This window comes from Lissotriton helveticus, chromosome 2_2 (assembly GCF_964261635.1).
Source record: "Lissotriton helveticus chromosome 2_2, aLisHel1.1, whole genome shotgun sequence".
Taxonomy (NCBI): domain Eukaryota; kingdom Metazoa; phylum Chordata; class Amphibia; order Caudata; family Salamandridae; genus Lissotriton; species Lissotriton helveticus.
Window position 1 is genome coordinate 461,520,251 of NC_136060.1, and position 62,164 is coordinate 461,582,414.

The window sequence follows — 62,164 nt, forward strand, 5'->3', positions numbered from 1 at the left end:
TGTGAAAAATGAATTAACTCCCATCTGTAGACCGTCATACAGTAGCCAAGTAGTAAATGGTGACTACCTTCCCTTTAGAAAGAAAAACAAAGAGTGGTGGGTGGAGTGCTTGAATCAGTATCGACCATTGTTAATTACGCGGGCTGTATTCCAGTCCATTGTTTTGTTGCCCACTTTAACACATCACGTAGAATCCAGCTGCATACAGGTAAGTCTTGGTCCTGCTCCAATAGGAACAGTGCGGATGGAACTGCCGGCCCAGGTCCTTTCTAGACGGGAACATAAGCACCTCCAGATCAATGTCGGACTTTTGGGGCTCATCACCCATGTGCAGCTTGAGTCCAATAGCATAGCAGGCATGGAACCCACATCTGGGCACACCTGTAGGACTTAAGGCGCTTCACTTTGAAAAGCAAAAAAGGGATGTGTTGAATGCTTTCATTAATCTAAGGCACTGGAAGTTACGGTTTCATTCCAGTCTATCATTTTGCACACTATTATAGCTCTAGAAGACCTGCCATAGGCAAATCACAGTTGGCCCTGATACTAGACCGAAATACTGCAATTTATTTACATACTTTTATTTTCCAACATTTAAAAAACAATAACATTCACCCGATTCAATCACCCGTTGGAGCACTTACATTTCACATAGGTGCCAAGAAAGATGCTCTTATTCATATGGAAAAGGTTACTTATTTGGAAGCAATCTGGTTGACATTTCAGCTCAGATTGCAGGGCAGCCATCAAAGCTGCTGCGTTGCGGAGAGAGCAGGAAAGGGCCATGCCCACTAAGATATGCAACTATCCTGCTTTATCCCTAGTGGCTTTGGCACAATAGGGCTGCCTAGTGACTGACTGACTGATTGACTGACTGACACACACACACACGTGCAATGGCACGCGCGCACACACACACACACACACACACACACACACACACACACACACACGTGCAATGGCACACGTACACACACCCACACACACACCCACACACACACACACACGTGCAATGGCACGCGTGCACACACACACGTGCAATGGCACGTGCGCACAGACACACACACACGTGCAATGACGCACGTGCACACACACACGTGCAATGGCACGCGCACACACACACACAAACACATGTGCAATGGCACACACACACACACACACACACTTTTTCCCCACTTCGGATGTGTACTGTACAGTGCAGCACATATGGAAAGTGGGAAAAGTAAGGAGAAATGAAAGCATTTCTCTTCTTTATGCCTGATTCAAAGTGATGTTATTTGTTGGTGCAAAACCCTGTCCACTATTGTTAGTTGAGAAACATTTCTGTGGAAAATCATGCGTGGTTGCATCGGAACTCTCATGGAACGCCCCCTTGACGCAAAGTAATGCAGCACAACTTTCTAGGGCGAAAGAAGTCAGTGTTAGGGGAAAGGGACAGAAAAATGGAATTCAGGGAAGAGTCCATGTCATGCTGAATTCTCCAGATCTCTCCTGAAGGAGACAGTTTAGTGTTCCTCGCCTAAGCTCCCTTGACTAGCAAAGCAGACATAGGCGAGCAGCCTTGGCCTAACATTATGCTGATGGGTGGGGTGAGTCCAGGTTCAATGGGACACAATTATCACAGCTTCAATGTCGGATGGGAAACATCCTTTACAACGCAACTTTTACCAGGCAGTGCCTTTACGACGCAACTTTTGCAACGCAAACCATTACAACGCATAGCGCTGGGGGGCGCTCTAGGATAGGGAATAGGTTTAATGTACTATCCAACACCTTCCCTACTATCCACGGGGACTGGAGTTGGAATAGTAAATTAAACTATTCACTATCCAGCGCCCCAAAGCACTATGCGTTGTAAAGGCATGCATTGTAAAAACCGCATTGTAAAGGCATGCGTGGTAAAAGCATGCGTTGTAATGTCATACATCCATGTTGGATGAATGCCAAGCCAAGGTTGTATGTTACAGAATACCTCTAATAATATCTCATAAATATTAAATATATTTCCAGTACAAATAGGAACTGAAAAAATAGAGAGCACACAAAGTACAATATACAAATGTAACATACTGTACCTAAAAGGACAATCACAATCTTCCAGGCAAAATGAGATACTTTATATCTTTTCATTTGTGGCTGAAGTTTGCAAGTATACACGTCTATAGACTCCAAGGAGAGCAAAGACAATGCCAGCTGCAGTGTTGATAGCATCTGAGACATTGTCCCATGATCTGGGTTTAAGCTTCACAGACACCCACATGAGATGTAGAGTGGGCTTTAACTCCCTGGTTGGGTTCTCTGATCTCCTTGGACTGGCTGGAGGGTTCACGCAGACAAGGCAGTAACAACAGCAGGGAGGTCCAGCTGGGCCTCAGATGGTCCTTCCGGCTCAGCTGTGGCAAAGAGGAAGTGATAAGGACAGGGCGCCACCCTCTAGCCATTTCAACCAAAGAAGGTTGAAATCAAGAGAAGAGGAGGGGCCGGGAAAGAGGAAGGGCAGGAGAGTAGAATACTAGGGGCTAGATGTAGGTAAATGGCATTCACCGATTCATAAATACCGAATTTTACCGATTCGGTATTTACAAATCGATAAATGCTATGTAGGTAAATATTCTTTAAAAATTACTGAATCGTTAATATTCGGTTATTACCAAATCGGTATTTACCGATTCGGTAATTGCCCATAGGAATCAATGGCAATTACCGAATCGGTAAATACCGATTCGGTAAAAATACTGAATTGTCAAGGGGGACATGGTGTCACTTTGACACCCTGTTGAACCCCTGATTCTGGCTTGTGTGCCATGTGACACACGGGTGTACATGCACAGATGTGCATGTACACAGGAATTTGTTATTTACCATGAAATAGTATTTCATGGTAAATAAAGAATTCTTAAGGGCCTGTGGCACTATTTTAAGTGCCACCTACATCTAGACTTACCGATTAGGTAAATTTACCGATTCAGTATTTTACCGAACGGTAAATTTACCGAATCGGTAAATTTACAGAATCTTTAAAATTTGGGCCCCCTACATCTCAAAAACCAAATACCGGTCGGTAACGGCCGAAATCGGCCGTTACCGACCGGTATTTGGTGTCCTACATCTGGCCCTCAATCCCCTTTTCATTGATGGTGGTCATTGAAGGGGTGTTTGAATGGTTGCTGCTGGCCAAAGTGGAACCAACATCCAAGATGGGTGTGCCCACCTACCATAACCCATGTGCAGCTGTGCGGGCAGGTTTCGTTTGTGAAGACCATTCCTTGGGCTCTGAGTGAGGAGGTGGAAGGGGCTCCTTGGGGCTGAGGAGCGATAGGTCAACGTTTGGTGCTGAGGGGAGGAGGAGATAGACATGGCATAGGGTTACCTCAACCATAATCATTCAGACCACGCTCTGGAAGGAAGGTAGCGTGCCCAGCTGCATGATGCCCACAGGCAGGGGGGCTTAAGCGGGAGGGTGCCTGGACATCCGTGAGAACGAAGGAGATTGCACAACTCAGACTGCAGCCCCTCTAACTTCATGGAGCTGCAGACGGCCTGTATCTCCTTGTCACTGTGAATGCATAGTATGTCTCCTTGATGGGGTCTGAAGTCTCGCCCTTTGTTACTTCTGTTCAACTCTTGCTTCTCCTATGACATGGCCGCAGGCAAATTCATTGAAAGCGCCCTTACCAAAGGACTTAGTGGTATCCCAAAAGATGCACCGAAAGGAAATGGGGAGGTCAGAGGCTCCAGCCAACATCTACTACAAGCAAAGCGTGCTAGCGGACCTTCTGGTGCCCTCAACAAAAAGCTACATCAAGCAGCTCTTGGACCAATCCCTGCACAAAGCGAGACACGATGAGAAGTTTGGCAGATCAGCTTCAAATTCATGATGAGCTAGCAGAAATGATGGTCATGCTGGAAGCTCAATGGCGTCTAACACTAGAAGGATTAGAAGATGGGGAAAATCCTAGTAGACAACAACATAAGCATTCGAGGTCTGAGTAAAGAGGGTTACGGTGCTAACACGAAGGCCCATGTCTACAGACCTTTTCAACACATTCTCTATCTGGCGATGGAGACATGATACTGGACTTTGACTTAGGTACTTTGGTATTTACGTAAATAAGCTCGCCTCCCTCTTCCTGGATTAGATGTCATCTTGGATTTGGAGGTGGTGCCACCGACTAGATTTAAACCTACTGGGGCCCGTTTTCTCCTGGTAACTCCTTCTACAATGACAAGCATCACCACTTTCCTGAATTTGTCTCTTTTAATCTCTGATCCTGAGAAGACTTCCTACGAAGTCTTTAACACACTATCCACTATTTATTAAAGTGGTTTTTTCTGTTGTTTTTGGTTCATAATGATAAACAATGATAAACAACAACTTAAGGCTTGGTCGACAAAAATTGATGTCCACTATAGTCCACTCACTTTTTAAAATGCCTCAGGTCTGGTGATGCTCATGATCATTTTATTGAGGGCCAGTTGTGGGATGTTGGAGTTGGGATGGAGTAATGGCACTGCATCCCAGACAGCATCCTGGAATGACCCTGATCAAGATGATTACCTTAAATATTCAAGGAATCAATTGATCTATGAAGGGGAGAGCTGTACTAGATTGTGCTGCTTTAAGAAATCTACTTGAAGAGGTGGGTCTCAGGTTACTTCCAAACATACTGGTTCACGTCTCGGTTTCATTGTAATGTCCTGAACATGACTAAGCGAGTTGCTGTGCTTATTAGATGCAGGCTATCGTTCGACCCTGAGGAGTCAAATTACGACAGGTAGGGGGGAGGTCAGGGGCTTTAGGGAGCCCTAGCAGGCAGAATTGTAATTTGGGGGCATATCAGCAAGACAATTATCACCGCTTTAGCAGCCGTTTTCGGCCAGAAAGCAGCGATAATTGTATTGCCCTATTAGCAAGGTCACGCTATCGCGTGAATCCTTGCCTCACCGCGCCATTTCCCTTAACGCCCAGCTTTGCATCTCTAATGGCTTTTCATCTGACTTAGCCTTGATATCCAATGGAAGGTGGATATCATGGCTAAGTATGCCCTGTCCTATCACCAACGTTGCGCCAAACGTTGTGCGATTATCGCTGGAATCCCAGTGATAACTGCACATTTGGCAGCTAACTCGGTTGTTTTTATCACTCTAGAGATAAGCGTCGCTGATATCCACGATAAAAACAAACGATAGCCAGCGATAATTATCCTAGCACTAAGTGCGCTTAGCGATAATTATCGCCGGTTGTTGGTGATATGCCCCCAGGTTATCAGTTTACGAACCTTTTTTCTGCAATCTCTGTTTTGCCAGGAAAGACTTGTAGCTTGGCAGGCACTTTGATACCACACTTGATCCCAGCATGAACTGCTCCTCAGTGGAGCAAACTACGTAGGACACAAAAAATTCCCTAGGCGGCTCCTCCGCAATGGCGGAGGAGCGGCGGCCGGAGGAGCTGCAGTACACTGCCTGGCTCAGAGCTAGCAAATGAAAAATAAAACGATGTTCTAACATCCTTTTATTTTTCATTTGCTGGCTCTGAGCCAGCTTGTGTAGGGAGGGGTGGGGTGGGGCACGGGAGGAGGCGTGCTATTTTTACTTCCTAAGTGCGCATATGTGTCTCAAGCCGACCAAACACACATGCGCACTTAGGTTTCTCCAGCCCGGCTGCTCAGGTCAATCCAGCACTTGTCCCCGAGCCAATGAGCAGTACTGGGATTGGATGGGAGTTGTCCGAAGGGCTGCTGGGCCCAGGAAAATAAGAGAAAACGAGACGCCGGAGGTGGCTGGCAGCTTTAGGTAAGTTCTATTATTTTTATGTATTCTAACACCCCATGATCCCCCTCTATCGTTCCCTCCACCTGCCCCACCCCCCTTTGTTTGTGGTGTCTTTGAATTCCCTAAAGCATGGTATAAAAAACATGATGTTACTAGAAGTATGGCAGTCCAATATGAACGAGACAGGGACTACACTTTTCCCTCTTATGTGTATAGAACGTACACAAGAATAGATTTCTTCCTTATTAGTTTACATCAAACAAATCTGACTCACTACTTGATACTAAAGCTCTATCTCAGCACTCACTGGTCACAATTTCTTTAAACATGCTGCCCCAGATCCTTCTGAGAAGAAATTCAGGGAAGATAATGAAATGATCTTTAGGGAGCCAATGGTAAAATAGCTATTGGAGGCATGTATTTTATAAAATGGGATGCAGCAAAGTCTATCATTGGAGGAACTTATCTCACACGTTTGAGACACCTGAACAATTAAATATGAGCTGGACGCCAAAATAAGTAGGCTTAACAACAACACAGGCATGACTGCTCACTGAAAACATATAAGACTCTTAGGTGGCAGAGGTGAGCTCCAGCCACTCCTAATCAGTGCGTTAGCCGGCAAAATTCTCTATTCGAAAAACACTACTATGAACTTGGAGATAAAGCTGATAAAATGTTGGTCTACAGACTTAAAATGTTGGAAGCTCAAAACTACATAAATAGTATATAAAATGAAAGAAGCTTTCTCCAGATGCCCGCTACAGAAATTGGTTACCACAAATCATTGTATTCTTCTCAAGGGTCAGATAGTAAATTAATTGACTCATAATTAAGGAACTTGACTCTCCCCTAAATTGATGAAGTCACATGGGCTCAATTGACTCCCAGTACACGACTTTGAGGTCCAAACAGCCTTGCGAAGCTCACCACACAAGAAACCAGGCACTGGGTTCACAGATCTGTTTTACAAATCATGTCAAGACCAGTGGTGGCTCCTCCGCTAAGGTGGAGGAGCATCACCCCACCGCTAATTCAGCAGTGCACAAAATAAAAATAAATTCATCATAACAGAACTTTATCATTTTATTTTTCTTTGCAGAGCTCGGAGCCAGGGGTGGGGTGGGCAGCGCTGGGCTCCGTGACGCCAAACAGAGTGAGGAGTAGTTTGCACTCCTCTAAGTGCACATGACAGTTTGCCCGGCTCTTTAGGGTCGGCCAAATCGTCACGCGCACTTGGCATGTTCTCCATTGGGTTGTGTTGCACAGCCCCGTGGAGAACACGCCCAGGCTCCCCAGGCACAGCCTGAGCCTCCAAACAGGCCAGTGTCCAAACAGGCCAATCACGGTGCTGCTCTTGCAGCGTCGTGATTGGCTGGGAGAGCACGGAAGACTGGGTACTTCCAGTAGATTGTGAGGAATAGGACGGAGGAGAAACATGTGGCAGCGTGGCGGCGAAGGAAAAGGTAAGTTACCTTTTTATCATAATTTGTTTTAATCCCTCCACCTCCCACCTCCCTCCTCCCCCGCCTCACCGCCCCCGTTCCGAGGTGACCGCCACTAGTGAAGACCTCCTGATAGGAGCCTTGATCAGGGTGTAAGGTTGTTTTATACACACCCAACAGGTAATGGAAATGCTGATGGAGCCTGTACAGACTCTGCTTTAAAACCAGATACAGACCCAAAGCACATAGGCCCATAGCAATATTAAACAATGATTCCAATATTTTTACTAGAATCCTGGTCTTATTTCTCTGACCCCTTTTGCCAATCTTGATATAAGCCTATTTCTAGTCAGGTTTTTATTAGGGGTGCTATCTGATTGGTGGTCAATTTAATAGATGTAGCGGAGCATGACATGTAGCACGTGGTACTCCATTCACTAGACGTCAAAAAGGCCTTTCATGGAAAGCCTTTTAAATAAGTTGGGTCTTGGTCAAAATATGGAAAGATGCATATTATCAAACTAAGGGGCACATTCACAATAACTGATTCATCGGCATCGATGAGTCAAATTTCTGGCGCCTGCCGCAAATACCCCATCAATGCCATGGATGCGCTGCATTTACAATACTGTACTCCATGGCAGAAGGATTTACAGATGCGTCAGAAATTCTGATGCATCTTTTAGCGCTAAAGTTACGCATTGCTGGGGTTGGTTGTAAGGCTGACACAATTCCAGCAATGCATCAGAACACAGAGGTGGGTCCCATGTTAAAAGCCCTGTGTCAATCCTTACACCCGGTTTTAGACGAAGTGAGGATTTTGACGCAATCAAGTCGTAGAGTGATGCAGTGAAAGATTGTAAATTTCACTGTGTCAGTTCTATGTGGCTTTTAATGTGGGAACGCCTACTCTTGATACATTATACCTGGCGCAGGTATAATGTGATGCAGGCCTCTACAAACTGACACATTGGGCCCAATGCGTCAGTTTGCAAATATGGAGCAGTGTGGAGCATGATTGCGCCACCACTGTGTAAAAACAAATGACGCTGCAGCAGAGCTAGCTTCCTGTAAACATGCCCCTAAGTATGGCCAGCAGCAACAAGAAAGACAATTAATAAACTCACATTACTCAACCAGCTGACTATGGGAAGAAGACAACTATGCCCGGATTCTCCTCTCCTTTTCGTCCTTTTGTTAGAGCGCCTGACACAGATGATCACACTGAGCCCAAACATTCAGGGATCAAAGCAGGTAGTGATCATTATAAATTAGCTATGTTCCCATGTTTGCAGAAGACATTTCATACTTTTTGACCAATTCTGAGACCTCACTTACCATTTAATAAGAGAGGCCCAGGCTTTTTCACAGGTTTCAATTTAAAAGCCAAACTCTCCAAATCAGTTTGAATGGAGGTCTTGGATTATCATAGAAAAGGCAAGCCTTTACAAGTAGATATTCACCTTAGTTTTATGAAAGGTCTTATTAAATGCCTAGGAATTCATCTTCCAGATTATATATCCTTGCTGTATGGAGCAGACATCCCCCACATACTTGACACACTATTCAAAGACTTACAGATGGAGTGATTAGAGATCTTGTGTCTGGGTAGAGCTGCTAGCATTAACATGTAAACATGTATACTCACCTTCTTACATCCTCCAAACACTTCCCCTGTATCTCCCATAGGATGCCATACAATCCATACAGCAAAAACTATTGAACTTTGTCTAGGAAATAAGTCTTCCAGAGTGACTAAGTGCCCTTTGTTCAAACCTGCCACTATGATGGCCCTGGTGCCTTAGCAAATGGGATAATCAGAGAAAGTTATGGCATTTTACACCAGCGGCATCCCACAGAGGAAGGTTATGATTCATGAAGGGTGTCTTGGGGCAGTGCATCCCTTCTGATATCTCTATTCTAGTTGCTGCACCTTGATTACCTCCCTTACTGTCTTGATCACTTGTTTAAGATTTCACATAGTGGAACTTCTTGAGTTTGAGGCGGAGAATGGGTGTAGGAAAGTGCCCCTTTTGTATGGTCACAACACCCCCTTCCAATGTGTGCTCTAATGCTGATGATGATGACTCCAAAACTGCCCTGGAGTCTGCTTCACAGGCCCAGTGTCAGTGCCCTCTGCCCATAACTGGTATGTGTGAATTGGTAACCCCAATTGGCAAGGACTTTAACCATCTCATAAGTCCCTAGTATCTGGTACCAGTGATACCCAGGGCATGGGTGTATAAGGGACCACTATGGCCTGAATCACTGTTTGTGCCACCCTGAGTGACCCAAGTAAACTACTGACAGCAGGCTTGTCATTGCAGACTGCAGGAGCAAAGCAAACTGTTCGATTCGACTTTGCCCTCACCATGTGAGGCAAAGTCTGCGCTATTTTTATTATATGCCATCCACCCCCTAAAGAAGGCCTCCTGAGCCCAGGAGGTAGGGTGCATTATATTAAAGGTGAAAAAGGACATATCAGTGCAAGTGTATGTATCCCTACAGTGGCCTTTACCATTAAAGGCTGCTATTAGTGAGAGGCATAGGATAACATGGACTGGCACCCTGGCACACTCGAGGTCACCAGCTCCATTATGGTACCACTGAAGTATGTCATATTTGGTATCAAACAACAAGCCTCCTCACCCCTGACATACATTTTATGTCAATGACGAATTGACATGCACCCTGGTGGCAACTTTAGAGGGCTCAGAATAATTTTTCAAGAATTATTGGTGGAGGTTATTGAACAATATTTTGAGCATAATGCTGGTGCAGCGTCCTCCATGTCTAATAACATGGGAAGAATTCAAAACTGTTGTTTGTGATCACTGCATCTGTAGCTCGTTCGAGCCAAGTAAGTGAATGATCAGGAATTGACCAAGTTAGAGGTGGTCCTGTTCACTTTCGGAAGGGATATAGTAATAGATGACACTAACAAGCATTTGCAATGCAATAGGTCTCGCATTCACTCGACTTTGAGCTATTGGCATTGTAAATGACAATGCCTTTTATTTATGTTTTGGATTTTAAAACAGAAATAAAAGGCATTGTCATTTACAATACTAATAGCTTAAACTCTCACAAATGCAAGACCTATTGCATTGCCATATAGGGCCTTCTCGACCGCTTGTGAATATCAGAGGAAGAGACGGACCTGCGATGTCTTCAAAGAAGTGATAAATAGTGCAGTGAACAAGATGTGTAAGTTTTGTAAATTATACAGACACAAAGTGTAAAGTGAGAGTTACATATGATCCGAGCTATAACACTATCAAAGCGCTGCAACACCTTTCGCTCTGTGGTTACACTATCGCGGCTCAGGGGGAAGAGCAGGGGGGGGCTATTTCCTGCAGTCTCCGTGATTTGCGTGTGTAGTGTGGCATTGCATATTGTCATCGCTATCTTTGGCCTAATAAAAAACACTCCAGCTGTGGTAGGGCACTAGCTTCACCTCCTGGTGCAGGGCGGGCTGTGCTTTATAGCAGGCATGGAGGGAGGGAGGGAGGGATGGTCTCGGCGGCAGCTCTAGCCTCGTACAGTGCCCCTGCAATTACCAGTGAGCGAGAGCCACTGAGGGGGTGGTGGTGGTATTGGTGATGGTGGAATTGGTGGTGGTGGAATTGGTGGTGGTGGTATTGGTATTGGTGGTGGTATTGGTATTGGTGGTGGTGGTATTGGTGGTGGTGGTATTGGTGGTGGTGGAATTGGTATTGGTGGTATTTGTGGTGGTGGTATTGGTGGTGGTGGTGGTGGCAGGTATGTAACCGTTACAACGCAACTTTTACAACAGACTACTTTTACAACGCAACTTTTCAACGCAGGATCCATTACAACGAAGTACCATTACACCGCATTTTTTTACAACGCAAATACCTTTACAACGCATACTATTACAACGTAAGTATAGGTAAGTATATAATTATAGTAAAAATGTTATAGGATTGGGTTTTTGGGTAAAGGGGTATTTTTAGGGTTCAGGGCTAGGTTTGGGTTTTTGGGTAAAGGGGTATTTTTAGGGTTCAGGGCTAGGTTTGGGTTTTTGGGTAAAGGGGTATTTTTAGGGTTCAGGGCTAGGTTTGGGTTTTTGGGTAAAGGGGTATTTTTAGGGTTCAGGGCTAGGTTTGGGTTTTTGGGTACAGGGGTATTTTTAGGGATCAGGGCTAGGTTTGGGTTTTTGGGTAAAGGGGTATTTTTAGGGTTTAGGGCTAGGTTTGGGTTTTTGGGTAAAGGGGTATTTTTAGGGTTCAGGGCTAGGTTTGGGTTTTTGGGTACAGGGGTAATTTTAGGGTTCAGGGCTAGGTTTGGGTTTTTGGGTACAGGGGTATTTTTAGGGTTCAGGGCTAGGTTTGGGTTTTTGGGTACAGGGGTATTTTTAGGGTTCAGGGCTAGGTTTGGGTTTTTGGGTAAAGGGGTATTTTTAGGGTTCAGGGCTAGGTTTGAGTTTTTGGGTACAGGGGTATTTTTAGGGTTCAGGGCTAGGTTTGGGTTTTGGGGTACAGGGGTACAGGGTAAAAATAAAGTAAAATTAAATTAAATTAAATTAAATTAAATTAAATTAAATTAAATTATATTAATTTTAATTAATTTACATTAAAAAAAATATTATATACTTACCAATACTTACGTTGTAATGGTATGCGTTGTAAAGGTATCTGCGTTGTAAAAACATGCGTTGTAATAGTACTTTGTTGTAATGGATCCTGCGTTGTAAATATTGTGTGGTAAAGGTAGACGTTGTAAAAGTATGCGTTGTAACGTCATACATCCGTGGTGGCATTATTGGTATTGGTGGTAGCGGTATTGGAGGTGGTGGTATTGGTATTGGTGGTGGTATTGGAATTGGTGGTGGTGCTACTGGTATTGGTGGTGGTGGTATGGGTGGTGGTGGTATTGCTAGTGGTGGTATTGGTGATGGTAGTATTGGTGGTATTGGTGTTGGTATTGGTACTGGTGGTGGTGGTATTGGTATTGGTGGTATTGGCTGTGGTGGTATTGGTGGTGGTGGTATTGGTATTGGCGGTGGTGGTATTGGTGGTGGTGGTGGTATTGGTGGAGGTGATGGTATTGGTGGTGGTATTAGTTGTGGTGTGGTATTGGTGGTATTGTTGATGGTGGTATTGGTGGTGGTGGTGGTATTAGCGGTGGTGGTATTGGTGGTGGTGGTAATGGTCGTTGCATTATTGGTATTGGTGGTGGCGGTATTGGTGGTGGTGGTATTGGTGGTGGGATTGGAATTGGTGGTGCTACTTCTACTGGTATTGGTGGTTGTATTTGGTGGTGGTGGTATTGGTGGTGGGGTATTGGTGGTTGTGGTGGTATTGGTGGTGCTATTGGTATTGGTACTGATGGTGGTGGTATTGGTATTGGTGGTGGTGGTATTGGTGGTGGTGGTATTGGTATTGGCGGTGGTGGTATTGGTATTGGTGGTGGTGGTATTGGTGGTTGTGATGTATTGGTGGTGGTGGTATTGGTATTGACAGTGGTGGTATTGGTTGTGGTGGTAATATTGGCGGTGGTGGTGGTATTGGTGGTATTGTTGGTATTGGTACTGGTGGTGGTGGTATTGGTAATGGTGGTGGTGGTATTGGTATTGGCGGTGGTGGTATTGGTATTGGTGGTATTTGTGGTGGTGGTATTGGTGGTAGTGGTGGCATTATTGGCATTGGTGGTAGCGGTATTGGTGGTGGTGGTATTGGTATTGGTGGTGGTATTGGAATTGGTGGTGGTGCTACTGGTATTGGTGGTGGTGGTATGGGTGGTGGTGGTATTGCAAGTGGTGGTATTGGTGGTGGTAGTATTGGTGGTATTGGCATTGGTATTGGTACTGGTGGTGGTGGTATTGGTATTGGTGGTATTGGCTGTGGTGGTATTGGTGGTGGTGGTATTGGTATTGGCGGTGGTGGTATTGGTGGTGGTGGTGGTATTGGTGGAGGTGATGGTATTGGTGGTGGTATTAGTTGTGGTGTGGTATTGGTGGTGTTGTTGATGGTGGTATTGGTGGTGGTGGTGGTATTAGAGGTGGTGGTATTGGTGGTGGGGTATTGGTGGTGGTGGTGGTATTGGTGGTTGTATTATTGGTATTGGTGGTGGCGGTATTGGTATTGGTGGTGGTGGTATTGGTGGTGGGATTGGAATTGGTGGTGCTACTTTTACTGGTATTGGTGGTGGTATTTGTTGGTGGTGGAATTGGTGGCGGGGTATTGGTGGTTGTGGTGGTATTGGTGGTGCTATTGGTATTGGTACTGGTGGTGGTGGTATTGGTATTGGTGGTGGTGGTATTGGTGGTGGGATTGGTATTGGCGGTGGTGGTATTGGTATTGGTGGTGGCGGTGTTGGTGGTTGTGATGGTATTGGTGGTGATGGTATTGGTATTGACAGCGGTGGTATTGTTTGTGGTGGGTGATATTGGCGGTGGCAGTGGTATTTTTGGTATTGGTACTGGTGGTGGTGGTATTGGTATTGGCGGTGGTGGTATTGGTATTGGTGGTGGTGGTGGTATTGGTGGTTGTGATGGTATTGGTGGTATTGGTGGTGGTGGTATTGGTCTTGGTGGTGGTGGTGGTTGTGATGGTATTGGTGGTATTGGTGGTGATGGTATTGGTATTGACAGTGGTGGTATTGGTTCTGGTGGTGATATTGGCGTTGGTGGTGGTATTGGTGGTTGTGATGGTATTGGTTGTGATGGTATTGGTGGTATTGGTGGTGATGGTATTGGTATTGACAGTGGTGGTATTGGTTCTGGTGGTGATATTGGCGGTGGTGGTGGTATTGGTGGTTGTGATGGTATTGGTGGTGGTGGTATTGGTATTGACAGTGGTGGTATTGGTTGTGGTGGTGATATTGGCGGTGGTGGTGGTATTGTTGGTGTTGGTACTGGTGGTGGTGGTATTGGTATTGGTGGTGGTGGTGGTGTTATTGGTGGTGGTGGTATTGGTACTGGCGGTGGTGGTATTGATGATGGTGGTGGTATTGGTGGTTGTGATGGTATTGGTGGTATTGGTGGTGGTGGTATTGGTATTGATAGTGGTGGTATTCGTTGTGGTGGTGATATTAGCGGTGGTGGTGGTATTGGTGGTTTTGTTGGTGGTGGTATTTGTGGTGGTGGCATTGGTGGTAGTGGTGGTGGTGGTGGTGGTGGTAGTGGTGGTATTGGTGGTGGTGGAATTGGTGGTGGTTATATTGGTGGTGTAGGTATTGGTGGTGGTATTGAAGGTGGTGGTGTTTTTGGCAGTGGTGGTGGTATTGGTGGTGGTGGTATTGGTAGTATTGGTGGTGGTATTGGTGGTGGTGGTACTGGTAGTGGTATTGGTGGTGGTATTAGTGGTGGTGGTGGTGCTATTAGTAGTGGTATGGGTGGTGGTGTTGGTGGTGTTGGTCATGGTGGTGTTGGTGGTGGTATTGGTGGTGATGTATTAGTGGTGGTATTGGTGGTGGTGGTATTGGTGGTGGAATTGATGGTGGTGGTATTGGTGGTGAGGGTATTGGTGGTGATAGTAGTGGTGGTGGTGGTGGTGGTATTGGTGGTAGTGGTATTGGTGATGGTATTGGTGGTGTTGGTATTGGTTGTGGTATTGGTGGTGGTGGCGGTGGTGGTATTGGTGGTGGTTGTATTGGTGTTAGTAGTATTTATGGTGGTGTTATTAGTGGTGGTGGTATTGGTGGTTGTGGTGCTATTGCTGGTGGTGGTATTGGTATTGGTGGTGGTAGTGGTATTGGTGGTGTTGGTATCGGCAGTGGTGGTGGTGGTATTGAGAGTGGTATTGGTGGTGGTGGTATTGGTGGTAGTGGTGTTGGTGGTGGTGGTGTTATTGGTGATGATATCGGTGGTGGTATTGGTGGTGGTATTGATGGTGGTGGTAGTGGTGGTGGTATTGGTGGTGTGGATGGTGGTGGTGGTATTGGCAGTGGTGGTGGTATTGGTGGTGGTGGTATTGGTGGTGGTATTGGTGATGGTGGTGGTGGTATTGGTGGTACTGGTAATGGTGGTATTGGTGGCCGTGGTATCGGTGGTAGTTTTGGTGGTGGTGTTGGTATTGGTGGTGGTGGTATTGGCAGTGGCATTGGTATTGGTGGTGGTAGTGGTGGTGGTGGTGGTATTGGCAGTGGTGGTGGTATTGGTGGTGGTGGTATTGGTGGTGGTATTGGTGATGGTGGTGGTGGTATTGGTGGTACTGGTGGTGGTGGTATTGGTGGTGGTGGTATTGGTGGTAGTGGTATTGGTGGTGGTGGTATTGGTAGTGGTTTTGGTGGTAGTGGCATTGGTGGTGGTTTTGGTGGTGTGGATGGTGGTAGTGGTGGTATTGGTGGTGGTTGTGGTATTGGTGGTGGTGGTATTGGTGGTTGCGGTATTGGTGGAAGTGGTGATATTGGTGGTGGTGGTATTGGTATTGGCATTGGTACTGGTGGTGGTAGTGGTAGTGGTGGTAGTGATATTGGTGGTGGTGTTGGTATTGTTGGTGGTGGTATTGGTGGTGGTACTGGTGGTGGCATTGTGTTGGTGGAGGTGATGGTATTGGTTAGTACTGGTATTGGTGGTGGTGGTATTGGGGTGGTGGTGGTATTGGTGGTGATGATATTGATGGTTGTATTGGTGTATTGGGGGTAGTGGTATTGGTGGTGGTGGTGGTATTGGTGGTGGTATTGATGCTGGTGGTGGTATTCATAGTGGTATTGGCGGTGGCGATGGAGGTGGTGGTGGTATGAGTGGTGGTATTGGTGGGGGTGGTAGTGGCATTGGTGGTTATGGTATTGGTGAGGTGGTGGTATTGGTGTTGGTGGTGTTAATAAAACAAGCTTTTGAAAACAACCCATCAGGTGGCTTTAGTACAGATGACATGTAACACAGATGTGCTGTTGTCACCTTCAGCCCATTAGCACACAAATATGTGCAACCTGGAATTCACATGACTTAATTCCCTAATTATTTCTAAATCCATTTTACTTAGGGTTTGAAACAGATACGAGATAATGCCCGGTTAAAGTGATTGAAAGCGGGCAACTGTGTTATGGGGGCAGCCGTGCCACTTAAAAAAACACAAGCGGTTTCAGCTGAAGCAGCACATGTCCAGCCTGCAGTAAGAGAAACTCAATAAAGTAAATAGTGCTTACAGACTAAATAACAGGTCCTGTGTAACAACTGAAATAAAAGGGCCAGTCGCCATGGGAGGGTAAAAATGAAGACAAGGCCGTACTAAGGAGGGACTGACAAGTCTAATAACGAAGCCTTTGACTCCTTGTGTTGGCAATATCTCTTTGAGGTCCTTAAGAAATTTGTCTTTGAATATGATTAAGTGGATTACCCTAAAATATTCTAATCCAGTGGCAAGAGTCAAAACTGGAGCTATGATATTGGCTCACTACTAAATAGAATACGGGATCAGGATGCCCAAGTTTGCCTCTATTGTTTGCCCGGTAATAGAACCTTTTGCCACCAAGATGAGCCCAAAAGGGTGTGACTGGGATATTCCATTGAGTCAATACTCAAGTAATCTCTTTGTATGTCAATGACCTTTTAATGGCTATAAAACATATTAGGGAAGATTTAAACCCTACGGAGGATGCCCTACAAGGAATTTGGGAAGATCTCAGGTCTCCAGGTGAACTGGGGCAAATCTTGTTTTTACCCTGTACAACTGGACTTCTTGGGTTGCTTGGTGGGAGATGGGGGGAGAGAAGATTAAGTGAGAACCCATTACTTTCAAAGATCTCAGGATAAACATTTACCACTCTGACCCTGATCTAAAGGCCCATAGGAATGAATGGGGAGTCATTCCTTATTTGCGATTAGCAATTAGCGAATCGCAAATAAGGAAGCGATTTCAAGGGTGCCAGACACCCTGTAGCACCCCTGAAATGGTAATGTACACTGGTGTTGCGCACACACATGTCCAAAGGACATGTGTGTGTGTAACATACAACTTAGAAAAATGCACTAAAGTGCATTTTTCTAAGTTTTCGCTATTTACCACGTAGTCAGACTAGCAGCCCCAGATTGCGAATTCGCACATTTTAAATGCTTCATGAATTGCATTTAAGGAATCTCAAATTGAGATTCCTTAAATGCAATTATTCGCAATTTAGCGATTTCTAAAAATGCGATTTTTGCATTTGGGATGATGAATCCCAAATGCAAAAATAGCGCTCGCAAAGGGCCAGATTCTCAGAATCTGGCGAGCCGTTTTGGGCTTGATGAATCTGGCTGTTAGCACCTTGCCTCCTATGTCAACGCTTGTTCGACAGCCTGACCTTCGTGCTATTACTCTGGTACCCACCAGAGGGCGCCAGTGGCTCGAAAAATCAATCACCCATCATTTTCCTTGATTGAAACATCAAAGTACAAAATTCGCAGGGAGAGCCTGGCTTGTTACAAGATGTTTTTATTGGTTTTACATGTTTAGGCACACTGCCTGGAAAGTATACAGCTGCAAATCAATGTATATGCAATGCAGATGTTCACATGGTTTGGCCTCGAGGACAGTGCGTAATCTTCCTTATTTATTTTTTTTCTTAAAAAAAAAAAAAGAAGTTGCAGTCGGTCTAGGAAAACGTGGATTCCTGGTCGCATGCTTGGTCCATCGTGCAGCTCTCTAAACAAACACATACATAAATAAAAATATGTGATTAGTTTGTACTTAGAACGAGGCTTATAAATGCATATTAATAAGCAATAGTGCATGACATATTCCTTTAAAATTGCCCCCAAAATGATGCTGTGAGCCAATGGTTCTGATTTTAAAAGAACTTGTCTGTACTCATCTTTGTTAAAGTATATGACGGGGGGGGGGGGGCGTATGACATGCGTTATGCCCAATCTGAAAGGCCTCTGGGGCATATTACCAAGGGCTTGTATCGCCGCTTTCTCTGCGAATTGTGCCGAGAAAGCGTCGATACAGCTAGAGCCCTATTACCAAGGGCACTTTATAGCCTGGCCCGAGACCATTTTGCATGTCGGCGATAAACATCGCTAATGGCATGCAAAGTGGGCGTTCCCACGTCCAACCACAAGGCAGGTGTTGGGAGACACAAACCTGCGATAAACTCATTTATCGCAGGTCTCCCAACGCCTGCTCCGACCAGGCGTTAGGCATTGTTAACATGGGGGTGTGGATCATAAAGCTGAATCCACCCCCCCATATTAACAAGGCCCACATTAGCGCATGAAAACAACGTTTGTTTTCATGCGCTAATGTGCCATATCGCCGACTATCTCCGGATTTCTATTCGCCTGCCTGATGTGCATTGATAATTGCGCGCTAATTAGGTGATGAAATCCGGCGATAGCCGGCGATACGGAGATGTGCGTTGTGCGTTTTGCAACGCACCTCTCGGTAATATGCCCCTCTATTTCTAATCTGGAGGAAAAACTTCAAATGAATAATATTGGTAGCAATTGGTAATTACCACCAGTGGTAAACACGCAGGAGCATATTTACAAGCCCCATGCGCCGCCGGTGCGTCACTTTTTTGGACGTAATGGCGGTACAGTGTGGTGCATCATATTTACAAGACCATGTAAAGCCACCCTGCGTGGCTTTTCGTGGCCTTGCAACAACCGTGGATTCTGCTGCATTGCCAGATTTACAATATTACGTAAACCTGGGAATGCGTGAGAATCCTACTCCTCCCCAGGGGAGGCGTAAGGAGGCGCAACGAGGAGAAATACTGATATTCCCCCTTTTTTTCCTCTTTCTATGCGTGTTGCATTCTGCAACAGGCATAGAAAGAGGGAAACACCTCACGTGATTGGTTTAGTGCAGGAAGGTGTTGTTTCCTGCACAAAAACAATCTCCCCTAAAACGCAGATATCCTTACACCATGGCGCAAGGGTGCCTTCGTTGGTGCAGGGGAAAGCACAGGGATGCAACATATTGTTGTAAATATGACACATCCCTGGGCTTTGAAAGCGACTCAGCGCTGCGCAGCGCAGCCAAATGGCTAGCGGCTCCGCGCTGCACCACTTTCTTGTAAACATGCCTCACAGTATCAAAGGAGAATATACCCATCAGCGGTAAAATCAGCTGTGTTTGGTTACGGCTGGTATTCAGTGGCACAGCAAGGGTACCGGCGGCCCTGATGCAAGTAAGAGCAAGCACTGGCAAAGCCATTAGGTCTGGCCTTTTCCAGCTGGTGTGGTGGTTCCCTTTTTACTTTGCATTGTAAGGGTATGTCCTCAAGTAAAAAGAAAAAAATGGAAAACACTCTGCCACCATGGGTGTCAATTCACTAACATGCCAGGGGTAGCGGAAGTGACATCCCATTCCCTTCGACCTTAATGGCATCACAGGAAGTGACATCATATGACCCTTGACCCAGATTTTTACCAGGACGGCCTGTCACATGACTCAGTTTACTCACACTCTCTAATATTCCCTGACACTCATACTTATTAATTCTCACTCACTCTCATTCGCTCTTAATCTCACCCATACTCACTCATACTTACTGACACTCAGGCCCAGGTTTACTAATGCTTTGCATCACTTTTGTGATGCAAGAGTGGTGCAAAGCAATAGGGTGGGATCTGCTATCGAACACAAATCTTGATTTGCCTTGGATAGTATCCTAAAGTAACCCAAAATTGCACCATGCACTGCTTTATGTTATTTTGCATCCAGTGGGCGTTCCATGGGTGGTGCGGGGGTGTTTCAATGCAACAACCCATAGATTTTGATGCACATCCCCATCTACAAACATTGGTAGAGAGGAATTTAGGCCAAAATCGTACAGACATAAGGAGGAGAAATGTTTTCATTTCTCCTCATTTTTCCAAATGAGCATGAGTGCTGCACTGTACAGCACACATACGAGGTCGGAAAAGTCTGAAGCATAGTTTTTGTACTGGACGGTAACCCTTCCAGTACAAAACCTATGCTTCAGAGAATGCAAACACCCTTGTACTATGGTCCAAGGGTATGTGCGTTCGCGTGTGGCTGCCAAAAGGGCGCCAGCTCACAGGGAGAGAAACAATGTACTATACCGTAGGACATATGGACCCAGATGTATCAAGATACACTTTTGCGATTCTCAAATGGCGATTTTTAAGGAATCGCTATTTGAGAATTGCAAAATGGTATGTATGTAGAAATTCGCTATTTGTTAGCGATTTCTTAAAATTCCTTAATTGCGATTAGCAAATTGCTAATCGCAATTAAGGAATAATTTCCCATTCATTTCTATGGGCCAGGAGGCCCATAGGAATGAATGTGAAATTATTCTCAATTTGCGATTCGCAATTTGCTAATCACAAATTGAGAATAATTTCAAGGGTGCAAAGATGTCCAAAGGACACCCTGTTGCACCCCTGAAATAGGCATGGGTGCACATGTGGTGCACATATATGCCCTAAGGGCATCTACGTGCATCACATGGCACTTTGAAAAATGCAAAAATGGGCATTTTTCAAGAAATTCGCAAATTACCACCAACTTGAAGTTGGTGGTAATTTGTGATTCCTTAGGGACAATTAGCAATTTTTTTTGCATCATACTTTGCATTTAAGGAATCGCAAATTTTGCGATTCCTTACATGCAATCGCAAAATAAGGAATCGCAAATTTACGATTCCTTATTTTGCACTGAAATTTGCTACATACATACCATTTTGCTCAAATGAGTTCGCAAACGCCGAAATTCACAGAATTTCGGCGTATGCTAACCCATTTGAGCTTCATACATCTGGCCCATGATGCATTTGTTCTCTCTACCTTCGATGCAAGACAGCGCAGGATCTTTAGTGTAGCATTGCCTTGCGTAAAACAATTGTAAATTGGGTCTCAGTCTCACACAGTCTCACTCACTACGTGTCAGTGTCTCTCACTCACTTTCACACACACCCATGCTCACGTTTGCACATTCTCTTATCTCACATAAACACACTCTCACCCGAAAGCACGCAAACAACATAGACTTAAAAAGAGTTTTACTTACCACAGCTCCATCATTTTAATACACTAATAGTGAATAATCTGATATTATTCACTATTAGTATAAATAAATATTGTGCTGACAATAAGGAATGCGAAGCAGCCCCTGTGTTCTTGGCACTGATTTTGCAACCTTTGAGGCCAGGGGTCGCAAGGAGCAAGCCAGTTACGGCCCCTAATCAATCAATCAATCATAGCATTTATATAGCGCGCTACTCACCCGGAGAGTCTCAAGGCGCTTGGGGAGGGGGGGGGTCCGCTACTGCTCGAACAGCCAGGTCTTGAGCTGCTTCCTGAAGGCGAGGTGGTCTTGGGTCAGGCGGAGGTGGGTCGGGAGGGAGTTTCACGTCTTGGCGGCGAGGTAGGAGAAGGATCTTCCTCCTGTGGTGGCTCTTCGGATGCGGGGGACGGCGGCGAGGGCGTGGTTGGTTGATCGAAGCTGGCGTGTGGGAGTGTAGAAGTTGAGGCGGCTGTTGAGGTATCTTGGGCCTTGGTTGTGTAGGGCTATGTGTGCGTGGGTGAGGAGTCGGAACGTGAATCTCTTGTTGACCGGGAGCCAGTGCAGGTCTCTCAGGTGTCCGGAGATGTGGCTGTGTCGGGGGATATCCAGGATGAGTCTTGCAGAGGCGTTCTGGATTCGCTGGAGTCTCTTCTGGTGTCTGGCAGTGGTTCCGGCGTAGAGGGAGTTGCCGTAGTCCAGTCGGCTGGTGACGAGGGCCTGGGTGACCGTCTTCCTGGTCTCAGTGGGGATCCACCGGAAGATCTTACGTAGCATGCGCAGGATGTTGAAGCATGACGAGGAGACGGCGTTGTCTTGTCTGGTCATGGAGAGGGAGGAGTCCAGGATGAAGCCCAGGTTGCGTGCGTGGTCTGTTGGTTTGGGTGCGCTGCCCAGGGCGGGGGGCCACCAGGAGTCGTCCCAGGCGGAGGGCGAAGATCCCAGGATGAGGACTTCCGTCTTGTCTGAGTTCAATTTCAGGCGGCTGTTCTTCCTCCACTTGGCTACGTCTTTCATCCTCTCATGTAGGCTGGCTCTGGCGGTGGCGGGGTCGTTGGTGAGGGAGAGGATCAGCTGGGTGTCATCGGCGTAAGAGATGATGTTGAGGTTGTGTTGGCGTGCGATGGCCGCGAGGGGGCTCATGTAGACATTGAAGAGGGTGGGGCTGAGCGAGGAGCCTTGTGGAACGCCACAGATGACTTCAGTGGCTTCTGATCTGAAGGGGGGGGGAGGCGGACTCTCTGAGTCCTTCCGGCGAGGAAGGAGATGATCCAGTCTAGTGCCTTCTCTTGGATTCCGACGTTGCTGAGGCGCTGCTCTAGGATGCGGTGGCAGACAGTGTCGAAAGCCGCGGAAAGGTCCAGGAGGATGAGGGCCGCTGTTTCCCCGTTGTCGAGCAGGGCTCAGATGTCATCAGTGGCAGCGAGGAGGGCGGTCTCGGTGCTGTGGTTGGCCCGGAAGCCGGACTGCGAGTGGTCGCGGGATCCATTCGTCTCGAGGAAGGCGGCCAGCTGCTTGTTGACGGTCTTCTCGATGACTTTGGCCGGAAACGGGAGGAGCGAGATGGGGCGGTAGTTTTTGAGTTCGGTGGGGTCCGCTGATGGCTTCTTCAGTAGAGCGTTGAGTTAGGCATGCTTCCAGCTCTCCGGGAAGGTCGCTGTGTCGAAGGAGGTGTTGATGATGTCCCGCAGGTGGGGTGCGATGACGGAGTCGGCCTTGTTGAAGACGTGGTGAGGGCAGGGGTCAGTTGGAGATCCAGAGTGGATGGAGTTCATCGTGCGTAGGGTTTTCTCGGTGTTGATCGGGGTCCAGGCGCGGAGTGTGGTGGTGGGGGGTGCAGGTGCTGTCGTGGGGTGCGTCGGCTCTGTGCTGAAGCTGTTGTGTATGTCCGCGATCTTGTTGTGGAAGTAGGAGGCGAGGGAGTTGCAGAGGTCTTGTGATGGGGTGATGTCGTTGTTTCCGGCGCTGGGGTTGGAGAGCTCTTTGACGATGTTGAAGAGTTCCTTGCTGTTGTGGGCGTTGTTGTCCAGTCGTTCCTTGAATGCGGTTTTCTTGGTGGTGTGGATCAGTTGGTGGTGTTTTAGAGTGACGAGCTTGAGGGTGGTCATGTTGTCTGGTGTTGGGTCTCTGCGCCAGGCTCTCTCGAGGGCTCGGCAGTTTCTCTTGGAGCTCTTGAGTTCGTCGGTGAACCATGGTGCTTTCTTACTGCCGGGTCTGCTGGGCGGGGTCCTTAGTGAGGCGAGGTCGTCTGCGCAGTTGCTGATCCACTTTGTGAGGTTGTTGGCGGCCTGGCTGGGGTTCGCTGAGCTTGCGGGGGGGTCCTGGCTCAGGGAGGTGGCGAGCTGGTCGGCTGTGATCTTGTTCCATCTTCTGCGTGCAACCTGTTGCTGGTGGTGGTGTATCGTGTTCTTTTTTTAGCTGAAGTGGACGCAGCTGTGGTCCGTCCAGTGGAGTCCGGTGATGTGGCTGAAGGAGATGTCTTTGCTGGAGGAGAAGACGGGGTCGAGTGTGTGTCCGGCGTAGTGGGTGGGGGTGGTCACCAGCTGCTTGAGGCCGAGGGTGGCGAGGTTGTCCAGCAGGGTGGTGGTGTTACGGTCGTTGTTGTTCTCCAGGTGGAAGTTGAGGTCCCCGAGGAGGATGTAGTCAGCTGAGGGGAGAGCGTGCGGGCTGATGAAGTCGGCGATGTCTTCGCTGAATTGTGTGCGTGGGTCCGGGGGTCTGTAGATGAGGGTGCCTCTGAGGGTGGTCTTGGGGTCGGTGTGGATCTGGAAGTGCAGGTGTTCGGCGGTTGAGAGGGTGTCGTCGGAGTTGCTCGTGATGCGGATGGTGTTCCTGTGGATGATGGCGATGCCTCCTCCGGTCTGGTTGCCGCGGTCCCTATGGATGATCTTGTAACCGTCTGGGATGGCGATGGCGATGTCGGGCGCTGAGGAGGCGTTCATCCAGGTTTCCGTGAGGAAGGCGACGTCTGGTGATGTTGTGTCGAGGAGGTTCCAAAGCTCGACGGCGTGTCTGTGGACGGAGCGGGTGTTGAGCAGGATGCACTTCAGGTGGTTGCTGTTGGTTCTCGGCTTGGTGGGTGCGGGTGCGGTGCAGGTCCGGATGCAGGAGAATTTGCAGGAGTGGCAGCTGAAGGGTCCGTGGGTGCGTCTCCGGGTGGCTTGGTAGCATCCAGGGATCCCGCCGGTGTTGAGTGCGATGAGTTCGGTGGCGTCGTAGGTCAGTCGGGTCGTCTTCCGTCGGTGGGGGCCAGGGGTCCTGGCACTGGGCGCGGTCCAGGCACGGACAGGCGCAGACGGGCTTACCTTTGGCGCGCCTTCGGCGCACAATCGGCGCGCCCGCTGCGCGTCAACGCTGCGCGTACGCACGGTCGCCATTTATGGCGAAGTGGGAGGGAGGGAGGAGCAGCTGGGAGGCGGGAGCGGGGAGGGCACAGAAAGAAAAGGGGGTGTGGCCGCACGCAGGCGGCGGGAAGCGGGGAGCGGGGCGGGGGGCACAGGGGGAGAGAGGGAAACGGCACAGAGCAACAATATGGGAGACAATATGGGAAACAGGCAATCTAAACAAACAATATGGGGGACAGTACAGAATGATGCAGAAAACGAAAGAAAGCAGACAGAGTCAATCACAATCACGTTATTACGGCGGAGGGCGGGGTCGTCGGGGCGGGCTCAGCGAGGCTGAGGTCAGCAGCGGGGAGGAACGCACACGCTACAGCTGGTGGCCGTGCGGCGCGGGGGTGTCCTGAGGGCAGGTCACACTCACCTGCGCCGCACGGTCGCCATTTATGGCCAAGTGGGAGGGAGGGAGGAGCAGCTGGGAGGCGGGAGCGGGGAGGGCACAGAAGGAAAAGGGGGCGTGGCCGCACACAGGCGGCGGGAAGCGGGGAGCGGGGCGGGGGGCACAGGGGGAGAGAGGGAAACGGCACAGAGCAACAATATGGGGGGCAATATGGGAAACAGGCAATCTAAACAAACAATATGGGGGACAGTACAGAATGATGCACAAAACGAAAGAAAGCAGACAGAGTCAATCACAATCACGTTATTACGGCGGAGGAGGGGTCGTCGGGGCGGGCTCAGCGAGGCTTAGTACACTATACAGAGAGCCAGCTTCCTGCACCAAGCCAATTGACTTTGTCAATACTTGCATTGTAAAGGAACCTGAAAAAAGATGAGGTGCTGTAGCACTCTGGATTGATAATTTATGTCAGTCAGGTCAAACAGTGAAACCCGCAGGCTGTGAATGCTAAGGTCAGGCTACAAATGAGTTTAAATAAATAAGGGGCATATTATCAACCACTAGCGATATTTATCGCTAAATAAGCTTGGCGTAATTGTTTTTATCGGCGCGCATCGCCGGATTTTATCGCAGAGATAACGTGCTATTAGCAACGTTTATCTCCAAAGCGATAAAATATCCGGCGATAGCGGCGAAATGAGTGAATATCGCTGGAAATCCAGTGTTATTCAGGCATTATCGCTGCTAGGGTCTTAACCTGAATATCCACCTCCCATTGGATATACAGGCTAAGAAGTGGTTTGAGCAGGTGTTAGGATTTGGCAATTTTAATCGCTACGCCTGCATTGATAATGGGCGATAGCGATGTTAGCGATTGCTTTCAGTCGCTAACAAGTTGGGTACGCCCACTTTGCATGTCATAAGCGATAAATATCGCTGACATGCAATGCGGGCCCCAAACCGCTCGCTATCACCTAAAAGCTGTCGCTAACTGATGTTAGCGACAGCTTGCTAATAGGGCGATGAAATGAACGCCGCTTTTCGGCGATAATTTCATTTTGCCTGCCTTGGTAATATGCCCTAAAACTCCTTTTTTTTAATGAGTGCCACCAATAAAAACATCACACATCACAGAAGCAAAAAGGCAAGGGATAAACTCCCATTTCATGCAGTATACCTGCTTGCCACTGTTGTTGCCACAATCACAAAGTCTATAGGTCAGAGTAACACCCCTATTCCTATATCTCCAGACAATTACCAGCATGCATTCATCCATCCAAACTTAAGAAAGCACAGACGCAAAACAAGGCCCTCTAATACTTATGACTGGACCTTTAACACAGGGTTATTACTCAGGTGATGAAGTTCCCTTTCAGCAGTCTGATTGGCAGGCAGAGTTTTACAATCGCCTGATGAAAAACTGCAAACCCTTCAGCTCAGATCTTTTTTTTTAATTGCCCTGGTATTTACCCTCTGATCTTCCTTGCTGTGTTGTCATTTCCTTTGATGACGAATGCATGTTTTACTGCTTTCATTTGTAATGCAGCTGTTGACGACTTTCTGCCAGATACACCTGACAGCTTGCAATTTGTATGAGGGAATTGACCTCCCTTGGTAGCAGTTCATCCTTATTGATCGATTTATTAAAGTTTAAATCATTTTTGTTTCCATTGTTATGGATTGGTGCATCGAGAAACTGACACACCAGGCACAGCAAGTTATGATGCAGGCACACTAGTCATTAAGTCTCATTAGAACATTATTTATTTAAAAGCAATCGTTTTTTCAGCCTGGCCTTTAATTAGTTGCATGTCACCTTCTCCCAATTTCAGATGGGGTCAAAACAAGGTGAAATCAGGGTAAACTATGTAGAAACATGAATTACATTGTTTGTTCATGGACCGAAAAATGGTGGCAACTTAGATGGACCAAAAACATCCTCTGTGAGGGTGTACCCCATTTCTGATTTTGTGATTAAGGATTGGGTCAATTTTATCCCCATAAATGGGATTTGTGTAAATGGGGCCTCATTTATGAGAAATGACGCATCGCTGCGTGAAAGCAGCGATGCGTCACTTCTCAGTGCGCACTTCTTGCGACATTCCTGATGCGTCATATTTAATGTATGACGCATCATGTCGCAAGGAGTTACAGATACGTCAGTATTTCTGACGTATCTGTAAGTGCAAGAGTGACGCAGTGCTGGAGTGTGTCACAAAAGTGACGCAACTCCAGCAATGTGTCCTTTCACATGGGGGAAGCCTCATGTGAAAGGGCCTACGCCAGTCTTACGCCTGCTGTGAGGCAGGCGCAAGATTTTGACGCAACGGCATCCTAAAAGTGACGCAGTGAAATCTCATAGATTTCACTGCGTCACTTCTACGACCCTTCCTTGCGTCAATACGCCCCCCTTGCATACATTATACCTGGCGCAGGTATAATGTGGCGCATCTACCTAGATGCGTAACTTTATAAATATGGTGCAACAAGGCGCATTTTTTACGCCACTGGTGCGTCACAAAAAGTGACGCACCGGCGGCGTAAAAGTGACGCACAGCCTCATAAATGAGGCCCATGGTATTCCGTCAGCAGGATGAAATGTACTTGAAACTGGTAGCAGGGGCGAGTCTATAGGAGTTAGTGGGCGGGGCATCTATCAACAATTTGTATATAGTCTCCAGCCTGGAACGCGCTTGCGTTTTTACGTCTGTCCATGCGCCAAGGAGCGTAAAAGCCTTTGTGAATTGTGCCCAGGATCACTCCACCAAAAAGGATCTACAACCAACCAGTTTTGGAGATCTGGTTTGGAAAGTATTGTGAAATGACCAAATTCACAAAGGCCTTCTTGTGTTTCACGGGCATGTAAATGGCTAGATTTACCAATACAAACCCACGTTTTGCAGTCACAAAATATGAATTTACGTTTGTAAATCAATTTAGTCACACTAAATACTCCAGGGTGGTGTAATATTGCATTAGAGTAAATGAGCACCCATGGGAGGTAAGTAGATCTTCCATGGCAGGGAAAGCTTATGCACACCCCCAACTTGTGCGTTTGTGAGCATTCCCAGGGGCAGATTTACAAGCCCCATGCGCCCCTTTTACGCCGCCGTTGCGTCACTTTTGTGGCTCAGCGGCGGCGCAAAAGAATCGCCATTGTACGGGGTACTTACAACGTGATGCATCTGGGAGATGCGTCACGTTGTAAAGCCCTGTGCCAGAAGGAGGCGTTCCTGCGCAGGGGGAGGCATTCCGGCGCAGGAACGCCTCCTAAAAGTGGCTGAGTAAAATCTACCAGATTTCACTCAGCCACTTTGGGGCCCATGCTGGGTCAAAACCCTGCGCCTGCTTGAAGCAGGCGTAAGGATTGACGCAGCATTAACAAGATAGGGCCCCCAGAGCATTGCTGGAGCTGCATCGCGCTTGCGACACAACTCCAGCAATGCACCGCTGCACAGATGCGTCACGCATCTGTGCCGTTTTTGCCCCCATGGTGCGCCGCATTGTAAATGCGGCGCATCCATGGCGGCGGAGGCATGGCGCACAATAAGTGGCGCATCCCTGCTGATATGCAGGGATGCGCCACTTATTGTAAATCCGTTTCCAGGGTGGGAATGGGTTGGGAACAACACCAAAACTAGCAGGGCATAGGGCAAGGGCTTTTCCTACTGGGAATATGTTGATCTCTACCATTACGTATGTGTAACTGCTAACGATTGTGAGTACTACTGGCCAGGCGCTTCCTGCAATAGAAGTGTGGGGCCATTAGTCACTCCCTGTGCTGAATCCAAGGCAGAGGAGTCCCTCCTTCATTCCTCCTCAAAGGAGGGTCCCAGTGACGTCATCAGGTGGCCCCGCAACATGGCCGATGCCCGGTGGAGCTGCTAGACAGCTAATGAGGAGATTGGCCCTGGTTTCCCCCTCGACCGTCACCTACCGAGCCGGACATTTGTCACAGTTCCTCGTAGTCTCCCCGCTCTTACTATGTAAAGCGTTCTGATACCCTCTTGGGTCTGGTTCAAGCTATATAAAACTTTATGAATAAATAAATAAATAAATAAATAGAACTGCAGCATTTAAGGTATCACCACCCAAAGTTTAATATTTTGGGGGCTTGCCTGGTGACAGGTACCTTGGCAGCACCAATGCGCTATGCAGTGCCCTGGAGTAGGTGTTGGTATGGAATTGCAGGTATTGCCCCATCCCTCTGAGTGATGGAGGGGATGTTGCTACTAAGGTATGCCCCGGATGCCCTTGGTTGAGGGCGTGGGCGATGGATAAAGGGTCCTGCTGGCACTTTCACATTCTGAAGAGTTGCTCTGTTATGGGAGGTGGAGACAAATGTATTGCTTGCACAATCTTTGAGCTGTGTTTGCTGTTTTTATGCACTGTATTCTCATTACAATAATAATTACGTATTTTGCTGCTTACGCCCTGTATTCTCATAACAATGATGTCTGCTTAGCTATGGTTACCCATCAATTTCACGTGAAATTCTGAATAAAAGGCTACTCTCTTGTTCATACCACACTAATTACATCAGTCTATCTCCTTTGGGTTTGTATGACATTACAACGCGGGCTTTTACCCCGCGTGCCATTACGACGCTGTTTTTACAACACAAGTCGTTACAACGACTTGCGCTGTAAGCACTGGATAGTGGGATAGTTTAATTTTCTATTCCAACTCCAGCCCACGTTACAGTAGGGAATGTGTTGGAATAGAAAATTAAACTATTCCTTTTCCAACAGCGCCCTCCAGCGCAAGTCGTTGAAACGACTTGCATTGTAAAAGCAGCATCGTAATGGCAGCACGTGGTAATGCCCGCATTGTGATGGCTGCTCACCCTCCTGGAGAGTTGTTTCAGTGGGGAACAGCGACTTGCACGTTGTGAGCATACTACGTAAAGTTACAACTATCATAGTTTTCCAGTAGTAATAGTGGAACAGAATTACAATTCCAATAGATCTAGTGCAAACGTATGAGTAAACCAATTGGTGTAGACTGACAAAGTTTAACGTGAACTGCCACAAAGCTTTCACATTTCGCTAGGTTTGGCGATACGACACGTGACTACTGAATCGATGCCAGAGTGCATCGAGCAGGTTGGTACTCACCGTTGTTGCAGCAGATGCCAGAGGCGGCGCAGCTCCCGCCATTGCTTCCACAAGATTTTCTTCCAGACTCACAAGGCGAGGGCAGGTAGTTCTCTTCTTGGCATCTCATTGTTTCTGCTGTCCCAAAGTAGCACCCCAGTTCGTCACCGCAACAAATGTTGGGCCCAAAGCAGTGGCCTTTGTTCCTGGGTCCACAAGGGATGCACTGGGAAGACAGAATGTTGGGGGGCAATGTGAGTGGGATGGGAAGTAAAGCAGGGTAGAACATGCCCCGACATAACTTTGAGCATCCTTATTGATGTTGCCTAAGAAGCAAGCATAGTCCTAATTGTCTAATATGGAAAATAATCACAGGTTCAGCATTTTGATACATCGGAAAATAAAGTAAAAATGCTAATGCTTCATATAAGTGAGACTTGTGTGGGAAACATCCTTTACAATGCAACTTTTACCACGCAGTGCCTTTACGACGCAACTTTTACAACGCAAACCATCACAACGCATTGCGCTGGGGGGCGCTCTAGGATAGGGAATAGGTTTAATTTACTATCCAACACCTTCCCTACTATCCACGGGGACTGGAGTTGGAATAGTAAATTAAACTATTCACTATCCAGCGCCCCAAAGCACTATGCGTTGTAATGGCATGCGTTGTAAAAACCACGTTGTAAAGGCATGCGTGGTAAAAGCATGCGTTGTAATGTCATACATCCGACTTGTGTCCTTGAGACAAAGGCCCATATTCTCAAAGGTTTAGCATCCGGTTAACGCTACTTTTTCAATGCAAACCCGACGCTAAACGTGTTTTGGGATTTACTAACCAACGCTAATTGGTATTAGCGTAGGTTTGTAAGTAAAAGTAACACAAATCAGCGTGAATCACTGCTTTGCTTTACTTCCCGTCAAGTGGGTGTTACATGGGCATTCCAATGCAACCAGCCATGCTTTTTGACGCTAAACCCTATTCACTAACATTGGTAGTGCCAGAAATGAACGTCACTGAAAAGCAGGTGTTAAACGGAGAAATGTTTTCATTTCTTCGTGCTTTTCAGACTTGCATGCGTGTTGCACTGTACAGCACACATACAAAGTAAGGGCATCTTTTAAACTTGTCTAGGCATAGTATTTTGTTCAAAGAGGGCACCCTTCCTGTACAAAACCAATGGTAGACTCAGGCACGCACCCTAGCACTATGGCACTAATGTGTGTGCCTGGCACACGGCCGCTGAAACCAGCCCCAGCGCTAGGGAGAGGAGAGAACTTTATCTCTGTGAATATGGTGCTTTCCTGCTCTCTCCCTGTCACGCAACGCAGCACAGCCTCTTTGGGTGCTGCGCTGCATTGCCGGACACCTCACGGAATCTGGGTAAAAGTGTTACTGGAAATAGTTTCAGCATATAGTTGTAGACTACAAATAAAAACATCACTTGGGATTCTTCCTCTATTATTCTTTGTACCAGTTTCATCTGAGCTGTAGCTGCCATCAGACAACCTGAATCCACTCTCAATTTATCAAAGCCCCAAGATGCTTGGTAACCTTGAAACCCCTTACTATTGCGTGAAAAGTGGATCAGAGATGAAGTGGCAGCAATGGCCAGAGTGGAGCTGCTAGAAGGTGGGAGTGCCAGACACAGGGTGGAAGTGTGTGAGAGCTGTGCATTAGCAGCTCGAGGGGAGTAAAGGCTGGATTGAGAGAGGAAACAGATAGTGGCCTTGTTTGTTTCAGACAGTTGGAGTGATGTGTCCATGCATGTGTTTTTGTTCTAAACTGTGAGGTCTACAACCTTTACACCGCGATCAAAACACCGCGGTGCCATTACGACGCGTCTTTTACAACGCAAGTCGTTACCAGGACTTGCGCTGGAGGGCGCTCTAGACTAAGGAATAGTAGATTTACTATTCCAACACCTTCCCTACTGTACGTAGGCTGGAGTTGGAATAGTAAATCTTACTATTCCTAAGTCCAGCACCCTACAGCGCATGTTGTCGTAACGACTTGTGTTGTAAAATATGCGTTGTGATGTACCACGGACATTTTGATCGCGTTGTAACATCGTACATCCAACTGTGATGTTGTAATGATGATATAAAATAATAATAATTCATATCTCAGGGAAAATAGCCTTTTGCATTTCACTATTCAACACTACAATGTGCATTAGCCAAGAACGTGGCTCAAACTAGCAAATAGACGACACGTCACCCATCACTGAAACCCTACACTAAATATTAGTGAATGAATGAACCCAATTCAAGATACTGACAATGTGCTTGGCCAAAAGTCTCTTTGATGAATCTTGAAAATACATCAAAACTGTATTTGCTTTTTCTTATGTTAAGGAGTTTCCATCATCACCAGTACTTGTCCCCTCAAAGCCACTTGCGATAACTAGGAAGCCCATGTGAACATAAAAAGCATTTGAGGTAGTCAAAGTAGCTTGTTCGTCTTTTATTCTGCTCACTGTCTGGGTCCACTGATTGATGGATAGGCATTGAGAGCACCATTGATGCAGTGGTATACTTTTCAGAGTGGGGGTCCTGGATCAATAGAACATCACTAAAGTTTAAGGGATTGAGAAAAATCCAAGTGTCACTCAAAGAACAAGTATAGCAAATGAGTCGCACCGATTCAGCAGGAGAGCGATAAGGGTTTGGTATGTAGCGAAGGTGCATTTTTCGAGCTCACTGTCATAAATGTATTACTAGAGCCAGGTGCAGTAGGGCACCATCATTTACAAAAGGCACATTTTCCATTGAAATGGCCACAAAATTCACACTGACATGCTGATAAATCTATATATCGCACAAACAATAATGTGTGGAAGTCGGTTTTCAGAGAAAATCTACCATTTGCACATCACCAAGTAACATTTCTTGATTTGTTTTGACCTAATAAAATCTTAGGTTTCCATCTCACTTCAAAATTAAAATAATATGTGCTTTCCTAAATGCTGATATATTTTGACACATTCGTACAGTTATTTTACAGGTATTTAAATGTTGTGTGTTAGTATAAACAACTGACATCATACAGCCTTTCTTTTCACACTCCCTGTGCCCCAGCAACATTGTCTGAAAATTAGCTAACTTTTTTGTCAGAGAAAGAAAATTAAATGCCAATCTCCATGTGTTAGAAATGGGCATCTCTAGTTGGCAGTGGGTTGTACCCTGTCCAAGTAGTGACCCATCCTTCTAGTCAGGATAAGGGAGACAAACACTTTGATAACCCCTACTTACCTTGGTAGCTTGGCACGAGCAGACAGGATTATCCCAGCTGCAATGTGTAAAGTATTTGCACGAAACACATACAGTAACACAGTGAAAACACTACAAATGTACACCACACCAGTTTAGAAAAAGTATGTATCTTTATCTAAACCATTCAAAGACCAAAATGACAAAAATACAACATACACAATTCAAAATTTGATTTTGAAAAGGTTTCAAGCAATTCTGTCCATAGATGTCTTCAGATGCATACATTTTACACAAAGTGCCTCAAATGCATTGAAATCCACAAGGCAAAAAAGCCGCAGTGTCGGAAAACACAGCAATGTGTCAGTTCCTGAGTCCTTGGGCAAGTGATGAGACAGTTATGATGCACACAGGAAAAGTGGTGCGTTGAATCCGGACTGTATGGGGAAGTGATGCCTCGATTCCAGAACTGTTCTCGGATGCGGGTGCTGTGTCAGAGATGCCTGGCCCACAGGGGGGATATGTGGAAATCTAGACGCACTGAATGTCAATGCAGCGTTGACTTCTTCGGCCGTAGCTCCATGATGCGTAGTTTCTTTTAGCCACATAGCAGGGCCTGCGTCGGAGTCAGGGTGGTGGACTCAGACTTCAGGGGCAGGTGCCCGGGACTCAGCGTGCAGTGATTCTTCGGGCTGCTGGCAGGCGCTGCATAGATTTCTTCGGGTGCACGGGCTGTACGTCGGTAATTTCTCCCACATGGCGGTGCTGCATCGAAAACTTCAGCTGCAAGAAGGGCAAAGTGTTGATTTTGCAGGTTTTTTGCAGCAGGAACAACCTCCAAGGGCCCAAAAGTGGGTTTGGCACCACAAGGCAGGTCAGCTACAGGTGAAGTCTTTGTGTCCCTTGGAGATCTTCTTTAAGCAGGGTACCACAGCAGGGCAACAGTTCAATCCTTTCCACTGCCCACAGACAAAAACTGCACCTGCAGATCCACCCAGCAAAGCAACACAGAAAAGGGGGGACAACACACCTCCTGGCCTACATCAAGCCCTTGGACAACTTCTTTAAGCAGGATACTACAGCAGGGCAAAAGTCCAATCGTTTCCACTGCCCACAGACAAAAACAGCGCCTGCAGATCCACCTAGCAAAGCAACACAGCGAAGGGGGGCAGCACACCTCCTGGCAGCTCTTCTGCTCTTCTTCATGGCAGGGTCCTCTTAAGCAAGAAGCAATCTAAAGTTCTGGGGTTTTAGATCTAATACGTATACCCCTTTTTCCATTTGAAGTCTTTGTTCAAAAGTTTCTCTTGCTCAGCAAAACCAGTTTGTCATCCCTGGTCCAGCCATACTACAGGGGGTGGAGACAGCATTGTGCAGGGCAGGCACAGTCTATTTAGGTGCTAATGACAACTCCTCCCACCACCGTAGCCCAGGATGGCCCATCAACATATGCAGGGCACACCTCAACTTCATTTGTGTGAGTGTCTGGAGTGAATGCACAAACAGCCCCTGTCAATCTAAAACAAAGCATTGTTTCCACAGGCATGCAGAGGCACAGGCATCGGTTAAACAAGAAAATGCCCACTTTCTAAAAGTGGCTTTTTCTCACACACAATTAAAAAAAAAAAATTACTAGAAGATTTGTTATTAAATCCTGAGCTAAGAGAGCCTAAACTACAATTCTCTAGCTGTTCCCAATTGAAAGTTACACTTGTAAAATGTTACAAGGCATCTACTATGATAGCCTATAGGAGAGCTCATTCTTATATTAGTGGAACACTAAATACACAGTATTTCATTTTTAGGACATGTAAAACACACCATTACATGTCCTACCTTTTACACACACTTCACCCTGCACGTGTGGGTTCCTTGGTCCAACCTTAGGGATACCTAACATGTAAGAAAAAGGAAGTTTAAGGCCCGGCAAGTGGGTGCACTTGCCATGTCGACATGGCATTTTAAAATGGCAGGCGCAGTCACTGCAATGGCAGGTCTGAGACACATTTGAAAGGCTACTCGAGTGGGTGGCACAATCAGTGCTGCAGGCCCAATATTAGCATTTAATTTACAGGCCCTCGCACACTCAGTGCCCTATATGCCAATCATGGCGAACCAATCATAATCACCATTTATACAGAGGGCATATGCACTTTAGCACTGATCATCAGTGGTAAAGTGCCCACAGTCTTAAAGTCAACATAAACAGGTCAGAAAAAATTGGAGGAAGGAAGCAAAACGTTTGGGGATTTTCCTGCAGAAAGGGCCAGGTCCAACACCATGTTAAAATAATTTTCAGCTATTTGTCAGGAGACATAGCCTGACATTTGACCTCTGTCCTTGAATGCACAGCAAATGTGACAAGAAAACAAACAAATGTAAAGGGATCTTTACAGTCATTTACTTTCTGAACTCCAGAATGTTTTTTTGGGGGATTCTGCAGACCCCTCCCCTCATACTTCTACTTCCAGGGCCTATTTGGTGATAGGTTGCTCTGGGGTGTGTTAGGTGGAGGGAGTTGTGCATAGGCCTCGTCCCAGGGTTAGAGGAGGGAGGGCGCAGGGCAGCCGGCCAGTTCTGTGCGCCTACTTTAAATGTGTCTTTGAATATGACCGATTTCAGGTCTTTCCTGAATCTGTGAAAGAGAGTCTGTGAGATCATGTTCAAGGCTGTGTAGTTCTAGAAACAGTAGAAGAGGATGATGATGGGTTTTCCTCATGTCACTCACAGCTGATCTTGCTTAGACAAATTAATGTGGCCTGTTTCCATCTCAGGTCATTTGGTGTAACCTGGTATGATCTGGTATGGAGCCAAATTTTAAAACAGACAAGGGCACAGAAGCTTAATTAAAGTGGTTTATTAAGCATGTGATTAACAACCCCTGGCCTGTGTACTCTCCTCAGCAAGTGCCTACAAGGTCCAGCTTCTCAGAACTCCAAAACCCGGATTCTGGAAGTAGAAGCCACAGTTGCCATGAGACAGCATCAGCACCAGGGTGGTTCAGAATATAACAGCAGTGAGGCTTCAAATGGCCTTTACAGGAAAACCAGGTTTTTAAAATGAATCTGTTGCTGTACTGGGAGCTAGTGGAGAGAGCAGGCAGGGCACATGTGGCTGAACCGCTAAGATTTCAGCCACATATTTGTTATCTGCTGTCTGGTCCTTTGTAGTTTCTGTGTTTGGTCGTTGGTCAGACTTGTGCATACTTATGTGCACTGATCAAACCTGGAGAGGATTAGCAACCTTATTGGTTCCATCTACTGGTAGGTCCAGAGTTGCTGGAAACTTTCCTTAGCATGGAAAGTGGATTCTTGACACTTTGACCACTGTCTCTAACAGGGACTTAGAGAGCACCTCTGCAACCAAATTCAGTTCCCAGCCTTAAATGACACAAGATCTGTTTCCAGATCTTTGGAATTGATCCATCAATAATGGTTCCCCTTGGCCGTCAGTAGATATCACTCCTACCCTTACCCCACACCCAAGTCCAAACCCGTGCCACCACATATACGCCTATTTGCAATCCTTAACACTTATCCTTCCATGGGCCCACATCCTCTTGAAACCCATGCTATTGTTCATGTTGCTGAATCATTCAAGGCCACATTTTTGACACAGTGCCTATGTCCTCCTCTGTGCCTGGTAACTTCCTTTCTTGGTTCATGCATGCCTACAATGGAGGTTGGGACGGAAACGTCCCCTGCTAGTTAAAGGACCTGCATTTCTGGCCTGAGTGCCCAACTGTAGATATGTCTGGATCCATAATGGTGATTTTTTGTGTCTTCGGCTAACACGGATCGCGCGGTGGTGGCAGCATACATTGTAGTGATCAGCAGATTGAAAATGTCCTTTTTAACCTGTGTCACTACAGGCTCACTCATTATAAAGGTCCACTGCTATGTGCTTACCTCACCCTTGGCCTACATCAGTTTGTTGTGAAGAGCTGCTTTGGTCTGGAGTGGTGTGTCTGCGCTGGGTGTATGTGCACCGGTGAATGGTACAATACATGAAGGATGTAGTGCTGACCAACATGTGCACAGTGAATGCATGTGCTAAGAATATGTCTGCCTGTGAGTGGTACAATACACAAAGGATACAGTGCTGGCCAATGCATGTATGTTAAATGTATACACTGGGTGTAGGCGTGCCAATGAGGGGTACAATGCATAAATAATACAGTACTGTGCAGTGTGTGTATACTGTATACATGCTGTGGAGGTATGCGTGCCTGTGAATGGTACAATGCATGAAGGGCCCTGGGTTCCCTTTTGGGAGACACAGGCATGCTTGTTGGAGTATGGAGAGGAGGTGGAGCAGGTAAAGAGATCCCCAGACAGATGTGTGCATTGCTGCATTTCTTTAAGCAGGGTAGGACACTGGAGAGGGGGGTGGCATGTTTCCCCTTCACACTTTAAAGGGTGCCTTCAGTGAGAGGTCACAAGGAAGGGGCCAGGACACATATCAGGAAGGAGATGGGGCTGATAAAAAAATCATGGAGAGTAGTGCTGGGGCCTCGACTAACCTTTTGATGCACATATCACTGTGACTGACATCCAGGTGTGAACTCTGGTCACTCCACTTTGTGGGACTATCAGCTTTTAATAAATCCTGTTGTGACAGGCTGGTTTTCAAGAGGAAGAGAGAGCAGAGGAGCGGGCACTTCAATAGAAGCAGAACCCCAACATAAAACTTCAAATACTCAGGCCCTAAATCACATTTGGCATCTGGAAATGGACTATATGAAAGAGAGTTTGAGACCCCAAAAATGATCATCTTCAGTTTGCTATGACTTAACTGTGCCGATTGGGCTGGAGCCCGTGTACTGTGAGGTATGGTGACCCCGTACCGGGAGCATCAAGAGCTGCAACCTGATCTGCAATCCACCGCCTCTTATGCGGATGATACCCAATTGATCTTGCCTCTTGACAATAACTCTTTTAGTTCTGAACAAAATTTTCAGAATTGGTTCATTTATATTATTCTCTGGATGGAATGTAACCATCTCAAATCTAATGAAGATAAAACCAAGATACTTCTATATGGGAAAAATCAGTTTTCCCCACAGGATTGTTGACCCATCACCCTTATGCCCCCACTGCCCATAGTGGAGGTGGCCAGGAATTTAGGAGTTACATTTTATGGTGCTCCGTCTTTCCGACCTCAAATTCTATCAGTGTCTGGAATCTGCTGTTCTCTGATTAAATCTCTCACAATGTTTTTGCAATTTCTCCGTTTTCCAGCAAGGAAAATGGTAGCCCTTGCGCTAATTACCTCAAGGGTGGACTAAGCCACTACTGCGATAGGCTTTCCATACAAGAACACATGGGAACATTCACAAGTCAAGACCACTGCCAAATTTTCTTTCTCAGGTTGCGAGTAAGCACGTTCTGTTGAGATAGGCTTATGCCACAATATGTCTCTGAGCATTCGGCTGTCTCCTGTGCCTGGATTGGGCCTAACCCGACAGGGCTAGCATCAACTACAACCTCTGTACGAAGTTTGGGATTAAAGTAAGTTAATTCAGTGACATTCACAATCATTTTTGACTTTTTTAAGCTCTTCTAACATTAAAGTGATCAATGAAAAGACACGTTCTTTGTCATCAGTTCTCGCAAAGGGGCACTCACCATAGCAAAGTCTTGTATGTATCTAGGGCATAACTGTTATTACAAGAAATGACCGTAACATAGAAATGTCCTGTGGGGGGCTGGCAGTAGACAATGCTGGTAGTTTAGCTGGATCAGGTGTCATACCCCCATCGGAAAATACATGGCCAAAGAATTTCAAGCTTTTCTTGTGGAATTCACGTTTGTCAGCATTTAGAGTTAAACCTGCATCCTTCAGCAAACAAAATAGTTGAGAAGAGCTCTGTCATGCTCTTTCTGTGTGGCTCCAAAAACGAATAAGTTATTGCTATAGTTAAATGTAGTTACTACAGCCTGTATGATACATCGAATTACATCTTGGAAAAGCTCTGCAGCAGAGGATACACCAAAATGTAATCACTTGTAGCAAAACAGACCAATATGCGTAGAAAAGATTGTAATGTACCTGGATTTTTATTCAAGTTCTAATTGTTGATGTCCTTTGTTTAAGTTAAGTCGAGATATGAACTTTGCACCATTCAGTTGAGTTATCATATCAGCAATGTGTGAACCTTGATGTCTCTATCCTCAATCACCTTGTTGACCTGATGCATGCCAACGCAAATGCGTACAGCTTCTTCACTGTCTCTTTTAGGCACTACTACAATGGGAGAAACCCATAGGATTGGACCAGTGGAGCGCTCAATGATGTCATGTTTAAACAATTAATGAAGTTCCTTTTCAACAGTCTCTTGCAAGTGAAACACAATTTGTTTATGTCTTTGTGCAACAAGAGGAACATCCTTATTTATATGTAGCCTTACTTTCAGTGTTTTGAGTTTTCTTAGGCCGTGAACTAATGAAGGAAATTCATTTGCAATTTCATGATGGACATTCATATTGTAGTTCTCTGATAGCAGCCCCATATACTACAAGTGCATGCCTTTCTGTAGTAAACATTGACATTGCACAACTGTCATTGTCACTTTCACAAAAGACTGATACTGAGGTGCTCTTTGTAGATGATTTAGACAATGGTCGACTTCGTTTGGTGTCGATTTGCCTGCATTGGTGTGACCGCTTGGCATTGTGGGAACGTGTTGAACGTCACTGAGGTAGCGTTTGGTTGTCCATTTTGTCTTCATGCTGTGACGGACTTACTTTTCTCTTCGCCTTGCAAGTCGTCATGAAATGGTTTGCTTTACCACAGCCAATGTATATTTGTCTAATTGTGGGACATTTGCCTTTGTGCAGAAATGAGTGTTCATCTCAGTAACACATTTTCTTCTTTTCTTCTCGCCTTGTGTCCCTCAGCCTTATACTTTGGCTTACTCTTCATGCTCATGACTGGCGCACTTTGGGCACCTCTGGACTCCATGTCAGTCACTTGACGATCAGCACAATCTTCAGCATGCGCAGCCTTGAGAACTTGTTCTACGCTCAAAGTTTCCTTCAGCATTCGTCGTTGAAAGGAATCTGACAGACATCCATCGGTAACTCTGAGGCAGAGAGCTTCCTCATTGCCAAACTCATTGAATCTACAGTGCTTCACCAGAAACTCCAGTCTCTCAACAAACTCATCGATGATTTCATCTGGTCTCTGGTGTTCTTGATTGAATAGGTATATTTCTTAATCTACATTTAGCACTGGATCAAATTTGACACTCAAGGCTGTTTTAATTTGATTATACGATTCATGCCATGTTCTTCAGATACTTTAGGATCTTTTTCATCTATTACATCTATGAAATCTTCCAAAGTGTCTATCCATGCAGTCCATCTATTGCCAATATTGTGATTGTTAGTAGTATCAAATGCAGATGGCGGTTTTAAGAATGTAGCAGCAGTATACACCTTGGTGGACAGCAGTAGTGTAGCATTCCAGGAATAAATAAACTGATTCTTGGGACCATTGAGGTTTTTCCAAAGTAGGTTTATTCCAGTAAAGGACCCACGACTGCTCATCAGAATGGCAGCACAGCCAGTGAGTCAAAACCATCCCAACAATCTAGAACACCCCACATATATGACTCAGGTAAATTTGAAGCACAAAAGAAACATGCAGTAAGGTATTAAACACATGTATGGGTACACAACACAACACCCATACTATACCATCCGCTCTTTTATAACAAATGAAAGTAAAATCAGTGAGATAGATAATGTCTAAACCTGACAGGAGCTGTTCTGATCCTACAACTCCTGAGCAAATTAATTCCCTCTCCAACCTGAGCATTTCTACCAACTATATTGTGCATAACAAGTCTGGAAGAAACAAAGCAACTATCTACCCTGTCACCACTAGTAGTAGGAGATACTGTGTTAGGTATAGTCTCATGTTTGTCATTAGAAGAATGGGTCATCTCAACCAGACCAAACTAATCGTTTATTCCTGCTTCATCCATTCCCCACACACGATGTTGACTGATACGATCATTAATAGTGTCTGCCGGTTCTTTGCTCAACTTGACATGTACATTCCTGTTCTGCTATCCTTTGTCTTCCAACAAAAAAAAAGCCATTTTGGGCACTGTAAGTATTTTTGCAGGTTCAGAAAATTTAGATTGTCCTTTCAGCACTTTCATGCGTGTTTATATAACCACCCGTTCGCCAGACACCAATATCATATCTATAATGTAGACATACGCTTTCTTCCACTTGAAAGAACAAATGGGGCAATACCTGTTGTACTGTGCGGAGTAGTATTGTTACTTCACATTGTATGGCGTAAATAATCTGCTACATTAAGTTTACTAGCAATAGCAGTTTGTGCTCCCTCTTTTAGCAAGCGAGTTGCCCTTTCAACAAGTCCATTAGCAGAAGGACTATACAATGGCACCTTAAAATGCTTCATGTCCTGCTTCCTAAGAAATATGGCCATTTCCTCTAAACCAAAATGCATTCCATTATCTGTCACAATCTCCTTCGTGGTGCCCTCAATATGAAACAAATGTTCCAAAACTTTGACCATACTGCTGGTATCAGCAACTTTTGCAAAAGCAAAGTATAACCATTTTGTAAGGTAGCAATGGCCACAATGAGAAATCTCTTATTATACCCCAAAATATTAAAAGGACCAGCAAAAGATAGACCTATTTTCTACTAAGCACCTTTTGCTATTCCACAGGACACAAAGGTGCTGTGGTAGTCTTCCAATGTTTCTTGGAATAAATACACTCAGCACACTTCTCAACAGATCTTCTGACTTGACCATCAATACCTGGCCACCAGTAACTGTTTTGATCCTGCTGACAGTAGCCGTAATCCATAGATGTCCTTCATGAGCAAGAGTAATAATCCTGCTTCGCAATCGTACAGGTGGCACAAACATGTCTTTTCTAACTAGTATGTCATTAAGACGGGAAAACCCAGACTCCACCTGAGCAACAGACCTCATCTCCATGCTAAACTTCTGTCACATGGTCATCCATCTACCAAAAACGTCAAAATCCTGTCAAACACTCATCCTTAGCACAGCAATCATCTCACTCATTTAAAAGTTATTCTGAACCGTTCTGTATTATTCTTGGCCGTATCAAATGCAGATGGCAGTTTTAAGAATGCAGCAGCAGACTACAGGTTGGTGGATAGTAGTGGTCTCTCAAGCTCTTGTTCCATTGAAGGTCCTTTCTTGAGGGCAGTGTAGTGAGTTGTTCTGGACCCCTTGCAGCAACTTTGGTGGTGGGCCAACCAGCTGTTAAACACAACCCCTGTGGCCCTCCATCTAGGAGACACTCCACAGCACGTCATGGAACGATGAATTGTTGATGGTCTCGTTAAGTAGATAAACCTTGTATACCACTTGTCCATGAAAGCTAATAACGTTATGATATTTCATCCACTTTGTTCCTAAATGTTTCTTCACAAACACCTGGGTAATCTCTGCTTCGTAGCACATGTATTTCAGTTTAATCTGTACTGAACTATTGTTGTGGGCTGCTTTCATAACCTGGTTGCATCCATCTTTGTATTCTTACTCCGCTTAACGTGTGGCATTCATTTGCACAATGGTGCAGTGCCTTTTACTTGTGGTTCTTTCATTCAAATCTTGGCCGCCGACGTGTAGACTTCCAATGCCACTTTTTTATCTTGAAGCATTGACACAGGCTGGCGTTGCGCTGAGATTCCACCAATGCCAGCATCAATTCTGCACTTTGACTGAGTCACACGTGGCACGCATGAACAGTTTGCTGGACCTCTGCAAAATCTCTGGAAAGAGTACTTCCAGTGCACAAGCTTTATATCCCCTATCTTGTCGCTAGTTGTAGTGTCCTGCTAGCCCCGGGTACTTGTCAATAACCATGACATGTACATGCCTTTATTCTGCTGCATGTAAGTCAGGACTCCACATACCTGCCTTCAACTCATCCCTCCAACGCTTACAGGCCTGTGGTGTACAGTGGAAACTAAAGGAGTTCCAGTGTTTCTTTATTTACAAGACGCAACACCACTTTAAGCACCGACTGACGAGGCATGCTCGGGAACTCCAGACACTGCACACCTGTTGGTGCAGGTAAGACTGATTTAGGGCCTGTTGGCCGTGGGGCAACTTGCTGTTAGATAGAGTGGTAGAGCTGGAACACTTTTGACTTTAAATTAAAGCCAAAGTGGCCCCCTGAGACTCGGACTCCTAGTTGAGCTTACCCTGAATGTTACCAATAATGAATGGGGAATAATCACTGTAGCTAACTTGAGGAGGGAGTGGGAGAGGGAATTGCCAAAGAAACACTAGAGCCCTGGCCTCTGGTGGGACTGTGTAATTGTTTGTGAATCTTGTATTTCTCCTTTGTGCTGCTAGCGGTAGAAAATAAAATACTTTTTGTTTTTTAACTCCTTCAGTGGTCATGATGGCTCCCGGCTGTCATGAGTCACGGTAGGCAAGTGCTCATGATGGCCGGGAGTCGTCAGAATGTTGCAGCTCCGCCCACACACTGTTAATTCACCGCCTGTGCGGGAGCATTAATCAGTGGGCGGAGTTCTGACGGTTCCCGGCTGTCATGAGTGCTGCAGCACCACGCCCAACCTCGCCCCCTCTGGCACCGCGGCGGATTTCGCGCCGCGGCAAAGGGGTTAATAGAAGTGAGTATTTGGCTGGGCAATGATACATTGATGTTGCTGCACATAATTTAAGTTGGGAGCCTGTTTCCACTCCATGTATCTACCCCTCTCCCTCACCGAATGAGCCTTGTACTGCTCGACCACGTTACGGCTGAGAGTCAAGTGCAGAAGGGGTACTTGGTTCAATTGCTCAGAATCTATAGTGGGTCGGGACATCAGGAGTAAAAGACTACAACTCCCACAGTTGGGCCCAGTAACCCCTGCTTGCCCCGCGGCCCACTGAAAAGGGCTGTGACAATGGACTGCGATGCAATGTAGCTGTCAATTTTTCAAACAAACTCTGTTTAATGAATACACTGTTATTTTACTAAAAAAGACAAGCAGGGATAGCTCGCCTGTCCATTAGAAAACCTCAATATACGCCCTCTGTAAAATCAGATACATTTGTGAACATTAACCTTTCCTTTTCATTTATGCTTAAACATGAAAGCAACTGCACAGGATTTGATTATATTTGCATTAATTCAGAGCTTCCAAGTATATTCCAAACCTCGAAAATAATGTATCTAATAAAGAGCCTACCGTCCATAGAATGAACACTTGCTGTGCTGAACATGATCAGATACCAGCCACATGAGTCTCCTGAGTGGTACTAGAGAGAGGTGCATGCTTATTGCAATGCTCACAGCTGTATACCAGGGGTGCCCAACACTGGTCCACAGCAGGACAGAGGGGCATATTATCAAGGAGGTTTATCCCCGCTTTTTTGGCTTTAAAAGCCAAGAAAGCGGAGATAGAATTATCTCCCTATTACCTAGCTGTCGCTAACACCAGTTAGCGACAGCTAGTAGGAGATAGCGACCATCTTGGGCCCCACTTTGCATGTCAGTGATATTTATCACTAATGACATGCAAAGTGGGCGTGCCAAGATGTTAGCGACTGGAAACAGTCGCTAACATCGCAATCTCCTATTACCAACTTTTGAAGATATTCGCGCTAAGCGCGAATATCTCCAAAAGCTAACATCTGCCCCTGAGCAGTTCTTAGCCATGTTATCCAATGGGAGGTGGATAACATGGCTAAGAGCATTAGCTCGGTAATGCATGAATATCGCGGACTTTTCAGCGATATTCATGCATTGCGGCCGATTTTTATCGCATTTGCGATAAACCTTGGTAATACCAAGGTTTATCTGCGGTAAATATCGCCGCAGGTCGGCGTTAAATTTTTGTCTCTAACCAAGCAATAGCGATAATTATCGCTATTGCTTGGTAATATGCCCCAGAGTTTCTATCTGGGTAAATCATTCTTAATTGGATACATTGGGGCATATTCATGAGAGCCTTGCGTCGCGTTTGCACCACGCAATGTGGTACACGAGGCTCTGAGTCATATCAATAAAGCCTCATCGTGTGGCTTTGAGTGGCCTCGTAAAACCTTGAGTATGGTAAAGCAGCGCAAATTGATGAGTCACCTTACTCTGCGCAAGGGAGGCGATCCTTGGGCATTGTGGTGGGTGTTCCCACGCAACTCCCAAGGACTTGTACACCTGGGAATGTGTCAAAACCTTTCGCCTCCGCAGGGGAGACGTAACGAGGAGAAATATCTTTATTTATCTTTGTTTTTTCCTCTTTCTGCAGCACACATAGAAAGAGGAAAATGCCTCGCAGTATTGTTTTTGTGCAGGAAGGTGCCCCTTCCCGCACAAAAACAATCACCCCTACAACACAGTCACACTTGTACGATGGTGCAAGAGTGCCTGCGTTGGGGCTAGGTTGCTGAAACGGCACCAGTGCAGGGGGAAAAGGACAGAATGCACTGTATTGAGTAAACACGGTGCATTCCTGCACCTTTCGCCGGGCACAGGGCAGTGTAGCAAGGTTACTTGCTGCACTGCCCTGCACTACTAATCCCATAAATGAGGCGCATTGTATGTAAAGGTTCTCATGTGGATATCCAGAAAATGTGAGATGGCTCTGGCCCCCTTGGACCAATGGTGGACACCCTGCTATGCGTGCTCCCCTGTTTCCTAAAGCTGCAATAAAGGTCTGTCTTTAAAAACTGAGATGTTGTATTTTCCCTCTAAGGGACGAGTCACATCTCACACTAGTATGTTCTGTTCAGAAAAGTGAGTCCTTCTCCCGGGTTTTGATGCTCCCAGCTTCCCGTCACATGGCTTTCACCATCAGGAGGACACAGTAGTTCTTTTTACAATTTAAGTGTGAAACATCAACATAAAACCAAAATCAAAATAAATGTTTTGTGTCATAAAAGTAGATCCAGGTTCCAAAATGGCAGATATTAACAATTGCAAAAAAATCAAAATACAGAAGTACCAAATTTAGTGGCAGATCAACGAAAGCTCTGTTCAGCTACCCTGCTCCGCATTTAGGGCCATATGTATCAAGGAGAATTGAATTCGCAAACGCCGAAATTTGCAGAATTTCGGCATTTGCGATCGCAATTTTGCCAAATGGTATGTATGAGGCAAATCTGCGTGCAAAATAAGGAATTGCAAAATTTGAGTTTCCTTATTTTGCGATGCATTTAAGGAATCGCAAATTTTGCGATTCATTAAATGCAATGTAAGAAGTACCAAAAAAGTGCAATTTGGCCGTAACGAATCGCAAATTACCACCAACTTCAAGTTGGTGGTAATTCGCGTTTTCTTTGAAAAATGCACTTTTTTGCATTTTTCAAAGTGCTATGTGAAGCACATACATGCCCTTAGGGCATGTATGTGCGCCACATGTGCACCCATGCTTATTTCAGGGGTGCAACAGGGTGTCCTTTTGACACCCCTGCACCCTTGAAATTGCATTCTCAATTTGCGATTCGCTAATTGCTAATCGCAAATTGAGAATGTCTTCCCATTCATTCCTGTGGGCCTCTAGGCCCATAGGAATGAATGGGAAGGTATTCCTTAATTGACGGTCGCAATTTGAGATTGCGATTAAGGAATATGTAGGATTCGCAAAATTTATTGCAAATCCAACATACATACAGCCTGATTCATCAAGCTGATTTGCGCTCGCAAAGGGCCAGATTCTGAGAATCTGGCCCTTTGCGAGTGCGATTTTTGCATTTGGTATTCATCATCCCAAATGCAAAAATCACTATTAGCGAAATCGCATATTTGCGAGGAATTGGATTTGAGGAATCTCTAATAGAGATTCCTTAAATGCAATTCATCAACCAAATAGAAATAGCGAAATCGCAATATTTGGTCTCAATTTACCACCAGGTCTGACTTGGTGGTAAATTGCGTAAATAGTGTAAAAAGCACTTTAGTGCATTTTTTTCTTTTGCATTTTACACACACACATGTCCTTTGGACATGTGTGTGCGCAACACCTGTTCAAATGTGCATTTTAGGGGTGCTACAGGGTGTCCTTTGGACACCCCTGGCACCCTTAAAATCGCTATCTGATTTGCGAGTAGCAAATTGCTACTCGCAAATAAGGGATACTCCCCATTCATTCCTATGGGCCTTTTGGCCCATAGGAATGAATGGGGAGTTATTCCTTTTTTTGCGAGTAGCAAATTGCTACTCGCAAATAGAGAACATGTAGGAATCGCTATTTATTTAGCAATTCCTACATGAATACCGTTTTGCGTGTCCTCAATAGCGAGTCGCTACGATTCGCTATTAGGGCCACGCAAAACGGCCCGTTGATGAATCAGGCTGTTAGCATTTTGCGATTCTCAAATAGCGATTCGCAAAAAAATCGCTATTTGAGAATCACAAAAGGACTTTTTGATACATATGGCCCTCAATCTAGCAGCGTCAGCGCATAGTAGGTAAAAAACAAAACAAAGCGAAAGATATATAAGTGCAAGATCCCAACGTCTTTCTTAAGAGCCCGAGGCTGGACCTGTTAAATACAGGGGTCGCAAAATACCAAGGCCGCCTAGCCTCGACCCTTACCCAGGCCTCTTTCTTCCTCCACTTCCTGTCTCTTTACCTCTCTCTTGCAGTTTTATTTCATCCCTGCTCTCTCCCTGTGTCACTAGTGTTCTAACTTTTTCTTCTTCGATCTTTATCCCTTTGCTGTTTTTCCTTCTCTTGCTGTGGGTCGAAGTCTCACAAATAAGTACTGGTCTTCAAACATTAGTGCAAGTTCCCACCACACCACCTACAAACCCCGTCTCAAATTAAGCACTGCGCAGTTCCAGCTCTAAACTGAAAATAGCTACAGGTACAGGATAGTTTCCCCGCTTCTGTTTTCATCGCAGAACTGAGTTAGTTAGTTACCAGATCGGTAATTGAACATATCGTGCATGAAAAGGTATGCACTGCTCAGATCACCTGAGAAAATGCACACTAAAAACATCCCTTGGAACAGGGCACTATATACAGGAAGCCTGTGAGGTATTTGTGTGATAACTTCGTATAAAACACTAGGACGAATGTGAGGCTGATGCGGGATTTCTTACTGGTTGATAACATTTCTCACTGTCCTATTACGGTTGTAATAAGAAGTTTACTACAGGAACTGTTACAATATTCTTGTAACACAGTCCTGTAAGAACACTGACACATACATTTGCTACTTTTCACCTATTGGATTCCTTGGAATCCTGTAAAAAACCTGACAGGCGTCCACCACAAACCATGTAAGAATTAGTAAGAAAAACAATATACATTGGTCACTGCAAATAAAGACATGGTTATGTAGCAGATGACAATTGTCTCTGTTGGAAATGATTATTAATCAACGGTTTTACTTTCACTTCAGCTTAGAAACAGTGTTTCATAATAATTTATCACAGTGTTGCATAATAATTTATGTTTGCACATTATTAGACTTGCTGTGTTAGCAAAGGATGTTCACATTAAGCAGTATGACACTGGACTCCATAGACCAGTGAAAAGTAGATAACAACACAAAAAAACACTGTAAGACCCATATTGCCCTTTGGGGATTTTTTTTTGTAACATTTACAGACTGCAAAGAGTTACCATCAACCATAAATGTGCATTCAAATACATTTGTTAATTTGGTGCATCAACTGATGGAGAAGATTACGTTTCCAGACAACCACCTTCTTTGAAAGATCAGAGAACAGACCCTCTTTGAAGGATGCCACTGAAAAGAGTGGGCCACACAGCTCACTAAAAGGAACATGTTCCATGCAGCACTATCAGAAAGGAACCTACTTATGTGATGGTCACATCTCAAATGAAGGGACTATTCCACACCCTCCAGGCCTACCTAAAACCAATAGGTCCCAGTTGGTCTGAGTCAAATCAGAAATCCTCTACCAGACCTGCATGTGCCTAGAACCATCAACAAACCAGGTGGTATGAAATTCCCACACCCCCTGTGGTCTACCACTGACCACCTCCCGCTTGCCACGGCGTGATGCATCAGAAGATTGTCTACGCGCGCGCCCTCACTGCGAAACAATACCTCTCCCCCCTTCATTCACTTCTAACCATCATTCATCAGCCCCAGGAAAGCCATGGTGGTCCAACTCTTACCCACAATGCAATGCAATCACTTCCCACATGCTTGCCAGAATCTTGAACTGCACCACCCAGACTGCAATGCTCTCCAGGGGTCTCCAACCAGTAGCTCTTGAGCTACTGTAGCTCTTGAGCTAACTCTGAGTAGCTCACCTGTGTGAAGCCCAGCTTATTAAATAAGAAAGATTTTGCTTGGTAAATTAATATACATATAAAGAAATTGAAAGTATACTGCATTAATAATATTAGTAGATGTTAATGTGTTTTATTGAACATAAGTAGCTCTCAATACAGAAAAGGTTGGAGACCCCAGTCTGGGCCATGATGCGGCACAAAAATCAAATAAATAAGGCTGTGTCAGAGATGTCTCCATGGTATCACGAGTTTTTCCTTGGCAAGGCATGGAAAGATTTAAAATGAGCATGTCTTTCTGAAAACCTGAATGGCTCTTTAGCAGCACTGCAGCACAGCTGCCCTTAGTTATTCAATCTAGTCTTAATAGTTGTCAAACATCAGTGAATATGGCTCATGGAATCCATCTCTGAGAGAAGAAGACCTCTGACAAGTCTTAGAAGGTGATGTTGAATTTGATCACATATTCAGTCCCAGTTTTAGGAGTCCCAAAACATCCCTCTCCCAAAAAAAGCCTCTCACCTTCCTGATGTCCATCACATCCAGGACTGACCGCTTGCCACCAATGGGGCAGTTTTGGATGTAGCAGGCTGAAGACAAGGCCAAGAGGCAGAACACGCAGAAGACGACGCTGCTGTACGCCATGGTTGCTTCTGCGCCGCGCTCTTCGTTCAGAATGTGGCGTCTCTCAGGAATCAGCGTCCACTCTCTGAGGCTACCTCTGCATTTATATGTCCTTGGGCAAGGCTGCTCAACGCCCCCACCTCCACCCCCGTCAATCAATGGCGTCATTCAGTTTCTTAAGGATCAAGGTAAAAAAAAAAAACTACTTCTTTTCACTTGAAATGTATCAATTAACAAGGTCAGACGTGTGAGGTCACTTGAGAAGAAGCAATTTTCCTACTAGATGTTTCAAACGTGGTAAGAAATAATGCCTCCAAGATAAAGAAGTCCTCTTAATTCTTCAAGCCGCAAGGGTCGCCGCGGAGTCACACCGCGTATTATGCTCAGCCTTAACCTCTCTTTGGAATGTTAACGAAGACCCTTTCATCCTCTGAAACAGTTCCATTAGCACCTGAATGCAATAGACATGATTTTATGCAACACACATTCCCCACCAGGGATTGAATTCCTTTCGCGTCTTGTAGGGGGACACTGTGAACTTAGTAGACTGTGAAAAAATAAGATAAAAGACACCGCAGGAAGAGAACCAAGTCAGGGTAACAAATCAGGCATGAAAGAACAGACAGAAGCAAAAAAGGATCATTTGAGGCAAATTTGATCTACCTCTCTCAATGGGAGCATCTACAACATTGACTTTGTTTATAATTTTAAAATAATATCCCTGTACATACAGATTGTGTTATTGTTTTTTAACTTGGATCATGATATACTTTCCTAGTGCTGCTTCTTTGAAACAACACTCTTGAATGTTCTTAATCTATAAAATCACAACTGTGATTTATCAAGAAGACCAGATTAAAATATGACGTCAGACTTTCTCATTTATGCACCAAGGGAATGGAAGGCCATATTATCAAGAGAGGGCGATACATTATCGCCGCTTTTATCGGCAGGAAACTGCCGTTAAAGCAGCGATAATGGGCTTGATAATATGCACTTGTGAATTCCAATCGAAGCCCATGTTCTGGTGTGAAGGACATCTAACTTCGATTGGAATTCCAGAGAGCATATTATCAAGCCCATTATCGCCGCTTTATCAGCAGTTTTCTGCCGATAAAGCGGCAATAATTTTATTGCCTGTCTTGATACTATGCCCCTCTGTTACTTTGTCGCTAGCCTCACACAATATACCAGGGGGCAGATTTACGTTTCCTTGCGCATCACTGCAAATCAGCAGGGATGCGCCAAGAAACGCGCGACACGCAATGCCATTGTTGCGCCACCATGGATGTGCTGCATTTACAATGCGGCGCGCCATGGCGCAAGGATAGGCAGATGCATGTCGCATCTGCCGGCGAAAGGTTGGCGCAGTGCTGGAGTTGTGTCGCAACGCGACGCAACTCCAGCGCATGGTCAACCCGGCCTATCTTCCACCTGGTGCGTCACACCTTACGCCTGTTTCATGCAGGCGCACGGTTTTGACGCACCGGGGTCGGAAAAGTGACTTAAATCTTGTAGATTTCACTAAGGCACTTTTGCGAGGCGTTCCTGCACCGGAACGCCCACCCTGCGCTGGAACGCCCACATGAAACCTGACGCAGGTTTCATGTGGGGCATGGCTTTACAACGTGACGCATCTCCCTAGATGCATCACGTTGTAAATCCCCGCAAGCATGGCGCTAGCTTTACGCTGCCGCTGCATCACAGAAGTGACGCAATGGCGGCATAAAAGTGGCGCACGGGGCTTGTAAATCTGCCCCTAGGCACATACATTCCTAAAGGACCATATACCTACAGTGTGAAATGTAGTTGAAGCTCAGAACTTGGATGATAGGTTTGCACATGAACAAAAATCTGTAGATTTCACTGATATAAGTGATTCATGAGTTTACTAAGGACTAAGGGCCTCATTTATGACGCCATGCGTCACTTTTGCGCCGCCGGTGCGTCACTTTTTGTGATGCACCAGCAGCGTAAAAAATGAGCCTTGTTGCACCATATTTACAAAGTGACGCATCTAGGTAGATGCATCACTTTGTAAACCCCTGCGCCACATTATACCTGCGCCAGGTATAATGTATGCAGGGGGTCGTTCTGACGCAAGACAGGGTCATAGAAGTGACGCAGTGAAATCTATAAGATTTCACTGCGCCACTTCTAGGACACAAATGCGTCAATATCTTACGCCTGCCTCACAGCCGGTGTAAGACTCATGCAGGCCCTTTCACCTGGGGCTTGCCCCATGTGAAAGAACACATTGCTGGAGTTGCCTCACTATTGTGACACACTCCAGCAATGCGTCACTTCTGCGCCATACAGATACGTCAGAAAAACTGACGTATCTGTAACTCTTTGCGACATGATGCGTCATACAATAAATATGACGCATCAATCATGTCCCAAGGAGGGCGCAATGAAAAGTGACGCATCGCTGCGTTCATGCAGCGATGCGTTTCTTCTCATAAAGGAGGCCCTAAGAATTTAGCAAAAGCTGAAACAGGAGCACTCTGTAGCTGCTTTGGGAACTAGTGCGTTTTGTATTCACTGGAAGCCAGAGAAATCCATACCAAACTCCAGGCAGAGCATTGACACCAGGACAATAAACATTCACCTGGAATCAAGACGCTGTAGATTCACCAGGAACCGGAAGAGCATAGAGTTGCATAGACTCTATGATGATCAGGCATTTATTTGAGCCTGACACCAGAGGTAATTGCAGTTTCTCTGCGAAGGACAGCGCAGTAGATTCACCAGGAACCGGAGGAGCATTTAGTCGCATAGACTTTATGGTGATCAAGCATTTATCTGGGCCTGAGACCAGAGGTAACGGCAGTTTCACCTGGAATCAGGACAATGCAGATTCACCAGGAACCGGAGGAGCATAGAGCCGCATGGGCGCTTTGGTGGTCAAGGATTTATATGCGCCTGAGATCAGAGGTGACTGCAGTTTCTTTCGAATTCAGTACAATGTAGATTCACCAGGAACCAGAGTTGCATAGACTCTATGGAGGTCAAGCCGTTATCTGAGCCTGAGATTAGCGGTAACTGCAGTTTCACCTGAATTCAGGTAAATGTAGATTCACCAGAAACCGACGGAGTATAGATTCGCGTAGACTATTTAGTGGTCAAGAATTTATTGGCACCTGAGATTAGCGGTGACTGCAGTTTCACTGGGGAGGACGGCACAGTAGATTCAACAAGAAAAGTGAAGGGCAGAGCGAATTCTCACTAAAGCAGAGCATTGTGAACGAATCTGGAACAAAGGGGTTTTAGGTGCAACCTAATTGAGAATATTGTAGATTCACCTGGAACCAGAGCACTGCAGATACAGAGCAACCGGGGAGAATAGGGCTCACCCAAACCAGGGTTTGTGGGCTTGCATGAAACAAGGAACCTATTCACCCCTCAAAACAGAAGCCATTGTAGTTTCCTCTGGGAAAAGGTCATTGTAGATTCGTCCAGAACATGGTCAGAGTAACCTAATTGACCATTGAGCGATCATCTGGGACCAGGGCATTGCAAGGTTATCCACAAATGTAGGTATTCTGGAAACATTGCCTACTAGCTTCTGTGCACCTGAGGCACAGTACAATAAGCTTATTCTAGGTACTCTAAACATTGACTAGGCAACTTCGGGCCCGATGTAGGTGGCTAAATACCGGTCGGTAACGGTGGAATTCGGTAAATTTCACCGTTTCCGATCGGTATTTAGCCATTCCCAAAGTAGGTAAGGAATCGGTAAATAAGGAATCGGTAAATACCGATTCCTTAATACCGATTCCTTATTGCCCTTGCATTTAAGGAATCAGTAATAACGATTCCTTAAATGCAATGTAGGAAGCACATAAAAGAGTGCTTTTGGTCTTTAAGAAATCGGTAATTACCACCAACTTCAAATAGGTGGTAATTACCGAATTCCTTTAAAAAAGCACTTTTTTGCTTTTTTAGAAGTGCCATGTGGCATACATCCATGCCCTTAGGGCATGGATGTGTGCCACATGTGCACACATGCACATTTCAGGTGTGCAACAGGGAGTCCTTTGGACACCCTGGCACCCTTGAAGTACCTTACGGTATTACCGATTCGGTAATAACGAATCGGTAATACTGATTGTCTTCACATTCATTCCTATGGGCCTCCAAGCCCATTTATTTATTTATTTATTTATTTAGTCATTTGTAAAGCGCATAACAGCTACCACCAACGGGGGTGTGCCCGGCGCTGACAGCAAGTGAGGTCCCAGAAGGTTCAGTAGAGAGTTCCTGCAGGTTAAATCTGAGAGAAAAAACAGGTTTTAAGTTTACTGCGAAAAACAACCTCGGATGACAGGAGTCTAAGTTCTACTGGCAGAGCATTCCACAGTCTAGAAGTGGCCACGACGAATGCTCTACCGCCTGTTCGGGCCAGACGAAAACGAGGGCAGAACATAAGTCCAAGATGGTTGGATCTTAAATCCCTCGTAGCAAGAGATCGTCTGATTCTATGCCTTAAGAAAGCCGGGCCACGATCGTTAAGAGCTCTAAAGGCCAGGACTAGAGCCTTGAACTGAATGCGATATCTCACAGGTAGCCAGTGGAGTTTGGCAAGGTAGGGAGAAATCGAGTGGCGATAAGGGATGTTACATATCAGCCGGGCTGCTGAATTCTGCACAAGTTGCAGCTGGTTAATGAGATATGCAGGGGCACCAACATAAAGGCTGTTGGAATAATCCAGGTGGGATGTAATTAGAGCATGTACAACTGCTCTGCGGGAAGCGAGAGGTATAAAAGGAATGATTTTTTTAATCATTCGAAGTTTACCAAAACAGGCTGATGAAACCTTAGTGATTTGGGTTTTGCAAGACAATGCTGTGTCAAATTGGAAACCCAAGTTACGGGCAGCTTGCACAGGTACAGGGGGGGGATTGAGTTGGGAGGGCCACCAAATGTTGGAGGGAATAGGGGACTTTTGGTTAAAAAATAGCACCTCAGTTTTGTCGGTGTTCAATTTTAAGTTATTGGTGGACATCCATGAGGCGATGTTAACCAGACAGTGGCGGAAGTGGGCCATGGTGCTGTCAGAGTGATCCCTAAAAGAAAACACAAGCTGAGTATCATCAGCATAGGAGATCACTCTGACGCCCCACGCCTCAACTAACTCCGCCAATGGCCTCAGGATACATTAAATAAAAGGGGACTGAGGGCAGATCCCTGCGGTACTCCCCATCTCAATGATTTTTTGGAGGAGACAAAAGGTCCAAGGGAGACCTGTTGAAATCTATCAGACAGGAATGATTTCACCCAAGCCAGGGGAGTTCCTCCTACACCCACCTCCTGTAGGCGAATCAGCAGAGTGTCGTGCGAGATGGTATCGAATGCTGCGGATAGGTCGAGGAGGACCAACATGGCCTCCTCGCCCCTATCCACACACTCCCGAATAGATTCAGACACTTCAAGCAATGCTGATTCTGTGCTAAAATCAGGCCTAAATCCTGACTGTGTATCATGGAGAAGATGGTTAGCTTCCAGATATTCAGACAACTGCTCCTGTACCGCTTTCTCCAACACTTTTGCGGGCTTGGGGAGCAGTGAAATGGGGCGGTAGTTGTTGAAACATAGTGGGTCGGCGCCTGTTTTTTTTAGAATGGGTATCAACAGTGCCTGTTTCCATAGAGAAGGAAAAAGACCCAGCTGCAAAGAAGAGTTCCAAATATCTAGCAAAGGTTTCAACAGAATTGGTGCTAAGTCACTCAAAACAAGGGCAGGGGCAGGGTCCAAGGGAGAGCCAGATTTACATTTCAGATACAGAGATAGAGCATGGTCCTCCATGAGTGGCTGAAATGAGGTGAACACTGCCGCATCGTTAATGACCTGAGCTGTCGGTATATCAAGGGGAATGTGCTGGAAGTTTACAGTAATGTTATTAATCTTTTCATAAAAAAAGTCAGATAGTCCTTCACTGAGTGAGGGGGTTGGAATGATTGGGGATTCTAGTGCAGAGGGGTTAGCGAATTCCTTAACAATATTAAAGAGGATCTTAGTGGAATTTTCCGCATTTTTAATTTTGTCTGCAAAGTACTCTTTCATGGTCGAGCGTTTCAGTTTATGAAAATCTTTTAGCGCAGATCTATAGCGGGCTTTAGCCTCCGGGTCATATTCACGGCGCCAACTACTCTCCAGTTTCTTACAATGGCTTCTATTACCTCGTAATAGCTGGGTAAACCAAGGGGCCGAAGGTTTAGATCTTAAAGAAGAAAGGTTTTTTAAGGGGGCAATTTGCTCAATAGCATCAAGGAGATCTTTATTGAGAGTGGCCACACGTTCATTAAGATCATTAACTGGAGAAGCCAGAGTACATTTGAATTCCTGTTCAAGAGCAGAGCAGGTAACTTTATGCCAATTTCTTCCCTTATCCCTACAAAGAGTTTCTTTCCTAGGTGATTTGGACAAGGACACCTCAAACAGGATTAGATAGTGATCCGTTCACGTAAGGGGCACGGACGGAAGGACTATAAGATCAGACAAATTAGAGAAGATCAAATCGAGGGTGTGGCCTGCAGAATGGGTCGGGCCACACACCCTTTGGGATAGGTTCAGGCCTTGCATTGCGTCAAGAAGATTTTTAGCAGGTGTACAGTCGTGTACATCCACATGATGATTAAAATCTCCCAGAACAATGAAGTCGGAATGCTTTAAAGAGAGGTCAGCCGTAGTGGCTATTAGCTGGGTGAGTGCCGACTGATGGGAGCGTGGAGGGTTATATACCACCAGTCCTGAAAATATGGCAGTAGATGACTCAGTAATGGAAAAATACAAAGCCTCTATAGGTTCTAAATTTGGAATTTTCCTAGAGGTAATAGTGAGGTGTTCCCGTATAATAACAGCTATGCCTCTGCCTTGTTTTGAGCCCTCACGGCTGATACCTATAAAGCGATAGCCCGGGGGAATGGCTAGAGCTATATCTGGGTTGGATGTATCTTTAATCCAGGTCTCGGTAAGAAACAGTAAATCCCAGGAGGTGGATGATAATAGTATCCAAATATCGCTCGAATGGCATGGCAAGGAGCGGCAGTTTAATAAACCCGCCATGAGGGTTCGTGTAGCTAGGGCGGAAGGCTTTACGGTGGAAGTAGGGGAGGTGGTAAAGGGTAGGTATTCCTTATTACCGAATCTCAATTACCGATTCGGTAATAAGGAATATTAAGGATTCTGTATTTTTTACTGAATCTTTACCTACATAGGAAATACCGATTTCTTAATACCGAATCGGTAAAATTCGGTATTAAGAAATCGGTATTTCACAATTACCTACATCGGGCCCTTCATGTGCAACCAGACAACTATAGTTTAACAAAGAAAAAGAAAGATTTGTGTTATAAACTCTGGCCATTTTACTTTCATCTAAATTGCATTATATGCTTGCACTATTTGTTTATCTAGAAAAGAACTTTGTGGCACCAGTGGGAACTGGGCTGTGTAGCTCTGGTTCAAATGAATCCACTCTTGATTTCAAGGGTGTCATACATCTATCACTAACCAGGACATTTCAGGGCTTGAAACTAAGATTGAAAGTACATTATATCAGCCTGACCCACAACGAGAACATTGTAAATTCACCTGGAACCAGAGTGTTGAGTGTTCGCCTGGAACACAAATATTTCAGTTCAACTTAGCACTACTTCATCATACAAGCACACCGCATCTTCATCTGGAACCAAATTATTGCAATTTACCATTCAACCAAGGCTTGTTGCTTTGGGTGAAACCAGTATATTCTGGGTAACCTGATACCAGAAAATGATGTGTTCACATGGAAGAAGGGAACTGAACCACCACTCAGAACCTGGAGTCTCATTTACAAGGCCATTGCGCCGCTGGTGTGTCACTATTTTAGACGCACCGGCGGCACACCATGCGTGGCTTTACACAGGCTTGTAAATATAGGTCCCTTTCACGCACTATTCTGCGTTAAAGAGGAGTTACATGGGTGTTGCTGTGAGTGTTCCCATGTGACATCCATGGAACCTCAGATTTACAAGGTGTTGTAAACCTGGGACTGCGCGTCCCGACTGGAGGCGAGCGAGTGGCGCAGTGAGCAGAAATGCTGTTATTTCTTCCCGTTCTTTGCTCTTTCTATGTGTGCTGCATTCTCCAGCACACATAGAAGGAGCATAGAAGGTGACACATTCCTGCACATAAACAATCATCCCTGCAACGCAGGCACCGTGGCACCACGGTGCAAGGGTGTCCTATGATTATGCCTGTTCTCTGCTCCAAAGACCTCAATGCTATGGCTCTCCTCGGTGAAATTGAGGCCCAATGGGTTGTCATATACCTGGTTGGATAGCAGGTCGCCCACTCTTTGCTGGTTTTCCCTCCTCTGCCAGAAAATGTATCTGTGTCTCGGTCCGGTTGCCAATCTTTCAATCTCTGGCCATGGACAAATAGACACATAGTGGTGGTCGGTGGTCTCTTGCACGGGGGCAATGGCAAATGAGGACAAAAAAAAAGGGTGTCTGTGCTGGTGCACGGCTGCTGTTTGTACACCAGTGCATGGGAGGACAGGATTGCGCCATATCTTGCAGATACGGCTCATTCCTGCCCTTTTATTTTGATGCATGGCAGCGCAGCAGGAAGGCTTGCTGCATTGCCGTGCATCAAAATATAGTAAATAAGGACCTTGGACTTTATATGTCCTCATGGAACTAGCTAATGTCCAATTATACTGAAGCACCAGGTGGAACCAGGAAATTTCATTTTCTTACGATAATGGTTCTAAGACAGTGAATGTTCACGTAATATCAGGGCATTTAAGATTTACATGGAATCAGAACATTGTATCTTCATTTGACATTAGGCTACTATAGGTTTATTTGAAACCATAACAATAAACAATAACAATAAATTCTCACGCAGAGCCCTGGCACTGCAGGAGCCCCTTCACTCAGGACATTGAAGGGTCTTCCATAACTAGACAATGACTTGTGCGCCTGAAACCAGATACTCATGGTTTGACGTGGAGCTAAGAAAATGATTGTCGTTTTGGGACTGGAGCGTGCCAGGTTCATCCTGATGTAGAGCACTATAGGTCCACCTAGAACCATATTGTTTTAAGTGTGCCAGAAACCACGGATTTCTAAGTTTATCAAGACCAGGTATCACATGTTCACTTGGGATGTGAAAATCAGATATTAACCCTGGAATATAAGAATGTAGTTAAACTTGAAATCTGGGTGTCTAGGTTCAATAAAGGAAAATGAGTTGTATGATCTCTTGGAACTGGGGGAATGCAAGTTCAAGCAGAACTTTCCTCCCACAATCTGCTTCTTTTCATTCCCTATTATTGTCTACGGACCCAATTCACAGAACTAACTTAAGACAAAATCGTAAACTTACTACCATTTTGGTATTCACAGAAGGCACTTACTCATTTTGGTATTCACAGAAGTTAGGACTCCTAACTTTAGGACTCCTACATGCCTTCTGTGAATACCGAAAGTCTTAAAGTTAGGATTTTTCTCAGTTTAGGAGTACTAAAGTTAGGTGTTCTAACTTTACTACTCCTAAACTGAAAAAATTCCTAACTGTAAGACTTTTGGTATTCACAGAAGGCATTTAGGAGTCCTAAAGTTAGGAGTCCTAACTTTACTACTCCTAAACTGAGAAAAATCCTAACATTAAGACTTTCGGTATTCACAGAAAACATTTAGGAGTCCTAAAGTTAGGAGTCCTAACTTCTGTGAATACCGAAAGTAGTAAGTTTAGGATTTTGTCTTAAGTCAGTTCTGTGAATCGGGTCCTGTGTGCCTTCTGTGACTACCAAAATGGTAGTAAGTTTAGGATTTTGTCTTAAGTTAGTTCCGTGAATCGGGCCCAGTATTTCTGCCCCCTTTTCCTATTCCTGCTGACGTTGGCTACCATTTTTCTGCTATTCTACCTCTCTGTGCCCTGATGAACGCTCTTCATTGGCTCTCCCCAGCCAGACTCAACCAGGTTCTACATTTTGCCTGCATTTCTTCTTTCATGCAGTTTCTGCTGCATTCTCTATGCAAAGATCTTCACTAAGGCTATGTTTCTGCTTCATCTTTCCTCTTCACAGCAGCCGAAATAAATTGTATGTAATGCATTCAAGTTTCTTTCGGAAAGCGCTTCTAACCGCAGCACCTGTGTCAGGTGCCATGAGTCCATGAGCAGTGGAATGCACCAGGTGGCCTTGGCGGTCTACGGTCAAGCGGTTTTCAGTAAATGGAATAGGAGGGAAGCCTGCCAAGGTAAGACTCCAAAGAAGGCTAAAATGTAAAGGTACAAGCAAGTTTTTGGCCAGATGGGAAGTGTGCCCGTCTTAGGCATTTGAGTGACGCGGTAGGGTTATTTTTGTGGGGTTGTGGGGGTTGGGCGAGCAGTCATCGATCATCAAATGCTGTAGAAAATGTGAGTTTTCAGATGTTTTCATAACTTGATTTAATTATCCTCCAGCCATAGATGCAAGGGCAGGGTCGATCCCCACATCTGTAGGGATCACACACCATAGTTACTGTTTCTGCTTCTGTGTGTCAGCAGGAGTCTTTTGCAGGAGCGTCAACCCACTGGTTCAGAACCAGCAGCTAAAAAATTAAACAATATTTCATTATCATTTTATTTTTAAGCAGCTAGCTCTGCCTGTGTGTGCAGGTAGGGCGGGCCGGGGAATGGGAGGGGGGAGAAGGAGTGCTACGTGCACTCTCTAAGTGCTCAGGTGTGTTTGGCCAGCTGTCTCAGGCCGGCCAAACAAAAATGCACACTTAGGTTTCTTTATCCCAACTGTAATTAAAAGCCAGGCTGGAGAAACCCCACAGACACCCTGAGCGGAGCGCCTTTTCAGCCTGCTCAGGCCAATCCTCATGCTGCTCTCTAGCAGTGCCGGGATTGGACAGGGAGTCTGTGACGTAGCCCCAGTGTTTGCTGGGACAAGGAAGAACCAACAAGGAGGCGCCATGCGGGAGGCAGCCAACAGCAGGCAGGTTTAACTTTAATTTAGTAAATATTTTTATTAAACTCCACCCGCGCACTCCCTCCACCCGCCACTTTTTCTATGTCACGGCTTCTGCTGGTCTCTTGTAAGAACATCTGTGGCTCCTGGAAGGAAGGTACGGGCGGACATTTTTGCGAGGTGGTTGCAGTGCTTAATTTGAGCCGGTGGTTTCAGGTGCTTGGCACCTGCACTTAAATGTCAACACCAGCACTTATAACAGTTTGCCACATGGTAGTGATGTTTGTCTAATTTAGAGATGAGCACAGCAACAGTTGTTTATTAATGTAATATATATTAAAAATGACTAATGCCTGCATCCCAAGCATTCTTATAGCTTTAAAAAGAGTCTGAAATGTCACCCTAATAGGCATGTGCTGATAAGAAGCTGAATTGGTTGGCAGCTCTGGCAGGGGCAATTGGTGGTGCAACTTGTAGTGGTTTCTTGGCTAGGGCCCTGGTACTTATTTATTTGCACAAACTAAGCAATGGGCATCTGGGAGCACTATACACCCCGCAGAGAGTCTTATAAGTGGATCTCTCATTTACTGAGAGCCAATAGAGATATTTTAGGACAGGTGTAATGTGGTGTTGCCTATTCAGACCAAGTAACAGGCAGGTGCATAGTTTTAAACTTCTTGAAGCTTCAACGTGGTCACATTAGGAATTGTAGTGTACAGGCTGTTACATATGTTAAACTGCCTCTTCTCAGGTACTCAGTAGAGGTATCACTTTGCATTCTGGTACTTGTATTTTACTTTTCCCCTTACACTTCACAAATTCTGCCGGAAGCCAAAGCAATACTTACAAAATCTGTTACTTTGCATTCTGGTACTTGCAGTTCCACTTAAACAGGACAAAAAGTGATGGAAGGCAAAGGGATATGAGACAAGGACTGAGAGCTGGGTTATCACATCACAGAGGAATCCTCCCACCACATTGTCCATGTTCTTTATTGCTTCTGAACACAATTGTTTAAAAACACATGAACCTTTAGGTGAAGAGAAACAAACTAATGTAGGTACACAAGGGAGATTATCTCACCAGAGTGGCGTGGGTTCAAGATGTGAACGCATGGGCAGGGGTTCGAGAGGGATGCCAGGGTATGTGAT

At 45.6% G+C, this 62,164-nt stretch overlaps 1 protein-coding gene across 1 annotated transcript; it reads right to left on the minus strand.

Moving 5' to 3' along the window:
* Positions 1-17,601: 17,601 nt before the first annotated feature.
* On the minus strand, positions 17,602-50,119 carry LOC144821886 (mesotocin-neurophysin MT-like). The gene is made up of 3 exons (XM_078679042.1): positions 49,964-50,119; positions 30,001-30,205; positions 17,602-17,809 (listed from the first exon to the last, which is right to left on the minus strand). The coding sequence occupies exons 1-3, from the start codon at positions 50,084-50,086 to the stop codon at positions 17,760-17,762; spliced, it is 378 nt and encodes a 125-aa protein (XP_078535168.1). The 5' UTR covers positions 50,087-50,119; the 3' UTR covers positions 17,602-17,759.
* Between the last annotated feature and the right edge of the window lie 12,045 nt (positions 50,120-62,164).

Bases quoted from the DNA above. Each gene is read 5' to 3' on its own strand.
- LOC144821886 (XM_078679042.1), bottom strand. From the start codon at position 50,086: ATGGCGTACAGCAGCGTCGTCTTCTGCGTGTTCTGCCTCTTGGCCTTG. The intron at 30,206-49,963 runs GTGAGAGGCTTT...CTGTCTTCCCAG, and splicing joins ATGTGATGGACATCAGGAAG to TGCATCCCTTGTGGACCCAG. The intron at 17,810-30,000 runs GTGAGTACCAAC...GTGTTTGTTTAG, and splicing joins TGGCATCTGCTGCAACAACG to AGAGCTGCACGATGGACCAA.